General features: G+C 40.4%; 4 protein-coding genes across 13 annotated transcripts in view; 2 read left to right on the top strand and 2 right to left on the bottom strand.

Moving 5' to 3' along the window:
- Window positions 1-715: 715 nt before the first annotated feature.
- SCP2 (sterol carrier protein 2) lies at window positions 716-26694 on the bottom strand. Of its 8 annotated transcripts, XR_015222366.1 has the most exons (18): window positions 26645-26694; window positions 24843-24897; window positions 24186-24257; window positions 22929-23060; window positions 20680-20744; window positions 19501-19627; window positions 18580-18643; window positions 18278-18364; window positions 17529-17679; window positions 17090-17237; window positions 15044-15151; window positions 13342-13495; window positions 10350-10443; window positions 9632-9761; window positions 8128-8207; window positions 6816-6928; window positions 1283-1361; window positions 716-1041 (listed from the first exon to the last, which is right to left on the bottom strand). XR_015222366.1 is itself a non-coding variant. In XM_086617429.1 (17 exons), exons 1-16 carry the CDS (start codon window positions 26684-26686, stop codon window positions 6833-6835), a joined length of 1605 nt encoding a protein of 534 aa, XP_086473555.1. In that variant the 5' UTR covers window positions 26687-26694; the 3' UTR covers window positions 1267-1361; window positions 6816-6832. The 8 variants fall into 8 exon arrangements, 7 of the variants coding, with proteins under 7 accessions (XP_086473555.1, XP_086473556.1, XP_086473554.1 ...); XM_086617429.1 differs by lacking the exon at window positions 716-1041 and having other exon boundaries at window positions 1267-1361; XM_086617430.1 differs by lacking the exons at window positions 716-1041; window positions 1283-1361 and having other exon boundaries at window positions 6057-6928; window positions 10350-10452; window positions 20674-20744.
- Window positions 26695-26946: 252 nt separating this feature from the next.
- Window positions 26947-34675, top strand: ECHDC2 (enoyl-CoA hydratase domain containing 2). 2 transcript variants are annotated; one of them, XM_086617244.1, is made up of 10 exons: window positions 26947-27067; window positions 28722-28789; window positions 29409-29496; window positions 30199-30285; window positions 31467-31559; window positions 32198-32254; window positions 32654-32841; window positions 33302-33352; window positions 33704-33751; window positions 34412-34675. In XM_086617244.1, the coding sequence occupies exons 1-10, from the start codon at window positions 26947-26949 to the stop codon at window positions 34487-34489; spliced, it is 879 nt and encodes a 292-aa protein (XP_086473370.1). In that variant the 3' UTR covers window positions 34490-34675. The 2 variants fall into 2 exon arrangements, with proteins under 2 accessions (XP_086473370.1, XP_086473371.1); XM_086617245.1 differs by lacking the exon at window positions 28722-28789 and having other exon boundaries at window positions 27056-27067.
- A 1992-nt stretch (window positions 34676-36667) lies between these two features.
- On the bottom strand, window positions 36668-57812 carry LOC104378586 (protein zyg-11 homolog B). Of its 2 annotated transcripts, none has more exons than XM_086617627.1 (14): window positions 57723-57812; window positions 51521-51686; window positions 48277-49031; window positions 45477-45617; window positions 44081-44257; window positions 43846-43910; window positions 43121-43220; window positions 42987-43037; window positions 42184-42345; window positions 42028-42075; window positions 41215-41412; window positions 41070-41122; window positions 40332-40429; window positions 36668-37970 (listed from the first exon to the last, which is right to left on the bottom strand). In XM_086617627.1, exons 1-14 carry the CDS (start codon window positions 57723-57725, stop codon window positions 37780-37782), a joined length of 2208 nt encoding a protein of 735 aa, XP_086473753.1. In that variant the 5' UTR covers window positions 57726-57812; the 3' UTR covers window positions 36668-37779. The 2 variants fall into 2 exon arrangements, with proteins under 2 accessions (XP_086473753.1, XP_086473752.1); XM_086617626.1 differs by lacking the exon at window positions 57723-57812 and adding an exon at window positions 57494-57553.
- A 2712-nt stretch (window positions 57813-60524) lies between these two features.
- COA7 (cytochrome c oxidase assembly factor 7) overlaps window positions 60525-60948 on the top strand; it is a 3180-nt gene continuing 2756 nt past the window's right edge. Inside the window, exons 1-2 of the mRNA XM_086617248.1 lie at window positions 60525-60630; window positions 60710-60850. Of these exons, the coding sequence (XP_086473374.1) occupies window positions 60525-60630; window positions 60710-60850 (247 nt within the window). The remainder of the gene's footprint in view (window positions 60631-60709; window positions 60851-60948) is intronic.

The following is a 60948-nucleotide window of genomic DNA, read 5'->3' as shown; positions in this document are numbered from 1 at the left end:
TCTATTCTGTCCCACCACTAAGCCAAAGGCTACGCCCGCCCTAGCATGGTATAGGGACTCAGGCAACCACTGTTCCTGTTCACTACAGCTTTCTGGTGCTTTCAGAGGAAAGAACTTCCACTGTAAGACTCACAACATAGAATTAGTTGCGGCAAGTGTTTCCAGTCAAACTTTTGCATGTTCCCCACTGAGGGGTGTGAGTGGCGGTTACAGACCGAATCACAGAATGGTTAGGGTTGGAACGGACCTCAAAGATCATCTAGTTCCAACCCCCCTGCCATGGCCAGGGACACTCTCCACTACACCAGGTTGCTCAAAGCCTCATCCAACCTGGCCTTGAACACTTCCAAGGATGGGGCAGCCACAACTTCTCTGGGCAACCTGTTCCAGTGCCTCACTACTCTCAACGTGAAAAATTTCTCCCTTATATCTAATAGAAATCTCTCCTCTTTCAGTTTAAAGCCATTGCCCCTTGTCCTATCACGATATACCCTTGTAAAAAGTCCCTCTCCAATGAAGAAACATTTTCAGGTTCAAAAACTGAAGTCGAAGACTCAGTTTAAACTTTGCTATGATCACTTCTTCAGATCACGTAGATGGCAGAGAAACAGGTCTTTGGGCAAACAACTGCCAGGGTACGCCACTGAACAACTGGCAGCTATGGCAGACAGCGTGTGCCACAGCACACCACAGTGCTTTTGCAATGGGCCTGGCACACAGCACACTCTGCAAGACCCAGCCTTCTGCACTGGCTCCAGCAGAAGAAAGCCCCAGTGGTGGAGTGGTGGTCAAGGACAGGCTTTGCTAACTTGGGCTCTAATTTTTCAAAGATGCTCTTGCAGACCTCGGCATAAGGACATGTCCAGAGCCAAGCTGCAGTACGCTATATTCCACTGCTACCACGGAGAAAGCCAGATGACTTACCTAAGTTACACCAAGGATGCACTTGCCTCGTGGAATCACGGAGAATCAGGAGAGCACAGAGGTAGCTCAAATCCATGACACCTGCTCAGCTCTGACTTTGTGCCTATTATCACCGTCCTAAAAAGATTATAGGCTAAATTTAGATGTGATATGATAAACTCAAATAGCAGACACTCCACTCAAGCAACAACATGGCAGAGAACAAAAACTGTAAGCAAATCTATCAAAGCATGAGCTCTAAGAACAGTGGCTCTACAGGCATCAACTCACTTGTGATCAGCATGGAGTGACACATGAGGCATTCAGATTTAAGTTTTAGCTGTATCTTAAAAGGCAATAAACCGTTGTTTACTCTCACCTTTATTTACGATTTAAATAAAATTCTACAGAAATACTGGCATTCTTGAAGTGTCCATTGCTATGTGCTGATACTGTGCCTTTATTTAAAAGGAGAGGAAAAAAGCCCATTAAAATTCTTTTAAGTAACTTGCTGTCATTTGCTTCAAAAAATGAATAATCAAAACACAAAGAGTAAAAGGGGTTTTTGTCTCCAAAGCAGGAAGGAAAGTATTTTTCAAACCCAAGAATGCACAACAGAGCCTGGCCACGAGCCTATTGGCATCTGTGTCTTGATCCAAATGAACTTTAAGATCTCTGTTCTCCCAGAGGACTTGTACTGTTTAAAAAAAAAAAATCCATGACTGCTTTTAATCTACCTGAAATATGGGATACAGACACAGCATACTTTGTACTTGTTTTATACTATTCATGTTCCTTTTAGCCTGCTGCAGCACTATTAGGATATTTCTGTTCCTGTATCACAGTATATAACTAACATTTCCCAGAGAACCCACCCAGGGCCATATAAAGCCATTTGCTTTTAAGTTAGCAATGAATTCTTCTTACAGATATAGAGTACAGAACAGTTCATGCTGTCACTTCAACAAATCATGCTGCTGTTTATTTAAGTAATACAGGAATTTGTTCCAAACCATTGATTTTTTTTTCCAGCATTTGTTCTCCACATGTGGTTTGCTTCATCAAGTGTTGATTTTTCATAGTTAAGAGACTTTTTCCTGCCTTTTATCCACCAGGCTAATTGCATTCTTATTCTTTTCTGTTTAACGAGAGCTGACATCCAGCTCGGTGCTCTGTAAAACAGGAAGCGATGTATTTCCTGTTCCAAGGAGGCAACAGTTTAAACTGACCTCAGGAATTGGACCTGTGGGAGATGGACAAATCCAGCCTTGCGATTATTTGAAACTTTTTCTATTCTGAGAGGGAAGACATACTCAAGTCCCTTTGTCTCATCCTCCGTCATCCTGAAATGATCTATCACCCCAAAGAACAGCTCCTTAACCCAGCTGCCACAAACCATGCTCAGCTGTTCACAACCTCCTCACTTGAGCAAGCTAATCTCTCTGCTGCTTACCAACAGGATCCCAGATTACTTCGTACAAGGACTTCCTTTACACAAGTAAAGCCACAATGAGCCACCTGCCAGATTCTCCAGTCCCAACACTTGCAGTTATGAACACCTGTACTAGGCACTGTGTCACATCCCCCCCTGAAGTTATTCAAGAGGCAAGGTCAGCACCATATAACGACATACAGCTTCCCCCTACACTGCCTCATCTCTCCATGGATATACCCTTGTTCATCCACAGAGAGCTCTCTTGCAAATATCACAAATTCAGAATTTGGTTAACAAATTCCTATTTGTTATCCTGATCAACATAGGAACTGAGATTTCTTGAAGGAGCACATTTTCTTAAGGAAAGGAGCCATGTTCTGACCCTTTAGCTTTTCTTCTGTTGACTCAGATTAAGAAAAGCAGCAATCACTTTTGAAAACATGTACGGTATAAAGTGTGTAAGTATAATACACTGCATTGTACCTATTTCTGACTAGGCAAAGGAGCAGGACTGAAATACAAAACTTGAGTAAGAACTTAAAAATAAAACCTCCACTCCAAAACCAAAGCATTTGCTCAAATTCCTGCAAGCCAGATATGCTGAGTCGGGCATCACTCCGCTCACTGGCTCCAACTCTGACAAATCTATTTGCTTCGCTTATAGCAATGAAACACGTTTTGCTTTTTCTTTATTATGAAAATTCGTATCTGAAAGAATTACATGAATTTTACAAAAGAAAGTAAAGATATACCTGCCAACCTTACAGCATCTCTGGCTGTCAAATAATTAACACATTTATCACAGCTAGTAAAAAAAAATATCCCAATAGCTGCAAAAGGCATTCACAAGAGTTCATGAAGGAGGAACAAGCCTCCCAAGCATTTTAATGTCTAAAGCTGAAATGTGAACTGGGAGTGTGAGAACACTAAAACCTCTGCCTAGAGGATTATGATTGTTCCGTTTTTTTTTTCCTTTACATAAGGCCTTTGAAACCAAAGACAAACTTTGCTATGTTCAGTGACTGGCCACCTCTTGTTATCTCAGCTACCTTTCTAATTCTGCCCTCGAGGAATCAAGTTAACATAACAGAATTGCAGTAACACATAAGCTCTGTAAGAAAGACAGATCTAAAGTTACAGAGGATTTTAGCTGGAGAAGAGGTGCTTAATGCTGCTTAGTCAAGAGAGCATTATGCAGTGAGAAAGAAAAATTTCATAGAGAGATTTCTAAAAACGCACAAACTTAGGTAATACTTTGATTATGTAAAAAACGAGTAAGAGAACTTAATGTCAAAACCTGACCACAGAGCTTTGCCTACTTCCTCATCATGATGAACAGGGCAAATTATTTCTGTCTGCTGTGGCATTTATTTATGCAAAGTTATCAGATTCTAAGACTGCAGAATGTAAATGGAGGATCTGTGATTTTTAGAAAATACTCCACACACATCTCACTCTCAGAAAAAGGAAAATTAGAAAAAGTATTATACCATATTTAAAAAACACTGAGCAAGTTATGACACAAAGAAGGTGCTGAAAGTGAAGAATTAACACAAGACAGATGTCTAAAATAAGACAGTAACTGGTAGATGGGGTAAATATAAGACTTTATCTTTTACTCCATCTTCTTAAATACTGCAGGAGAAATACAATATTTACTAGTTCTCTTACTTCCTAGGAGAGAAAGCAGGCTGTGCTAACGTGTGCATTACTCCCTCTAGCTACAAGCAGCAAGAGAACTAAACATCTACATTTCATCTGGGATTTCTCTGTTATAATGACATTATATCTGCAAGTGGCCAAACCTGAAAAGTCCTAGGCCTGTACAAACCTAGATTTCTCGGAAGACTTGGATATTTTCTTGTGACAGTGAACAAACTCCAAAGTTATTTTCTTACACTGTTTGTTTTTTAATATGTGTGCACCTTTTTTCCCTGCCTAAAATATAATCTCAATCTGCAGGTGAACACATCTTAAACTTTTATTGCTATGGACTACTATGATCTACGTTAGCTTGTTTACACTTCAAAACTCATTTGGTTCTTTAATTAAACAGTGGCCAAAAATATGCTGTGTCTATGGCTCAAAATTCTTGGAAAAGGCATGTTCTTAGCTTGGATAAGAAACATCTACTCAAAGCTCTTCTCGTAGTATCAGTGACTCAAAAGGAGGACAAAGCTTGCTAATAAAAGGGTGTATATGCAACTCTGTGCAGAGGAACAAACAGTAACTCTGTTTTCAGTACAGAATTACTGCTGCAATCCTGTAATTCCTCTTAATTTTAACCCACAAGCCAAATGGCAAGAATTTAGAAAAAAGCAGTGGATGCATTAGCAGATGTTATTTCAAACAGGTCTAACACTGCTTTCATCTGAGAGACATGACTCCTACCTGCTACAGTCCTTTAGGTAAGTCAATAAACAAGTACACAAGAGGAAACTGGATTCATAAGACCAGATTGTATTTTAAGTTTACAGGTGAATAAGGCCATATCTGTCCTATTTAGCACCAAACTAATGCCTTGGGAAAGAAGATTAACAGTGGGGTGATAAAAGTTGATCATACAGATATTAAAGACCAGGACTGAGTACAAGAGCTGCAGGCAGGTCTGAACACTGAGTGCCTGGGCAGCAAAACACAGTTGAAATTCAGTATAAATAAAAGTGATGCATATGGAACAATAATTTTAAAAACTGTTTTCAGCTTCACAGTGCAGAAATAAGCACCGAGTTAATATGAAAGAAATGAGCCTCCAGGTTTAAGAGATCTAAGAAAACATCAATAGTGGTCAGAAAAGCAATTGGGCAAATAAAAATAAAAGCAGAAAATGTTCTTGTATCTTGAAAGCTTTTTAACAGGACAATTGGAATGCAGCATACAGGAAGGATGACCAAAAGATAACAAGAGTCTCTCCATGTGACACAATCAAATAGAACGTCCTCTTCCTTAAGCTGCAAAGCCTGAAGGTGATAGGGCAAGACTATAGACAGCACTTTGAAGCTGTTTGCTGTTTCTTCCAGTTAAAAAAACACAAACAAACAAAACAAAAAAAAAAACCACAACTAAGAAGTATAAAATAAAACTGCAATGTATAAAACAAAAAGGAATAAACTTAATTCCACGACATGTAGGTAAGCTACAGAAATTCTTGACCCATGCTAAAAAAAGCTGTCAAGAATTCAAAAGAGGATTGAACAAACTCATGAAAAACTATCCACCCAGAACTTTAGATACAAACGTACCACTTCCGGCTCAAATTTGTGAGCTGGAAAAAAAAAAAAAAAAAAACACACACTGGCAGCTAAGAAAGTATTCTGGGTAAAAAGATGTTTGGGCCATCTTAATATTCCTTCCAAGGTGTCAACCATCAGAAAGTACAGTCGGCCAGATCAAGTTTCAGTCTGCTTCAGTACAGCCATTCTTACTGCTCAGCAACCTGTTAACCATTCACACCACATAAGCAGAATGACTGGCTCGAATTAGCTAATTTTTATTATGATTTTAGTTAAACCAGAGAAGTGAAAGTTTATGCATAAGTTCCTCAGTCATAGCCCGCACGTGAGGTGCATATACTGGACTAAGATGCCGTTTATGGAGTATCTACTGGCAATGCCTGAGGAGGAAAAAAATGCCCTCCTAACAACCTGCATAAAATAGTCAATTCAGTGCATTAACATGAAATCCATGTTAACAAATCTGAGGAAGAGACACACAGAAGAACAGGAAAAGTATATTTAATTTGCTATTAACTTCCAACCAGAATACATTTTCCCAAAACAGAAGTTAAACCTTTTACATTACCAGTAAGAATTTCATACCGATCAACACAAGATTTTCTCAGGAGAAACAGGCAAAATGTTGGTTATACTCCCTTCTCTGCTCTCCTAGAGAACATAATCTTTTTTCAAGGTGAAGTATTATCAAATCCTGTGAATCTCAAAGCAACGTTCTAGTTCCTACTTACTTCTGCATATTTAAATTCCAAAGTAGCAATAAGAAAGCTATCTTATAGCAAATTCCTAAAGCCTATTCTAAAAAAACGTTGTTAGAGATCCCCTTTATAAGACCATTTTGATTTAAGCAGCAGCAAATTTGTTAGAATGGAAGTCTGAAAGCATTTGTATGACTTGATATTACAGCTTTTAAAAAAATGCAACTAAGTGATATGTCAAACTATTTATAACCTTCCTTACTCTTCCCAACTAACCTGAACAACAGTAAGCCACCTCATTCAACTCCATTTTATAAAATTTTTCATATTGAAACAAAAATTGTCACTAATACCCACCCATGTAAGAGTTAGTGCCTCAAGCTTAGCCTAAAAATCTTTGCCACAGAGAAACTGATGGAATTTATTAAGAGAATTAAGGTCTCTAACCACAGAATTTAAGTAAGAGAGGTCCAATCAAACCCAGCCTGTCCCATATTATTGATAAGGTCTAGTTTCATTCTTTTGTCAGGAATATTAGGTACTGACTGTTTACTCTAATGAGTTCAAAGTTTAGCTTTGCCTGGCTGAAGTTGTAGATTCTGAAGTTTCATCGCCATGCCCATGTTCCCAGAGATCTTCAATTTGCCTTGAAAGAATGCCTAAAAAGAAAGAAAGATTGTATGAAATGCAATACAACATACTACCCCAAATGCACCACTCTCCAGTTATGTATGAGCAGGTCCTGGCCTGCAGTTTTATGATTCCAACAGTTCTAGCAGACTCCTCACATTCATCAACGGATGTATTTTCTGACACTAGAAGGTGGAATAGTAAACTGAGGACGTTGTAAGCTTATTATGTTTGTGATACCTAAACTGAACAAACTTGGTATTGCTTGTTTCTTGGATAATTGTAACGAAGGATCTGCACACAAAGCAGGGCAGAATACCCAATGTTTTGGTGATGGCTCGTAAAAGTTCACTATTTCAACTGAAGACAAGAAAGCAATAGTGTACAGTAGATGCCACAACTGCTTTCTTGCTCAAATCTCCCCCAGCCATTACTGGTTTTGTTACTGATGAATTCAATTTTACAATCTAGTTTGTGAAGCAGAAATGCTAAAGATTTGAGGTTTTTCCTCTAGACCTTGTAAAAAGATGAACTGCATGCACTAAAATCTCCAAATTGTAAATGCAAAATTGCATTGCTTCTGAGTTTCCTACATGTACATTACATTTCTAGAATGTGTTTTACATTCAAACTTTTCCTAGACATGCTTTAGTTTGAAAATTCTTATTTACCTTGTGATTACCGGACCAAAGACTTGAAAGAACGTTACCCAGAGCATTTCAAATTTAGAAGTATGGAACAGCAACTTAAAATTAACTTAAACATTCAGCTTACTTGTACACTATGGCTGCTTTGACACACTGAGGAACAAAAAAGCCAAACAATCATAGGCATTCAGTGGATGCTCACCTCAATTTCTATTTTTTAGCATCAAGATTACTCCTTACAGCAATGTCAGCTATGAGCGTAAAGCCCTCTGAAGAGAGGGCCAACATTCTTCCTTTCTGAAGTCACACTGAAAACACTAGTGTCCCCCTCTGCAAACCACACACTATTATATCCCCTTCTGGATTACTTACAGGATGCCTGAGATGTACCTATTCAGCAGGGTAGATACTGTCTTGATTAATCTTACTTTGGCCAATTTGTTCAGACAAAGTCAAGAGCTGTCATTTTTCAGATCAGTCATGGCAGTTTGGAGGAGTGGATTTATTTAAATGATTTCAACGTAAACATACCCAAAACAAACAAGTCAGTCCTTTTATTACCTCATCTTCACTGTACTTACTGTCTGAGGATTCATTTTGCCAGTCATGAGAGCCAACAGATCAGTGTCAGCCATTGTAATTGTACAATCCACCTTCTTATCTGTAAGACAGAGTTGAATATGAAGATTCAAACTGAGAGGTGAAACAGCAACAGAAGCTGCAACACCACAAAGAATCTGTTCATATTACAGGTTGGCAATATGGTACCTGAAGCACAAACAAATAAGGGCCATTGTACAAATACCAGCAAGAGATCACTCAATAGCCAACAGGCTTTTGTGCCACCTTGTAGGCCAGACCATGTCAACACTGAAGAAAGATGGACCTTTCTGAAAGGTGCTAAACAAATTCATTCCTTGAAAATAAATAATAATCTACTTGTAATCAGACAGAATGTTAATTGCAAGCATTAACAACTGTCTTGAGTTTTATCAAGCCTAAATTTACCAGTTTTATTCTGAAGATCAACTCAGAATAAACGTGTTTTCCCCTGTGACACTCTTTGAAGATATTCATCACTGACATTTCAGGCATTTCCTGCCCTCTCCTTCAATGGGAACAACGCATGCATTCTAAAAGCACTCGTTTGAATTAATTCAAATCCAGAAGTTTTGAGGATCTTCTTACCAGAAAAAAGCTGAAAAATGATTTTAACAAGCTCTGACAGAAATATTAATGTATATACCAAAGGGCTAAAAACTGCACACGTCGTCTTCTCCTACACTCGTCTTATTATTAAACTTAACTCTTTGATAAAATGTTGCCCATACAACAGAAAAAAGTGCTTTTCTTTTTGTAGTAACTTGGATCAATGAATTCCAAATTAAATCCTCTGTCACGTTTTTAATGAAAAGCTTGATGTTGCAGGTTCAGGGATATATGAGTTTCTGAGGACAGACTGCTGTCTTTGGCTTTTTATTTACTAGGATGCATGAGTTTAGATATGAGACAAGATGTTTTCATGGAAAGGGTACAAATCCCTTGTTTCCAATATTTTTGTGGGGTTCTCCACCGCTACCCAGTCTGTGTCTTATGTCCGCCGTTTTTAAAATGGAAAGCAGGTTATGTCAGCTGGTATAGTATTGAAATCAGACAAGTTTTATCACTTAAACAGCTGCAGAGAAGTAGTTTGACGAGATAGACCAGCTTTCCGCCTACCAGTCTCTCCAACAAAGCTAATGGAGAAACAGCTATGAATTACATTTCTGGGCCAAAGTTTAAGAGATGAGAAGAACAAAACCCCTGAGGTTTGTATTTTAGCTTTTTTTTTTAAAATTCTGATCCCCATAAAAGTCGCATGACAGATCTGTCTGGAGCCTCTAGACAGACTTCAGAGTAGAGCACAACTAATTCATGGACTGAAATATTATGGATTAAAAGCATCAGTAATAAGAAACTTTTAAAATTAAGGTAGCTCCACACCACTTTTGCTCAAGGTCACTATAGCTTAAACAGGATATTAATTTATATTCTTTTCATTAGTTTTATATATTTTCTGCAATGACATCATAAAATAGCACTGACCTGAATTAACTGCCACAGACCCTTTACCATTTTTCACATCTACTACCCAAGTTGCTTCTTTACCATCAGGACCGTCTTTTATTTTGAAGGCAAAGACTCCACCAATTTTCTTGACAAATTGCTCTCCGTCCTGTAATAACCATGTAATATGCAAATTATTAATTTACTTCAAAATATTTTTAAAATAGTTTGAATTAAACAGAAAGTAATTTAAAAACCTTTATCCTTTCTACTAACATAAAATATGTTTTTCTCTACTAAGCTTCATTTAAACAATCTTAAAAAAAACCCACAAAACAGCAACTATGACTATCTATATTAAAATCTATCAACTAAGAAAAACAACCACTGTCCTAACAGTCTTGTCTTGATTTAAGTCTGACAAAATGTGACTGCTTCTTCTAATCACACTTACAAAGCAAGCGACAAACACCAAAGACAAATTTAAAAGCTACTTGTGTTAGTTAGCAAGCTCCTCACATACAATCTAAATTTGCCTTCACTGAAATACCCTCATGCAGGTAGGAACTGTCAGAAAAAAATAATTTAAAATCATGGCACAGTGTAGAAAGATTTCTGACCCAGTGAAATTCAAAGCTGTAACATTTGTTTCGATGAGCAGTACTCAGGAAGTGATTGATGCTACAACGTTCCCACCAGGTTTCACACATGTTCTATCAAATTAAAATCCTGTTGTAGGTAAAAGAAGTAGTCATACCTCTTGGAGCTTCTTTTCAATCTCTTTGAAGACCAAATGTGACTTAAATCCATCAACAGCTGCGCTTAGAGGCACGGACGTAATACGGTTGGTCCTGAAATGAAAACCCCATTCATTTACACACCTTTAACCACGTTTTCAGCATCTTCAAATTACCATGAATAGGCCTAACACCATGGAGAACAGCCACGCTGAAACACTTCAGCAGTACAGAGCAACTATATGATATCAAAGTGAAGCTTACTCTCTGATGGGCTTTACAGCTTGAATTACCACCTAATGGTAATTCAAGTAGCTAGATGGTTTTTGCACGTATGGCCAGGACACTAATTTTATCATGCAAGTAAACCATTAATCTTCTTAAGATAAATTAGCAAACACTATTGCCGTATCTTGTGCGAAGAGAGAGTGGCACATGCAGCATCTCAGAGAAACAGCCTCTCTTTTTCCTCTCTGCAAAACAAATCCCCTTTTCCCTCCCATTTCACATGGGTCTCTTAACTGTCACAAGAGGTACTAAGCATCATTCGTGATGCTCTAGAGCGGTTGCCCTGCCTGGCCCGATAGCAGTACGAAGCCTAATTCTTCATTTCTGCAGAGGCACCCAGAGCTGAAGTAAGCACAGAGATGTCCAAAGAAACAGCAATTCAAGCAGCAGGGAAAACAAGCTCACAATTATTACTATCTCTTGGCAGCAGAGTTCAAACCTGTGGTCAGGTCTGATACTGTTGAAGTGACAGAATTGCTTAAGAAACGTTGCTAGAACTTATTTATGTGGTACTAACACTACCCTATAGAAGTTTGCTACAGTAGCAATAGTATGGACTGTCTAATCTGAAAAAGATACATCAATTTTGCTAATAAACCAAGACTGTACTAACAAGATGTAAAATTGTAAGGTGTGAAAAAAAAAAAAGAAAAAGCAGAACTGTTTCAAAGACTAATCCAAGATGGATCAAGCCCTACTGTCATTTACCTTGATGTACATTCTTGGCAGCCATTACTAAAGGCACTAATTACAGGCTGGACATGAAGCCAATGATTAAGTCTAGGTGCCCTGCTCTAGAAAAAACGGTATGAAGTATCTTCACAAACGTGAGATGCCAGCACCTTTCCCTTAATTACACAACACGTATTATTCAATTACATAAGATGAGCCGCACTGTTTCATTCCAAAGTCTGATATACATTGGTGCAACTCCTTGGGTCAAGTATCTCCCATACAAAGCCTCTGGAAGAACTAAGCGTTTTCAAGCTTCTCTAATGTAAGATGAAACTAGTATTGCTAAGATTTCTCTGTTTCGAGTTGTACCCAAAAGAATTTTTAAAATTCTCAATACCAACGAAGGTGAAAGTAAGCTGTAGTAAATTAGACTTAATTTCTTCAGAAGAAATATTATCAATACATGCAGAGTCTTTACTGAGAGGAAGGCACTACCTCTAGTACCTCAAGACTAATGGTATACAAACAGCAACAGATTCCCTGTACCATAAAACTTCAATATTTGTAAAGACAAAACTCAAAACAATGGAAAAGAGCACGTACTCTATAACAATCTTTTCCCCTCTGACGTAAAACTGTGTACTAACAGTGCCAAGTTTTGTGAGCATGTTTGAAGAGAATCCATGAGAAGACATGATTTTTCCTGTATCATGCCTATTTTCTCATACTGTCTAACCTCTTACAGGTTACAGAAGTGGTAGGATTATCACTTCTGACTGCACCACAAAAAGTTCCTGCTGCAGCCCTTAGAAGTTCAATTGCTTCTCTCATTACCTCTTCCACAGACTATACTGTCATCTCCCAGGATTTGTACAGGTCTAGCTAAAACAGACATACATTAGAAATAGGAGTTGAGAGGGGAAATATTTCTTTCTGGAAGTCCCGTATATGATAAATTTTACTGCTCACCAGTTTTTAGAGACAATATAAAGTACTGGCATCGAGCTTTAAAAATCAAAACCGTAACACTGACAAAGAGTAGCTCAATCTTTCTAAGCAAAGTTGAAAAGGAAAACATAAAGGGAACTGTGTATTCTAAAAGTCTCTCCTGAAATTCTGCTATACTTACAAATTTTAAGTATTTTCTCTCAATTTCTATCCACCCTAGCATAGAACTATAGCAGACTGCGAGACAACTTCATAGCTGTCTTCTCCTCTCTCTCTGAAAGATGCTACAATTGTGAGTGCACATTCTTTAGCCAGGACCAGATGAGTAACATGCCTGAATTCTAACAAGTACTTAGAACGCCATGTGTAGCAGATACAGCTGAAAGCAACTCTCCATGAAACCACACTAGTAACCATTTTAGCAGTGAACACAATGGGTATCGCTATTCCCATGGAAGTCTTGCTTTTTTTTTTTGGCAAGCCTCCAGTTCCAATTAATTCATTTTAATGTGGCCTGTTTTGTTCTTGGAAAGTCTTTTTTTTCCCCCATTTTGTTGCCTTCCCACCCCCCCTTAGAAAATTAGACTTTTCCTTACAGGACACCAGGCGAGCCGTTTCTACTGGCCAGTCTGCTCTGCTCATTAACTTACACCTCACAGTGCGTATCATTTATCAGGAACGAGACATTGTGTAAGTTATAACCGCTGTATATACCTGCACTGTTGACGGGACACGACAGTTCCAAATCACAGAATCATGGAATGGTTAGGGTTGGAAGGGACCTCAAAGATCATCCAGTTCCAACCCCCCTGCCATGGGCAGGGAAACCCTCCACTACACCAGGTTGCCCAAAGCCTCATCCAACCTGGCCTTGAACACTTCCAGGGATGGGGCATCCACAACTTCTCCGGGCAACCTGTTCCACTGCCTCACCGCCCTCTGAGGGAAGAATTTCTGAGCAAGTTTTGGTTTACAGCGCCATTTCTTCCCTGCACAGAGGCAAACAATAATTCTAAAATAAATAAATACATAAATATTTTTTTAAAGACGAAGCGCCGGGAGCATCATGCGGCGGAACGGCCCCTCGCGGCCCGCGCTCACCTGCCGGCCCCCGGGAAGCCCATGGCGTACAGGGTCACCACCGCCGCGCCGCCCAGGCCCAGGTTGTGCTGCAGCGCGACCTTCGCCCCCGGGACCTGCCTCCTGCCCGCCAGGCCGCGCAGCTGCCAGCAGAGCTCGGCGCACTGACCCAGACCTGAGGAATCGAGCGCAGAGCGAAGTGAGGCGCGCGCGCTGCCGGTCCGCTCGGTAAACCTCCTTCCCCGGGAAGATACTGACGGAACACACGCCGTAGGATTTAAGAAAGCTGATTCCGACAGCTCGGATACCTACGAATACATTTTCTCGAGAGGCCCAAGATGAAGGTGAATCCCTTTCCCTTAAAGCCCCGATTTTCAGACCACATTTACTCTCCATCTCCCCTACCGTTCCACCAGCTATTTCTGTACTTACAACCCAGTCCCACCACACACACATTTCTTCTCCCCTCCATCACCCACAGACCTCCGTCCCTTCCTCTCCCTTCCCCTGCATAACTCTGTAGGCCTTTGGGCAAGACAGAGGGGCAATCTGCGTCTTACGCACAGAATTTAATGTGTTGCCAGCTGAAACATTGCAAAGAGGATAAGTGAGAAGTTTTATAATCCCACTCAGAGACGAGAATTAACAGGTTTCATTTACATTCTCTCAGCCTCAAGGAGAGGATGTGTGCTGTGGTACAGCCTTCCCTGAAATGGTTTGGAAATTTAAGAGGACTTATATGACCTCTGATTAGCATATAGCGAGCTAATAGCGAGCCTCGAGATAGTTTTATAGTGAAATTAAGCTCACAGTCTGCAGACACGTCATTTTCTGCACTTTAACGACTCTTCCCCCTATCCCATGGCAATAGAGAGAGACCAAATTTAACACAAACCTAGCAATGTAATACTCTCATCCTGTCACAGATACCCATAGTCTCATCTACCTGGAATGTTTTTCTTCCAGAGTTTCCCAATATCCCCCCTCCCTACACTAACTGCGGATTATCTAGCTGTTACAGCTGTTCAGATTAAGTTTTGTTGTTTCGCAAGGTTTCCTCTTCTCCATTTTTCTGAGAACTTCTCATTTCCAAACAAGGAAGGTGAATTATCTTCAGAATCCACATTTTATTTAAGAGCTATCTCATTCGGAAGCAAGTGTAGCAGATTAAAGAAAACAAAACAAAAAAACACAAAAAAAAAGGAAAAACCTGGGTTGCTGGGAAACAGTGACTAACTGAGCTTCTGTTGTAAACATCAGATAAATATTTTGACATCCAAGGCTTAACAGAAACAGCTTCTATTACAGCTAACAAGGGTACAGGCTATTCAGATGCAGTAAAAATCTCCAAAATCTACATTTTAAAAGGATGACAACATATGAAAACAGTTATTCAAACTACATTCAACACAAACTGTACTATTGGGCAATTATTTAGAAAGCTGTTTCGCAAGTTGCTTTAGTAACAACAGAAGAAGCAGCACCATAAAATTAAGTAAGTGCTAATGATCAAATTCACACTCCAACTCTTTCAGTTTGAGCAATCCTGCATGGTCAACCTGCCCTAATGCTTGCATTAGCTGAAAATGAGAATCAACTCCAAAGCTTCCTTCTAGGCTTAGGAAGCCCTCATGCTTCATTCAAATACAAGTGGGAAGCATCTGCCTGCTCAAGAGCTCTATCTTGTATCTAACCGGAATGACTGAAATGGTTTTTTGCATACCTGTAGCACCAATTGGGTGTCCCTTTGAAATCAAGCCACCACTAGGATTAATAACCCATTTTCCTCCGTAAGTATTGTCTCCTCTGTCAATCAGGTCACATGCTTTTCCTAAAAAACAGTATTTATAAAAGAAAAATGCTCCTTTTATTTTTTAGTGATTTTTCAGTTCTACTGTTACCCACCAAAGATGCTGCATGTCAGTTGAAACCTAGGAAATACTACACTACAAAGAGCAGACTGAAATTGGCCAAACTGCATTTATGAGACTTGCTTATACTGCTTGAGAAAGCGTAACATGGAAAAGTAGTAATAGCACTAGTGTTTGATACAAAAGCTTCTTAAAGTTTGCTTTTGAACTGTGTTGTTGATAAACAACGTTATGTTATAAGCAATACAACGAAGCTGTTCATTATTTTATTAATGAAACTGCAGTAATGACTACGTTTTTTTATAAAAGAGGGTCACATAATTTGTGACCCCCAGGACACGGAGGTCCTGGTGAACACCAAGCTGAACATGAGCCCTTGCCACAAAGGCGGCTAACGGTACCCTCAGCTGCATTGAGACATCAAGACAGTAATTAAAACCACTCATAAGACTGATGCTTGTAACTGCTTAGCTTTCCAGAGTGTTAGTTCCCATCCCTTCAGCAGACAGTTCTACCCTTTATTCTTGCACCAGCTTCTTCAGCCTCCATTATTAATGTTGAAGTCTAAAAAAAGATCTGCCACATTTCCCGTGTTTCTAACTTACTTCTGCCATTAAATGAAAACACCAGGTTAGCCTTGGACATCTAAACCCACCACATGGTTTACGCCATTGTGACATCGCTACGTCTAATGAGCCTACCGTTCCAAGGCAAGTTCACATACCATTAAGGTCAGACTGACTGAAAGATGGTGAGTATTGCACTACTACGTTACCATACACGGGATTTATTGATCAAACAGACAAGTACCATAAGGATTCTTCTGTATCTTCAATTAAAGGAATAAAGCTAAAAAACTTAATGTACCTATTTAAATAATGTCAAACATTTACCATTTTTACTGCATATACCACAAAAACACAGCGAAGAAGGCAGTAAAAAGTAAGTATTCAAAGTCAAATATTAGAAGACCTATAAACACACAAAAAGTCTTCCTGAAGATCTATGAATTTGTTTCAGTGAGAATGCTGACTTAATACAATACACCATCTAGTGACAGAAGTGTGATATTTTCTCAAAATTACTTGAGAAAAAATTAAAGATTACATCAGACTAATATTTATGCAAAGCAAGAATACATTTAGAGTTTGAATATATTAAATCTTGAAGTAGCAGTTCAATGCATTATTTATTTGAAATCAAACAAAAGCCTCAAGCAGAAAGTTTTAATGGTTTGACTTCTACAGAACTAAACTCCACTGCTGTAAACTGGTAAATCCACTCACTTCAATGAAATTACACTAATTTGATCTGATCATGCATTGATATACAGACTTTAGGGACACGTACACAACTTGCAAATTACTGTATTTTCAAAGACAAAGATGTTTCAAGGTATAAAAAAAAGTTGTATCAAAGATAACTTCGTAAGGCCCTCTATAGGTAATTCTGGTCTGATTTTTATCTTCTTAAGAGGTAGTACAAGCATGGATGGAAATCTTGGGGTAGGTTAAAGTATATACCCGTGAAAGAGAGGCATAATACTCAAAAGATCAGAGTCCTTAATTTCCTTCTCTGCTTGCTTAGAAGACTCACACCTACACAAGCTAACCATATGATTTCGTATAGTTGTCCGACACTTCAATTTGCCTTGTATACCTCTGCAGAAATCATAGCAGCACACTCACTTGTTAAACTAATTCTAGAATTCGCAAGTCTTCTTAGTGTTACCACAGTGGCAGCTTGCTTTTTCCTCTTATAAGGTTAGCTAGTTAGATTTTCACATGCAGAACATCTGTCCAGTACACAACGCAAGGTTCTAATTACATGAACAGATAAAAAGGTATTTTAATTGCTTTCTATTTTAATAAAACAATCATCTGCATTGATGGTATTACCTTCTGGGCAGAGTCCCAGAGCTTCGTAGGTAATTAACTCATTAGGTGAGAAACAGTCATGCAGTTCAATCACATCAACATCTGTAGGTTTCAGGCCTGCTTTTTCAAAACATTTTTCTGCAGCTTTTTTAGTCATATCATAGCCAACCTGCAACAAGAAGAAACTGCACGTTAAAATATCATTAAAGAAACATAGCTAGCATTTTCATTTCTACACTTAAATTTTAAATGTGCTTCTATGTATCCATAAGTGACATTGCTTTCAGTTTCATTACTCTATTTATAATCAGAGAAATTAAAGAAATGGGTTCACGTGAGACAGACTACATTTCTTCCAGTTCAAATTGTTAAATGTCTACAGTATCATCAGGACGTGCAGGTATTAAAAGCCACAGACAAACCCTGGGGAGTATCTGGGAATACAGAACTGTATACTTACCAACTTTATACAACTGTTCTCTTCAAAAGTGCTTGGATAATCAGTAGTCATCACCTGGGCTAGAATTTCCACAGCTTTTGGCTCCAACTTATGCTTTTTCACAAACTCCTCACTCGCCAAAATTACAGCTGCAGCACCATTTGATGTTGGACTGATTGAAAGAAAAAGAACGTCATCATTCTAAGTTATTAATGTCAGTCTCCTACAGAACTACCTTTTAAACTAAACAAAAACCAAAACATCACTTTCTTTGGCTGATGCCACTGAAACTATTCCATCAGTGCTTGCTGGACACTTCCAGTTTTAATGCTGTCCATTTCAGTAATATTTATAGCAGGCATTTGAACAGCATGACATCAAAATAGGAAGGTATGATTAAGGTTTTTCAATGTAGAAAAATCAAAACTTTTCCTTGGCTATAAACATTGTTAACAAGCAGCCTTTTAGTGTACAGGAAAGGCTGAAGAGAAGAGTTAACACTTAGCGGCAACAGATGAGAATTGGTAAAAGATATAGAAAGACGCGAGAGCTCCAAAATACAAAAAGTATTTCAGCTTACTATATTATACTGTTAACAAGCATCTAGACAGTGTTTGGTCAAGACATAAATAAAACAAATGTGGAATATCTAACTTAAAATAATCTGTAACTTCTAATTTACGAGCAAGCAGACTTTTATTTAAATAAATGTCCTACCACAGTTGTCTTAACATCACGATTTATTTCACAATGCTAAATCCTCTTCTTACCAACACTGCAAGACAGTCAAGTAATCAAAGATCTTGCGAGAATGCAGAATTTCATCTAATGTGTACGTCTTCTGGAACTGTGAAAACCTACAAAGAACAGAGATGCCACCTTAGTTTTAGCACGGCCCTTAGCAGTAGACATGCTAATATTGCACTATCAGGCAGCTATATAGTTGTTTTTACTAAGAACAAGGCTCTGGATACAGAATTTATGCTGGGTATAATTCTAAAAACAAGTCAGATTTTCATGAATTTTGTAACGGCAATATATGTTCAATATGGAGGTCAAGTACATTACTCACGGGTTGTTAGCTGAATGGTTATGATTCTTCCATGCAATTTTTGCAAAGTATTCTGGATTTGTCCCTGGAAGGAGACGGAAAGCTGTGTTGAAATACTAGGTTTACCTAAACAGTGCTAACATAACATTTTAAACATTGTGTCATGAGAATTTGACTTTTTACAAGAGACTCCTTGTTATCCAAACTTTCTTTAGAGCTCAACTTACATCTAAAAATTACATAAAGATTACTAAAACTGGTTTAGTTTTTGCTAACAGAACATTCTATTTGCACATTTAACACTAAAATAGAAATAAAGCAAATAAGTGCATTTTATTTGAGGTATTACCATATTGCTGAAACTTGAACACTCATTTTCCTATCAGTACAAAGCAGCTACCATGAAATATTGGAGTCTAAAATTTTTCCATATGCTAGTCTAAAACTAAGTGCAAATAAAAGATGCTCAACAGGTCAGCATGCTATCTTGGAGGCAATTCCCTTGACTGGTGAGGGGATAAGGAGCAGCAGTGGCAGCAGCCTAGTACAATGTATCGAATCAAATACCCAGAAGCTTTTGTCAAATAATTCAATCCCAAGCCTATCTATCCATCCTAAAACACAAGGGAAAAATGCAGGAAGTTACTCAACCTTCGCCCAGATCTTACAGAAACACAAACTACACCATTAGCATAACTACCAGACACTCTGTATCATAGCCTTAATTTTGTGTCCTGATGGTTTTGTTTGCATACACATCCCCAACTTTTCTGTAGAAAACTCTTATTTCCAAACGCATTCCCATATGTTACCTGTAGATGATGCAGTTGTAGTACTTGGGTAAAAGAAAGGACACTGAATGCTATATTTTTTTTTTTTTAATGGTGGTTTTTAAAACCACTTCATTAAACGAGGACAATGAAAAGATGTATTTTAACATACCATATTTCTCCATATATTCTCTGCCAGCATATGCAAACATCTGAGGTGCTAGTGGAACATTTGCTAAGCCGTATTTATCTATAATAACATCCACATGTTTGTCAAGTGGATTAGTTCTGTCTGAAAACTAAAAAGAAGAGAAATAGTTATAAAGCAAATCATAATTTTCTTTTGTTTACAACAACGCCACAAAAGTGCCATGGAATTCAAGCAAAATAGAGGTTTTTCTGACATTTTAACAATTCCACGGGACACTATGTTGCACTTCAATGACATGTTTTGGGAGCGTTCATCATTTCCCCAACTGTAAGAGTAAATAATCAGAAAACGCTCAACATTATAATCACTGCACCGATTCATGGCAAGGACCACTCCTATGTGACTTCTGTCACAGTCATTATTTTCAGCAGAGGATTTCAGGTATTTTTCACCTAAGCTTAAAATCTTATAGTTAATATAGTTTGAAGTTATAAAATTAATACTATATTCGTATTTTCAACGAAGCGTAGATTAAATATCGTAAAGCATGCGAAAGGTAACTCTTACTCATTTCAATCAGTTGTTAAATTTAACATTTCTCACCCAAATCTCTGCATAGATTATCAAATTTGGCAGTTCTGCAGTTAAACAACATATGAGCTTTAATATTGCTTATCACGAGGTAAAATACAAACAAAAACCTCCACGCACCTCCAGTAAAAACAAAGAAGAGACAAGAAAGAAAGGTTTACAGAAGCCCTGAGTTTTTGGGAAAGCGTGTTAACTGGTCAACTGAGTAAGCATCAAGCCAAAAGCCAGAAGACTCAGATTCTTTCTTTGATTTGCTGTGTCATTTTGAGAAAGACACTTCCATTGCTCCATGTTCCAGCATTCTATCTGGTATTCTCATTATTCCCTATTAATTCTGCCTTTAACATATTCTTAGCAAAACACTAAAAGCATGACATACTACATAAAATCAATTCTAACACATTCCATGCAAGATTTGTGCATCGTAGCTGCAATCAGAATCATAAAACTCACTAAAAGTTTTCATGGATCAAAATAATGGTTTATTTTGTAATCACCTACAGTAACATCTTAAAGTAACTGGTATTGATGAGACTATGGCTCAGAGAACGAGGGGGTGTATTTCATCTGCAAACACAGTGAAACGTATAAAGCGTTTCAGACACTTACACCTGAAGTAAGGGATCCTTTCGCCATCTTCTCAAAGCCAAGTGCCAGAACACAATTTGCCAAACCTTAAAATAAAATTTGTAGCTATTTAAAACAGTGTAATTATAAATGACATTATATGTATTTCTTGTAATCAAATACTTTTTAATACATAAAGACCTACCAGCTGCTCTTTCTCCTTTCTTCATTTAAAGAGAGTCATACTGGGGTGGGAATGGTATTGATACAAACATATTGATACTGAAGAATGAAAGATCACTACAGGGCTTGGGTTTATTTTTAAACTGTTTGACAGCACTTGTCTTAGACGACCAAATACTTAAGTCTCTGCTACAATGTCATGGTTTGATGTGGAGGGGGGGGTGGTTCTGGTGGCAGGAGAGGGATTTTGCTCCCTGCGACCTCCCCAGTTTTGGATCCGGGTTAGGCTTAGTTCTGGCCACCGGATCAGACTGCCATCCCCCTCGGGGTTGAGCCAATAGGGCGCCTCTGCGAATTGCCCTATTTAAGTCAGGACAAGGGAACCGGAAAAGGTGCTTCGCCCAGGATCGACCAGAGAAGGGAGGAGGGCACTGCCCCCGCTCCCTGGCTGCCGGCCGGGCGGCTGCCTGCGTCGGGCCGGCGCCGCCCACGGAGAATGGCAGCGGCGGAGCCAGCTGGGGAACTCGGGGGCACCCCACTCCCAGGGTGCCCACTGGGCTGAGTTCACCTGGAGAGGACTGAGATCTGAGAGAAACAGCTGCATCGACAGCAGGTCAGTGAGGATGGAGCGGGAGGAGGTGCCGGAGCCGAGTTTCCCCTGCGGCTGATGGTGAGATAGCAGGCTGCCCCCCTGCAACCAGGACGGCCTCGGTGGAGCAGCGACCCACTCGCAGCCCGTGGGGAGAAGATGCCTGAGCCCGAGGATGGTCGTGTTGGGGGCACGGCAAGGCAGAAAGGCATCTGGAGTCTTCGTGACGACCCACGCCGGAGCGAGTGGCTACAGCTCCCTAAGTACCCGAGACTGTGGTATAGCCCACACCGGAGCAATCTGTGGGGAAGGATTGTTTCCAGTGGGCTGGACTCACGTTGGAGAAATTTGTGGATTTTTTTTCCTCGTGGGTAGGGGATCCATTGGAGCAGGGGAAAAGGGTGTAAGGACTCCTTCTCCTTTAAGAAAGAAGCAGCAGTAACAGCACGGAATGAACTGACCTGCACTCCCCCAGTCCCTGCCCCCTGTGCTGCTGGGGGGAGGAGGTAGAGCCGGGAGGAAAAGGAAGGTGGGGGGGGGAAGGTGTCGGTTTTAAGATCTGGTTTTGTTTCTTTCTGTCCTCTCAAGTAATCAGTTTTTATTTCCCTTTGTCCTTCTGAGTAATCATTAATAAACTGTTTTGCTTTGAGAAAAGCGCTGCCTGTTTTGCCCAGGACCATGGTTGGTGGGTGCTCCCTCTGTTCTTGCCTCAACCCTCAGTCCTTTTGTTTTTTTTTTTTCTCTCCTCTCTACTTTATTGGAGAAGGAGAGACTGTGTGAGTTTTAGTTGCTGGATCAGCCTAAAACCACGACATACAAGTACTAGAAAAATCATACAAAACGTTACTATAGTTTTCATTACAGAAACACCAGCATTTAAGTGCAAAACAATGTCAAAGCCCACAAAGGGTCTGCAGAAACAGAAGGAAACACTCATCTGTCAGTTCAAAGCATAGTCTATCACAAGGTGTTGCTCTCTTCCCCTCCCTTCCAAAAACACATTAGTCAAACACTTGTGTTAACTTCAAGTTGGGGAAAAAAAAAAAAAAGAAAAAAATAAAGCTAAGCTTTTTAGCAGATCCTTCTCTTTTCAATCCTGCAGAGTTTAGCATCTTGCAGTACTGTAACACAACTTGCTCTGCACTACTCCAAACAACTCCCTCAGAAAAAAACTGAACTGGCCTACTACTTACTAAGGTCATACAGATGATGACACAGGAAAGGACGTTCAGATATCCATAAACACCACCTTACTGCATCACAGACAGTCTCTTACGTGCACACTTAATGCTCTAGTCCATAGTGGTAGTCTGACTCTTTTAAGTGCTTGGTGTTATATTTGTATATACAATTGACCAACCTTTTCAGCTAAGTGAGGCAGAAAACAGAATTTTGCCTATGAGGATAGGACATTTACAACTCAGAGTACTCACACATTCACTAGTTCCATTCTTCATACACATTACATTTCAAGAAATAGAGACTATGTATTACTCAGACCCAGAGCAAAACAACTCACCTCCTTCTACTAGTTGCCTGGCCATGAACAAAGCAGTTGATCCAGTAGCACAGTTGTTGTTAACATTAATGATAGGAATGCCAGTTAAACCCAAACCGTGATAGATAGCTCGTTGTCCACAGGCCGAGTCACCTTTACACAGAGACACAACATCAAAATAAGGGACATACTCAAACTTCACCAGCAAAAAGAAATCCCACCATGTACGTGCAATGCTACCACTTAAACTTTTGCACTGTCACCCTGAGTATGCCTCTCAATGCCTCTCAAGTATCCAGTCCAAGAACCTTAGAAACAAGACGAAAATAATCAAATTTTAAATCCAGAAGTTTGTCCTGCTTCTGTGATAACAGGTTGTGAATCAACAGAAGGTAACAGGGCTGGAGATAAATGTCTCAGAGGTGTGGCTTGGAAGCTGCTACAGGTGTCACAGTCGACTGACCTACTTCAGCTGCCATAATGCAGTTATTAATAGAAAAGCAGGAAGAAAGTAAGTGGAAAACTCTCTTTGGAATGGAAACAGATTTCCCCATAAGAGAAATCTGATTTTGACCACTTTGAGAAATACATCAGGCATCTGTGAACTGGAGTGACAGGAAAAGGTTCAAGCCAGTCATTTAACACCATTTCCTCGCACTACAGTAAGCTGCGACAGCAAGTTAAAAGCTTCTGCTGAAGGTATCTACTAGAAATCTGTTTCAGGGTTGTGCTGGTTTTGGCTGGGATAGGGTCAATTTTCTTCACAGCAGCTAGGAGGGGGCTATGTTTTGGATTTGTGTGGTAATGTAGGGATGTTTTCGTTATCACTGAGCAGTGCTTACACAGAGCCAAGGCCTTTTCTGCTTCTCACCCCACCCGCGAGCAGGCTGGGGGTGCACAAGAAGTTGAGAGGGGGCACAGCTGGGACAGCTGACCCCAACTGACCAAAGGGATATTCCGTACCATATGGCATCATGCTCAGCATATAAAGCAGGAGGAAAGAGGAAGGGGGGACATTTGGAGCAATAGCGTTTGTCTTCCCAAGTCACAATTACACATGATGGAGCCACGAATAAACAGACATAGATCTGCGATCATTGAAAACTAATTTTAAAAAAAGTTTGACACAGTTCTACAAACTGACACATGACTAAATATTACACCCTGAAAGTGATGGGATCCTCCATATTTCATCCACACAGATGTAGATAAACATTACCCACACAGCTGCCTGCAAATGTCCCAGATGTCCCATCCCAATCCAATGACATTACTTACCAAAAACATAACCCACATATGCCTGCTCCACCGCTGAATAAGGAATCCCAGCATCAGCTAAAGCCGCCTGGCCTAAAAAAAAACGTTTTAAATTTGAAAAAAAAGTTTAAATGATGAAGGGAAGGAAAAAAAAAAAGCAGCTCACAACCATAACAAGTAAACGTAGTTTATTATGTATGATTCGTGCATTCACAAACAAGAAAGAGAGCTGTAAAAATTCCTTATTATATGATGCAAATGGTTAATACAGTCACTCATCTTAATTCTCATAAGGACAATTTTACAGTATTTTGAGCTCTGAACAAGCTCCCTTATCAGAAAGCTTCGTGCAATTAACTCCATGTTCATGCACAAAAGCTGTTTGTCCCAGTGCAAGGATGTTTTAATAATATAGCTAGGTATGAAATCATTTAAGTGTCCAATTCAATTTTAAGCCATCCTTTTGACTTCAGTACTGGAAGGCAGTGAGTTGAACAGGTTAGTTATGGTTTTGTGAAAGTGATCTTTTTTTACCAGTTTCAGATTTGCCTTGTTTTTCATATGTAACTATTTACTGAACAGTAGCTGTTCCTTCATATGTATAATAAAAAGATTAACTGTAAGACTTAAAATAAGTTTCAGCAATCAAATTAAATGCTTGCTTTATTATTAAATTACCTGCCTCCTTAGCCATGTCAGGATAAGCAACGCTCTTCTCATGAGGCTTTGTGAACTAACAAGGAAAAAAAAGAAAAGGGGAAAAAACCCGAGAATAAATCACAGTGAGATTTAATATCTCTTTTGCTCAAATTGGTACATTTAAAAGCTTTGTATTTAATTAAGAAACAGGTTTGTGAACAATCATCTTCAAGTAACGCAAATTTAATTGAATTGATTCAAAAGTGCATGCACAAAGTCTGCACAATTACCAAGTGCTACCGCCAGAACTTGCAATGGCTGAAAACAGAAAACAGTGCAATTTTATGGAAGCTGAGGACCATTTTTACAGTGTTAAAGACGACCTCTGACTTGTATGGAGACGGACAACAACCCTGTCCGGAGCCTGTGAGACAGAGAACAACCTTCATCGATTCATTGTAACACATGACATAATTTTCACTAAGGCTTTGATAAATACTTCCCTTCCACTTTATTTTGCTCTACTCCTATTTGTAACCAGAAAACGCTTGTTCTTTGTACAGAACTTAATTCTACATAAGCCTCCCTTTGCCCAAGCCTTGTTCCACTTTGTTACAAGTCACATCACACCTTACCCCTCACCACTGGAGTAGAGGTGGTATTTCTATTTTCTTTGCAGTATGACTCATTAGAGTCCATCAACAAATACACGTGTTTTGCATTCTTACATCACTAACAAAAAGCGGCACTCCTAAAAAAAAAAAAAATCCTCTAACTACTTAAAGTTCTACAAATTATTTGTTGTTAGCTTTTACGTACTAACAGTGAATTTGCTACCTCCTTACGCTTACCTCCCCAACTCCAGTCTTTTGCAATGTTTGGCTGTACTTTCTGTAGTGTTTCCTTTCTTTAATTTAGACACAGAACCTTCATACTGAAAGTCGTAAGAAAAATCAGCCAGTGAACTGGTCGTTGTAAAAGTCTGTAAGGGCAACTGACGACACCTGGGCTAACAACGAGGGGAAGAGAGTATTGACAATTTCTCCTGTCACACTGAACTGGTAACGGAGGCGATCCACTTCTGAAAATGAAAGGCACGGTCTGCGGAACTGACCGTTACACATATAGGAAATTCCTGTTTTGAGAAGGTATATCAATTTTTACCAGATATCACATCATTAAGATATAAAAAAAAAAATAAAAAAGGAAACAATCCTTAACGGCTTCATAATAAAACGCTTCAGACGCAATACGGTATCTGACAAGTTCTAGTTGTCTCTTCCACACGACTGTTCCTCCCTCGAGCACATCACGAATTACTTTAAGGTGAGTTCCAGTAACTTCCAAAGCTCCATTCCGTGATCCAGCCCAAGAAATGCGATTAAGAGAACGAAGTCTTTTACCTTTTATTTCCTCCCATATCACATCGCATGCTGAAGAAACACCCATGCGGCAACAAAAGTTACCTAAAAAGTGGGGTTTTTCCTCCTGACAACTCTGACAAATATCTAATTTGCCTTAAGTGTCATCCACGGGATAAAAAGCTTTCCTCCGGCTTTTACTCCTCCGCTCCGCAAAGGCGCTCCTCAGCAGCCATGTTCGGGGGCGGGGGGGTCCTTATCCCCTCACACACAACGCCGCCCCGCCCCGCGCCCCCCGCAGCCGCCGGCGGCGCCGACAGGGGTGCCCGAAGGGGAGACGCCTCAGGAGCGCCGCCCAGACAGGACCGACCCCTCACCGACCCCCCCCCCCGCCCCAGGCGCCGAGTGCCGCACGGCCCGAGCGCGCGGGGCGGGCGGCGGCGGGAAGGGCGCGAGCCGGCGGCGGGCTCAGCCCCGTACCTCGGTCATACCGACGCCCACCACGAACACCCGGCGGGGCATGGTGGCGGCGGCGGCGGCGGGCGCCTGCGCACCCCCTCCTCCCGCTTCGCTTCGGCCCAGGCGGCGCCGGGACCCTCCGCTCGAGCGGCGGCGCGCGACAGCGGAGCGGCGGGCGGAGCGCCCAAGAGGTGACGGACCGTCCCCACCCCCCCCCACACCCCACCCCTCCTTCTTAAAGGCGCAGCGCCCCTCTGGGCGGCCCCGGAGGCTTGGCCCCTCACTGCCCGGGCCTGGGGGAGCGCAGCCCGGGGAGCGGCGCCATGATGCGGCTGGGGCGGGCGGGGCGCGGGGTGCTGTGCTGGGGTTGCGGCGGGCCCCCCGCGGCCGTCCCGCGGCGGGGCGCGGAGGTGCTGGTGGGCGCGACCGGCGGGGAGAGCAGCGGTGAGTGCGGCGGGCCCCGCCTGCACCCGGGCTGCGCGGGGACCGCGGGGAGCCGGGGTCAGGGTCAGGCCTCGGCGCTCATCTGACGCTAGTTGCGAGGGGTCCCCGGAGCTCGTCGGGTGTCAAAGCCGCTTTCCGGGTGCTGCAAGGAGGGCGCACAGACCGTCGGGTTTGACCAGTTCCTGGTAAGAACACAGCAGCGCTCCCGACCTGGCGTCGGGACCGTGTGTGTCCCCAGCCCCTCCCCGGACCTCGGCTGTGCCAGGCCCTGGAAACACCGGGGCTGTCCCTGCAGCACTGCCCGGGCGTCTTGTACCGGCCCCCGCGGCACGGGGGTCCCGGGGCCGCCGAGCCGCCCCTTGCTCTGGTGCCCGGGTAGCCCAAAGGTGGCTGCCTGCCTTGCAGAGCGCCTAGCAGGCGGGTTGATTATGGTCTCTTAGCTCTAAGTTATGCCTTGATACTTTTCTCAGGAACACGGCTGCCAAATAAATGCCTAGATGCCCTTTTTTAAAAAAGTTATGTATGCAGGAGAACTCAATAGAATGGTTCTGGTTTGCATACCTTAGATTTTTCTTGCATCAGTAATGTGCAGTGCTAAAGGTAGGGTACGACCAGGGCATGTCTGAGCACATTTATGCATGAGAGTCACAAAGCAATGTGAGATTTGGCTCAGATTGCCAATGGAATTACTTTCTGGTAGCTATTGCAAGAGCTTATAAACAGTTCTTGGCAGTTTTGCTAGTTACATATACATCGATGTAGTTATCAGAATTGTGAATTTCCGTTGTTTGCTGGTGCCTGCTGCTACCTGTGCCTTCGTTCCTGTGTGACACATCTCTTGTTTGCTAACTGGCCGCTGGCACTGGCAAAGAAATACTCATCTTCCAGCAGAGCAGAAGGACCAGGCATGATCTATGCACCTTCAGCAGCAGTGTCTTACAGTGTTAAGGCCTGGGAAGGGAGCAGAAGTCCAGCCAAGGAAACTGGACATGTTTTTTTCTCTCCAAAGCATACAGAAACCATTGGATAATAATTTACAAAACACAAGTATAAGGAAGAAGTAGGCAGATGTTGTGGTCTTATTTTTCTGCTTGGACTTTGGAACTTTGAGTGAAGTCCTTTCCATTGATGAGCTTATTAACTTTAAATTAAAAGGAGCAGCAATTTCAAAATGGTTCTGGAACATGAACTGAGAGTGACCAGTTTGTGCTATTCTCATGCAAACAGCAGTCCCAAGAGGATGTTTTTTTTTTCATTAAGGAATATACTTGAGCACAGTAAGACTGTACAATAAAAACTGAAGTGACATTTGAAACAGAAACCTAAGGTGGATCATTTGGGTTTTGTGTTTGTTTTTTTTCCCATTCGTGCAGTGATTCTAAGACATGCATTCTTGGATGTCATGTTCATTTTTAAAAAATCTGCTTATTGATATTATTTGCAGTGCTACTGAATTTTACAGTTGTCCTGCATAACTGGGTTTCATAGGCATGGTCTGCCACCTCCGCTTTTAAAATAACTGGTTGGTTTAGAATATACTTTATATGCATTTTCAGGAAAGAGAATATACAGTGTATGCAGATATTGTTCCCAGTTGAATTACTGTGTCAGAGGCTTAAATGAAATATAACTGAAATTATCTCCTATTACTAAGGTATTGCTGAAATCCTAATGAACCGACCCCACGCGAGAAATTCATTGGGAAAAGTATTTGTAAATGAAGTGAGTATGGGCCTGGCCTGTAAACATGTTTGGAATCATGATCAATGACTAAATGCAATAAGAATAGTTGTGGGAGATCTGAAACAAAAACTTAATCTCTTGCTGAAGACTGCATTGGGGTGAGGCAGGTTAGCCTGAAGAAAAAGAGGTGATGATATGTCTATACTGCAGTGGCTTCAGATGCGGACTGGACAGAGATACTGGAGTTATTTAAGTTAGCTAACTTGGATGCAAGTTAATGTCCTCCTTTGCTTAATTGCAGCAAAAGCATACTCATTGTCAGACCTTGGCAGATCATCTGTTCAAGGTCAATACGTTCTAGAGAAAGTCTGGCTTGTGGCTGGACAGGAAGGGGAGTTTAAGGTAGAGCAAAGGTTCCTCTCTGAATGGAAGGAAAAAAAAAAGAAATGGGGAAATGTGTCATTCTGAAGCTGTCATGGAAGGATCCTGCTGGCTCCACATACATGATTTCCAGGAAATTCCTGGCACCTGCAGGGAAGAACGAAAAAAAAAAAAAAAAAGAAACTTTTATTATAGATTAGGAGTTTGCTATGATTTAGGTATATGCAACCATATGCTTAAAGCTTTTCTTCTCTTCTTTGTACTCCCTCCCTCACAGCTGTTCACTGCTCTGGAACAACTCCGCTTGGATGAGAAGGTTCGCGTGGTGGTGTTCAAGAGTGAGGTGAAAGGTGTATTTTGTGCTGGTAAGTAGCAAAGGCTCTGTAAACTATTGTTAAAAAATTTGATGGCTCTTAGGACTGTGTGCTGATCAGATTATGCAGAAAAGCATTTGGAAATGCCTGCTAAAAGGAAAACAGGCTGACTTTGTGCGGCAAATAACAAACACCTCATTATCTCTTTGCCTGTCTGCCTCTCAGCTTCAGTGATGAAGATGTGTGTGATGGAGTAAGTTGCACAGGCTGTGTGGTGCTACTGTTTGTTTTCCATTTGTAACCATCTTCAAGCCACCTCAATAGCAGGTGCCTCTGGTGTTGGAGACCTTGGTTTACAGTTTTGTGGATTATTGTCCTTACATACAGTGATTGGTGCTTCTCTGTGAAATCTGTTCGAAGGACACAGATGCCCCATCCCTGGAAGTGTTCAAGGCCAGGTTGGATGAGGCTTTGGGCAACCTGGTGTAGTGGAGGGTTTCCCTGCCCATGGCAGGGGGGTTGGAACTAGATGATCTTTGAGGTCCCTTCCAACCCAGACAATTCTATGATTCTATGACACAGAGGAGCATCCTAGCCACTGCTCCAGCCCAAATGTCCACACTCCAGCTTCCACTGACCTTACTGAACCAGAACACTGTATTTCAAGACTTCTGAAGCAGTCTGTCCTCTGGGAACGCGGTTCAGATGTTTTTTCCCTGTTCCTGGATTCTAACCTTTTTCTCCTCTATTTAGGTGCAGACTTAAAGGAACGTGCAAAGATGGATGATGCAGAAGTTGGACACTTTGTTAAAAGGCTGAGAAATCTCATGGATGAAATAGGTAAATGATTATCTCAGCTGAGAAATTTGCCCTAAACTGCCTGTACTGAGACATTTAGAAATGCTGCAGGAGGGGAAGGATGCTGGCCCCGGCAGGTTACCTGTTAGGAGTAGCTTCCCGAATGGCTCCATCTTATGCCTGAAACAAAGATCTGATTAGAATGAAAAAACAGCTATTCTGCTGCCACTCCGAGGACAAGATGCATTTCAGTACTGCATTTCCATGATAGAGCAGCACACACACACGCATATAATAAGTACATGCTATAACAAAGCATTCTACAGTGCTAGACAAAACGAACCACGTTGGTTGTCCCACTTTTAATACACACTTTGAAGCACTCGTGATACAGCAATGACCTAAGAACACAGATTTTGATCTCTGAATGGATTTGTTGAATGTCAGGGGCTTTGTAGCTGCAACTTCCCCTCCTCCCTTTTTTTTTTTTCCCAAAAGCAATATGGACTCCTTCAACTGATTTTCTTCTCCTTTTGAAGAATTGTTCTGCACTCACTAGAGAGAAATACCAAAGTGAATTCTGACTAAAATACCAATCCGAATCGCAGTAATGAAAAAAAAAAAACAAACAACAATGTAGAGAGAATGACCCTGTCTCACAAACCACAGAAGCAGCTGGGGGGAGGGGTTGTCCATGTAGTTACAGCACAGAATTAGCACAGGTCTGAAGTCTGCTTCCAGCTCCTTGAGTATTTAAAAAGGTACCTTATCAAGCAGCTAATCTCCAGGTACCTCAGGTTCTTCAACTGTAAGGTGACAACGTACCAAGTTCAGGAGCCTTGGCTAACAAAAGCACCAGAAAAGCTCATCCTTACAACAGTGACTAGAGATGGTGTCTTTGTTTGACTGCTTAACTGCAATAGCTGGATATTCACATCATAAATTTGTAAGGAGACAGTTCATCCTGTTTTGTTTTGCAGTACTTTGCATGCTTCTTTGCATGTAAGAAAAACGTTTTGCCTTCTTACAGAGAAGGGAGAAGTGGGAAAAGACAGTTTCTATTTAGAGACAGACAGAAAGTTTGAGGCAGAAGAAAATGAATTCTTGGAAAATTTTGAATGGGAGAACTACTAAAAGCTTTAGAATTTAAGCATTTCAATTCCTAAAGTGAGTGGAACAGAACTTCTGGAATAAAACTGTATTATACCTATTGTCTTCTCTAGCTGCCCTGCCTGTACCCACAATTGCTGCAATAGATGGCTACGCACTGGGTGGTGGACTAGAACTGGCGTTAGCTTGTGACCTTCGAGTAGCAGGTTTGTGTTGCTTAATACAGGATTCTTCTTGTAATTGGTGACTGTATTTTAAAGAGAACTTACATGCATGATAGCTGACCGTTAGTGGAATCCAGTAGGTTAAGAGAGGAACTTACACAGTTCAGGAAATGAGTAGGCATTTGTCCAGAAATTGTGACCTTTAGTTACTATTGGGAAAGCAGTTTCCTTCCTTAAAAAGTAAAGCCTATTTTTAGACAGGATTAGGATTTCTTCAGAAAACTCTTTATTGGTAGAATTAAATAGTTACTCTCAGGTAATATTGGATTAGCACTCTGGCTAGATCTTATCTTCCCTACTTAAATCATCTTGGAGGGGAAGCCTTCCTTCTTCTGTTTCCATTTTTCCATCCATTATGTTTCACCTAGGAAGGACCTAAGGTTCATTTTTGTAGATAAAATTGTTACATTAGGGGTGAGCAGCCATACTACACATCCCTCATCTGACTTTTGAGATGGACATTGATTAAGCACTGTGGTATTCAGACTTTCTAGCTACCTGGAGAAATGGAGTTCCAGTTCATTATTGACAGTCTGTAGTTTTATTAATCAGTTCAGTATGGAAAATTCATAGTTACACAGATCAAAAAGTAACTAAATCCTATTTATTTTTTTTAATAGCTTCATCAGCTAAAATGGGCCTTATTGAGACCACAAGAGGGCTTCTTCCTGGAGCAGGTAACCTTCACTAAATCTTCAGTCTCTTACTTTCTCAGCCATATAGTAAATATTTTGCCATTAGAGCAACTGAAGTATTTTGAATCTAAATTAGAAGTAGTGCATCTTACGGTGACCTGAGATCTATGAATCCAGAGTTCGGTGCCAAGCCCTGTCTCAGACTTGCTGTGAATTTAGGAAAGTCCCTTTACACCTTTTCCAGTTTATCAAAATCCTCAGAAGGATGCTGGTGCCTTTCAGATGCCTTGCAAAACACTGACATATTCAGCTACTAGTTACTAATGGAACACATGATCCTTTCGTTTTTCAAACCTCCTTGTTATAGAAGGAGACGAAGTACTACTGGTTTTCTGTGCGTTTCTCAGAAATGGAAAATGGTATTTTTGCTGTTGTCATAAGGTGGAACCCAGCGCCTGCCTAGATGTGTTGGAATAGGTCTTGCAAAGGAACTCATTTTCACTGGTAGGCAGATTGATGGACAGCAAGCCTTCTCGATGGGATTAGTAAATCACACAGTGCCACAAAACAACGAGGGAGATGCAGCTTACCAGAGAGCGTTAACTTTGGCTAAAGAAATCCTTCCTCAGGTAAGTGTGTTATGCATGTGGTCAATGGAAAGAAGGCATTTCTGCTGCCCTTAGGAGAGAGCAGGCAAACAGCTGAAATTCCTTTCTGTGAAATATTGAAGTCTTGGTTCCTGGTGTTTAAGTCTCTTAACTCTCTCCTTTTTTGTGAACGCAATTTCCTGTAGGAACAAGTGTTAACATCCAGCTGCTTAACCCATAGGGCAGTTTTACGTCCCAGTTGCTGTTACGCAGACCTGCAGGACACACCGTAACGTTGCACTGTGTACATCTATTAACTGTAGATAACGACAAATTATTTTTTAAAAATGCTTATTAACTTACTGCAAATTTCTGTAGACTGAAAGGTCATTTGGAGATAGGATAATAATATAACAACTACACAATTCTGAACTCTCGTGGCTTCAATTATTTTAAAATGTTTGTTGTGTTTTGGGTTTTGTGTGTTTTTTTTTTAATAAAGGCTCCATTTGCTGTGAAAATGGGAAAACTGGCAATAAACCGAGGAATGGAGGTAATAATTTTATATTTTCTTTCAAATACTGAGGTAAATGAAGCAGACAGGCAACTTGTACAAACTACTACAGCAAAAATATTTAGAACAGACAAGTTATAATCCTTGTTTAGACACGGCATTTAAAATCATTTCAGGGGTTTAGGCATTTAAAACCATTTCAGGAGTTTCACACTTTCTTTAAAGATAAAATTCATGTGGTAGGATTTTGTTCTGCAGATGATAGCACTGTAGTTCTAATATAGGAGTGAAGCTCAATGCTACAAGTGAATATTTATCGATTTGAGGGCTATGAAGTGGTTTTGAGGGTTATACTTGTGACAAATCTCACTCCTTCCCTCTCATCCCCAGGTTGACATTGCATCAGGGATGGCTATTGAGGGGATGTGTTATGCCCAGGTAGGTTACCTTCAGAATACATTCCTCAAAAGAACAACTGTACGCTTTCTGAAGCCAGACATTCACAGTGTCCTCCTGTATTTTCCTCTCTATAAGGGAACACTAACAGCTAAATCTAAAGATTTCATAACATACTTGAGTGCAGTTCCAAATTTCTGTTTCAGAATATTAACTGTTGTGTCACGCATAGCTGCCTCTCTCAGCCTGCCTGAGACCAGAGTCCTTCCTTAAATACTCTTTGTCTAAAGGAATTGTATATTCTTACTTTCAACAATACGTTAATTACAGGATGAGCTTTATGAATGGTTTTAGGTTTAACAAGTTAAAAACCCAAATCTGTCTGTAGTCATTCTTTCTGACAAGTTTTGAGAGCGTGCACCTTTCTCAGCTAATGGAACGATGTAACTGCTGTGCCTCTCAGTGTATTTTAAGATGGTAAAGTATTCAATATATGGAAAACTATAGTTCTATGGTCTTTGTCTCAGATGCTTTGCCTATGGTTTACACTACAAACCACTCTCTTTCATGGAAGGTGGAACTTAACGTATCACTGAAAAAAAAGCAATCTTAGTCTTAGACCACTACTGCCAAATTAGTCAGTACTTAAATACAAATCAGACTTGTCAATGAAAAATATACCACTTTTTTTTTTTAATGTAGAATATTCCCACAAGAGACCGTCAGGAAGGCATGGCTGCCTTCAGGGAGAAACGACCACCTCAGTTCACTGGCAAATAATGCTTCCTAGCTTCCCATTGATTTTCCAAAGGTAAAGGAGGACTGAAGAAGACCCACTGATTTCTTGGGATTATTTTTATGACTGCGTTCTGTGTACTTACCGCCTTGCCTGGGACTGCATTTCTGAATACTCCACTGGACTATTTTTGTTGTTAGAATTCCCAAATAAAGATTTAACTTTTTACAGCTATCTTTTTAAAAGGCATACATCTTAAGTCAGTGGTTATGGCTCAAATAGATGTCAAGTAAGGAGTATGGACAAGCTTTGGTTCACCATAAGCAAGTATTAAAAAAAATTAAATATAAAAAGCAGAAAACATACTGCATCTAAACATTGACAGGAAAAAGAAAAAGGAAGAAAAAAAATCACTCTGAAAAGAAAGTCAACTTACGAAGAAGAAAAACGTTCCTAAGCTTGCTTCTTATTACCAGACAGAACAAGCAGCATTAACAAAGCAATGGTATTTCACCCCAGATCTGCTGTGAAGAGTGCAAACACTGAGTTACCACACCAGCCAACTGACCTTGCGTCTCTCTGTTATCAGCATTTGAGAAAACGTGAGGCTTGTATGTGCACATATATATGGCCATATCAGTCTATGCCAGACATCTCAAGCATGTCACCTCTCTGCCATCACTTATTTTGCTCTGTTGTCTGACTGGAAGTTATTTGCTCCCTCTGCTTAAAGGCTCTCCAGCATGGAGATGTGCCACACAAATTCTGTCTACGGCTTCTTACTTCCCTAGACTGGGGCTTTAAAAAAAAAAAGTTAATTAGTATAGTTTGAGAAACCAATTTTTAGTAAATACTTTACAGGTTATGAAAATACACTTACAAAATGTGGCTTAGGACATTGGAACTGTGTGTCACTTCATGCTATGACAGTCTTGAAGCACACCACAATCTCACTTGTGCCAAAAGTTAACCGAACAATTCTGCGGGTGAGGTAACGTTACCAGATTATACACGTAGAAGGTTCCTGCGTAAAGATCTGCAAAGGTAAAGCTGAGTCATGATCTTCAGCCTTCACAAAAAAGGTGTCATGTGCCACAGGTGAAATACAAGAGTTTAAAAGTTGCTTCCGGAATTATTCTACCGTGGTAGGAACGCCTGAAGCTGCACAGGAATGTGAAGAGACCTTTCTGTAAATGGCACATGCAAGTAAATTTAGTGGATTTATACCTTGTAGGCTTTCACACCTTTCAGCTTAAAAGAATTCCGCTCACTGTTTGTTTGCCTGAAGCATGTGGGAACAAAACAAGAAGGGTATGGAAAATAATTTACAATCTCTGTACTTGCTGGTTGCAGAACTTCATGAAGTGACATCTTCACCATCCGGACCAATGCCAGTATCACATTAATTTTGTGCTGCGTGTAGGTAGTAGATTTATTTTTTTCCCCCACAGTTTTAATTAAGATACTTCAGCGAGTTGTCCGATTAGTAGGAAAAAACAGTACTGTAAGGAGAGTTGTCATCTTTATTTTAAAATCTGTAGCAACTGATTTATATTCATTCTATTAACATAAATTTTGACAAGTTTTGTGTTCCATTTCATGTAACAGAAATTTTGTAGCAGAAAGTCCCATCGCAGATATCTCAGAAGGATGGTGGGTAAAGGCTTGCACGCCAATTTTCATTTTTTAAACCACCTTCATAATTCAAAGCTACAACCATTTAATTTCCTTCCGAATCAAGTAAACTTTATCTAACCAGATACACGCATGAGAATGATGCTAGCCAAATGATACCTTCGTACAAAAAGCAATTACACGACATTGATTAACTTACTGGATCAGTACCTTTTGAAGTTGCTGAAATACACAATAACTAGATTATTGAAGATTAGACGTGATGTTTTTATTTGAAGGATGGGAGTTGGGGGAGGGAAGGAGTTAAAAATAGTAAAATACGGTCATCATGAAGAAGCCATCCCTGCTAGTAAGCTACCAAACATGAGTTTTCTTTTTAAACTCAATTACCAATATATTTACAGAAGTCTCTGAATATCAGTCAGTTGCCATGGAAATACGGCAACTAACCAGATAAACAAAAACAATACCTGAAATTAAACTGAATCTGAATGGACATGCAGTTTGCCTTCCATCACTTGTATTTTATCAGGCATCTGTATGCCGTGCAATATGTTTCATTCAACACATCATTTGAAACCCATAGGTAACCAGGAAAGAAAGAAGTTGTTACAATTAGCATCTTTATGTAAAATTTCACACTCCACAAAACAATGCAATTGACACAGGGCTTACATAGAACATTGGATGGTATTTTGCATCGTGATGATTTGGAAATATAATTCACTGCACAATACTGACAGAATATTTACAGAAAACAACAGAGCAATCATTAGTCTCTTATAAATAAGGTGACCAAATATCCTGGGCGTCCTATCAAGACATGCAATCCCCTTCATGATGAAGACAAGTCAGTGTTTTGCTCTAATGAGCCTTCTTTCCCTACCAGTGTTCTAAAAACTAAAGGAAGATAGCAAACACAACCAAAAGTAGTCAAACAACAACGAAAACCCCTTCTTGTTACCAAGTTTAAAATCTCACTTTTCATATTGCGTCTCCTTTTAATCCTGTTTCTATTGCTTTACTTTAGCAGGTTTCCCCTTTCCCTGATGCAATGCCGATCCCCACCTTACTAAGAGTAGGTAGGACTCAGGAGAGCTGAACTTCAAAAAGGCATTGTTCTAGCAGTAAGGAAAACAAAAGAACACAGCTTGCAGGCAAAAGGAAAAAGAAGTTGAAGACCCCATTTGTGTTTAGAAAGGTTATGAGACAATGGACATTTTGGTCGCCATAGTTACAAGTCTCATTGTCACCTGCATGCATGTACTTTTGTTTTAATCTGTAATAGTGCTGAATCTCACAACCACACACAGTTCTAGTCAAACACCAAACTGGTAAAGAGTGTTATGAACAGCAATCACGGGGATGAAATAACTTTCTGTCCAAGGGGTCACAGAACAAGATATTCCTAGAAGACTTCTTTTCAGATGTGCATCCTGATCTGTGCAAGTCCCCTCTCTCTGTAGCCAGCAGTAATCCCACAGGTGTGACCAGCTCAAGCAGTGACCCTTTACAAGTCGCATAGGCGGCTGCCATTAAAGTTGACATTCACAAAAGGTTACCGTACATGGTTCTGGGGACCACAATTACCGGTAAATCACTTTAATGGTGACCACTATATTACAAGTTTCTCCAACTACACACACACCAGAAAGGATTATTACAGAGACAACACTTAACACTCCTATACCTGCAGCTTTCAGTTTGGTTTATTTTGTTGCTGTTTTCTACATGGAGGTGGTCTCCCATGACGCATAATGTGTTTTTCCAGACTATCTAGGATGGCTATAGCAATCCTTTGGACGTGTGGATCAGTCTGGACGTTTTCCTTGATGTTGTATAAGTGCTGTAAACCACCTTCTTCAATTAACATGCTGCAGTACCTGGCAGCTGTAATAAGATTGAAAAAAGAGAATTAAAAATAAATAAGTAAATAAAATGTATCTAGGGTAAACGTAGCAGATGCTGTAAACAGGATTCAAATCCACTTTCCTCTCCTACACCAGGCAGCATTTAGGACACTCCTTAAAGTGTCTACAGAAATGCATTTAACAAGTGACAACAGAACAACAGAGTTGTTTGGATAGGACTCTGACTGTAATCAAGTCTTTTTCCATGTCTGTCTGAGCTGACTGGGAAATGCCTTGTAAAATGCACAATATTCTCTCTCTCTACAGCCATTTTAAGTGCACACATATAAATTTTAAGAAATGGGAATGAGAAGTACTATAGTACCTATAAGTGCCCAGTTAAGAACATCGCTTTTACCAAAAACCGTAGTACGGAAGAGTTACCAAAAAATGGTGTCAGATATACCACATCATTTGTACAGGCTTGTAAAGTGAATAGCAACTAGTTCATTTGAAAACAGTTTGCCAAATACTATTGATGGTGGTCTTTAACTAGTTATAAGTTGCTTTGAATGCCTTTTCAGGGATAAAATTATACTTTTCTTTCCACTTTCATTATCAACTTTAAAAAGTTGAAAGCGTATCTACACCTGCCCCAGTGTTATTACATGCAGGGTCCAGCTATAAAAAGAGCCACGTGTTTAATGTGACATGCAAGCTTCAGAAGTTGTTACAAAAGGTCAGGATGACTGTAATGCAATGCACAGAGCATTACCTCAGATGTGCCCAACTTCACTACGCATCTCAGTGAAGCAACACCAGAGTTGTTTAAACGTTGACATTAAGCATTTCACTGGGGATTACTGCAATGCTACTAGTATTTTAGTTAAGTCAGCTCATTGAGATCGATATGATACGGAGAAACAGCAAAACGAGAAAAATACCAAAGGAGAAAAATTAATTCCATTAATTCCAGACTACAATTTTCACCTTCATCTAAAAGAGGAGGTCAAAATAAAACAGATCTCCTCTCTGGGACAAAAAGCTGCCTTGGTGCCAAGAACCAAAATCTTAAGATCTTCCCCCCAAATAAATCTTCGTATTTCAGAATTAAACACATTTTCCCTCAGAGTAGGCTATTACATTTGCTACCAAACATTTGATTTCTCTGCAACTTTGTCTAGAAGCTTCTGGCATCAATTACCATCAGAACTAAACTTCAGGAATACTGTCTTGATCTCAAAGCAGGTGTACGCCATCCAAGTGTGATGGCATGTTGAAAGCCCAGAGGTTAGGGCAGCACAACATAAACACTAAAAATAAACAGAACAAATAGGACCATACTAAATTAACAGGGCTGAGACACAAAGGGGGAGAAAGCTTGCTTAAATTTCATTAACACAGAATTACAAGGTCTTAATCAAACAGAGTCTGACCAGTAAAACAACTTTGTCAGAACAGTCCTACTCCAACATGGGACAAGTCCTCACAGATCTCTGAACAGAATATCCTGGGAACATTGTCTTGTTACAGTTATGAGCTTATAAAGAGCAGGAAAACAGTACTTTACTTGCAATTATATATTATGCTATGTTCTTGTTTGGTCTTTTCATTCTACAAATAGTGATTTATGAGAGAGGGATAAACAAGCAGAGATATACTGCTGGCAAGAAGATTAGAAAACTGGCACAGAAAATACTTCTAATACTTTAGAAGAAAGCTGCTTTGTATCTCGTAGAAGTTAATGACAATACACACATTCATGTCATATAAATTTATGTTAAAAAAAAAAAAGGAAAAAAAAAAAGCAAGCATTAAAAGCCAGAAAGGTTTGTCTTACATTTAGGTAGGCTCAGGGGATTTATTTCCTTTCTCAACATTTGTGCATTTCATCACATGCTCTCAAATCATTTTACAAACAAGACATTGGTGTTCTCATTTTGCAGGTGGGAAAGACAGATTAAGAAACTGACCTTCATGTCACATCAAGTTATTGCAAAAAGGCTATTAGAGAGAGGATTACCTAAAACTTCTGTTCTGACAGCTAGAGATAGCTACCTGCTACCATCGTTCTTAATTTAAAACAAATTTGTTGCCCATTATTAATATTCACATTTCTGAATAAAAACACCTGTGCAAGCCAAAAACGTAGTTAATCTTAACACATGTCCACACCTCAGAATTAATACTGTGCATTTAACAGTAAAATTCCAGTAAATAAAAAGAATATAAAGAACTTTTATTACTCTCTTTTCCTGCTCCATTTAGTCAAAGCCTAAATGTAGTTTCTGCAGAGGATTAGGAGTGAATACCCTAGGAATTCTTATTTTTCCCACTGCATGCTAGTGAATAATAAGCTAAGAAATAAGAATTTTAAGGGTAATATTATCTTAATACGTACGATTTTTGCTGCAGACATGCTGCATGGCCCACACTGCCCATAACTGGACACCAGGTGTCATGAAACAGCCAAGTAGTGGAAAAAATGGATTGAAAGACCTATAAAAAAAGGAGAGAAACAGAAACTTGCAACAGCAACTACTAGATAATTTTACTTCAGAGGTCACATGTTGTCTAGTCATTCAGCTACAGGTTTAACTAGAAGAGACACTTGATAAACTAGAGTTTTACATGCAACATCTTATGTCTTAATGTTTAAGACAATTACTAACAAAAATCATATATACCGGATATATGGTATGCTTTTACCATAGCATTTCTATGCCTCCTGCTCCTGAAAAACAGGTGTAAAACCAGTGGAAATTATAATTATGGATTAGATGGACAGTAATTATCTAATTGTACTTTTTGGCCTCAAGCTGCTTTATCTGGGACAGATAGTGTTAACCTAGTGCTAACCAGTATAACCTTGCTGGGTTAATCTTTGTGTCCAAGTCTTCAGATGAGCAGCTGAATACTTTAACAGAAAAGCAGGCAGAACAACATTACATTTTTCTTTTACAAGAGTCCCACATCTTCTCTGGTCACAAAGGGAAAATTAATGTGCTGTATATTTTAAGTTGAAAGGTGTTTTCCCACTGGACAAAACTATGTCTGGCTAGCAACTCACTCTCCTTTGGAACAAGTTTTATATCTAGTCCAGTTCATCTTCCAAACTCTGAACCAAGACAATAGTTACCTGTAAGCCACCATCTCACATTCTGGGGTTGGCCAATTCAGAATGGCAGAATGCTGCAAAATACAGAACCAAGAACACTCATTGTTAAATACAAACATTGAAAAAATATGAAAGAATATGATAAAATTCACCATCATTTCTGTACCAGCTGTTCAAGGAGAGATGTCCTCTGGCTGCGACTTAATGTCCAGGCCTGCTCTCCTCGAGAAATCAAATGAGCAATAATCCCTGCGGCAAAGTAGCTAACTTCCACCTCCACGCTGTGCAATAATTTACTGATGTGGTCTATAAAGTCCTTCCACATTAATTCAGAATGGAGTTCTTTAACTTCAGCTATGTTATTCTGGAGGGGGAGGGAAAGAGAAAATATCAACAGAAAGAATATGATACGAGAGAGATAAACATACAGACTTGAATTACACTGCGTAAACACATATAACACCAGGTGAGGTCTTCATACATCCAGGTGACCACCAGATTCAAAAAATACTACTCTCGCTTTTAAAAACTTTTCTAGGTTAATGCAGGAACTTGCTTCAAAACAAAGAAGTTCTCAGAAGTAATTTTAGACCATTAGAATGCAGATTACGCTGCTAGTTTTAATACTCTCAAACACATTCAATTTCAGCAAACTTTGGTGGTGCACAACTCTGAATTCCATTGATTTTCAACCTACTTTTTTCATCTAGACTCATCTGAAACCTCACTCACTGCCCTTTCTTAAAAGCTTTTTCTGTTTACTGTAACCATCAATTTCAGTATAACTCGTGCTTTTGAAGAATCAGAAAAACAGTTCAAAACAATGTCAATTGTGAATAATGCACACTACAAAGATTAAAGAAGAACATAAAAATATCAGGCAACTTTTCAGATTAACATGGGGTAAAAAATAAATAAACAAACAAATAAAAGTATATATTTCAGGCTTTGATTTAGGGGATTTTTTTTTTCATCTCACCAGAAGTCCAAGAACTTTCTGTTGAATGGATGATTCAGATGGAAAAGACTATGGAAAAAAGAAACAAACTACAGGTAACCATTTATGTTTATTATTCAAACAATGTTAATTATAAACCTATGTTGATAATCTACCACTAAAAACTGTACTCCTCACCTCTAAGACTCTCATGAAAAGTTCCAGCCCTTGATTCTCAATGAAGTGCCGACATGTTGTTGGAGATTCATCAGTCAGGTTCCAAAGTGCACTCAGTGTGAACTTGAGGGTAGTATCTACAAGATTCTGATTTGTTTTCTGTTTAACTATTTGCAGAAGTTGCTGGAAAAAAAAAATAATTCAAATATGATTGCATATCAAAAAAATATATTAGCTCCTCTGCTTCTTTCTGCACTGACTGGGGTAATACATAGCTATCATTTATATGCGAAGTAAAGATCTACATGCTTAGGGTCAAACTACACAAAACAAAACAGCTATGAAACTTTTACCTCCCCTTTGAACATGGTTGCCTGCTAGAGGAATTCCTCTGTTTTCACAGTAATCACGTTTGTAGTACTAGTACAGATGGCAAACAGCCATCCACAGAACTCTGGACCCCACGTGAACACTGACAGCACTAACCATTTACTTCAAACAGTCTCTTTTTGAGCATCTTTTGTCCTATAAAATGGACTTCAAATTAAAAGATGTCTTGCTATTTTACTTTGTATTTCTTGTGTTGAGTTTTTCCACTTTGGATTCTTTTCATCTATGCTAATATGTCTCAGTGCCACAGTCTCTGATACTATTCTAACAAATTCTCTAAGCTTTTCTCTTCTCAAGAACTTTCAAATGAATGTAAGTGAATGTGTTCTTTGAAATGCTATCTACTTATGTTTACTTTGTATCTTTAATAACACCGTTAGCATGTGTGGCTAGAGAGGATGGTATTTTTGACTGCCAGGAAAGTTCTAACTTACCCTAACAATGAAAAGCTCTGCACCGAGTTGAGCTGTTTGCTCTGTTGAAAGCTGTAAACAAACAAAACCATATCAACAATTTTTTTTAGACTTTAGAAATATTATCTTATCACCTCAAAGCTTAAATTTTGTACCTTTGCAGCAAGAATGGAAATTATGGCTACAGCCATCCTTTGCATGTTTTGATCTTCATGATTACACAGCCACTGCATAACAAGTTTGGCTGCTTCAAACCTGGAAGTTAAAAATAAATTTAATTTTCAGAAGTCTCATAAGTCTTAGCAAAGAAAGACACACACAGACAACACATCAGGCAGAAATACATGCAAGACAAAATAAACTGGAAGAAGTATGCCTCGTACAAAAAGAGAGTAGAAATACATAGTGAAATTACAGGTATTGCATGAACCTCAGTCAGCTTTGAGTTGTTTACTCAGGGTCTCTTACTTCAAATTATATATCAAAGAGCACAGGAATTGCTTCAAAGAAGGAAGAAAAATTTGGCACAATTTTCTGCAACATCAGACCAACAAGCTTCAAAGCAATTGGGCAAAACATTTAAGTAGAAAAATATCTGCAAAAAGCAATCCCATAGCTGTCCAGAGAAATCCTGACTTCTGTTACACGCAATTAGTGACAGACCCATCCAGGTGAAGTGAAAAATACCTCTATACCAAAGGATTTTTTTCAGATCTATATTCAAGAGGCCCAAAATAACGTAGGCCAGACAAATTCAGCACACTGGAATGATTTAAACTGAGCAAAACTGAGACCAGAAACAAACCCTCTGAAGGAACAGACAACAAAGAAAAATATTCTGCAATGCTATGACGTGTTTTGACTGACATATAAAACTTGCCTGTTAAACGGAACATCCTGAAGGATTCTGTCACTGCATAGTGAAAGGAGGCAATTCTTTTGCAGCTATGAGAAATGAAAAAGAATTACTTCATCAGAGACATACACATTTCAGAATACTTTCTCGCTATGAACCATTAAACGTATTTCCATGAAGTCATGCTATGTGGAGAAACTTTTTGTAAAATCCACAAGACACAAAATCCTACAGAAAACGAAGAAATTTCATCTTCTACCTGTTGATGATTTGGGAAGTGTTCCATGGCCTTCAGGAGCAAGTGAGTGACATCGGCCAGAAGCCGCACAGGCATCCCTGCTGCTAGATCTTGCTTGGTCAGGTTGAAGACACACGCACTCGCTGCTAACTGAACAGGCAAGTTCAGGGGGTGATTCCTCATTCCAATAACCACGAGCTGAAACGCAAGAGTTTTGCCCACGTTACACGTTTATGCACTTAATCCAAGAGCAATCCACTGCTGCTTGAGGCCACAACAATGACTCTCAGCACCCATTTCTGACTCCCTTTTACTTAAGTGAAAAATCCATCTGGTGTGATTTTAATTCTCAGGAAGAACATTTCCTTCTGCTCAGTGATTCAAAGCTGACAACTTCTATTTCTCCAAGTCCTTTTGTATTGGTTGCAGCAGCCTCTCAAGAGGAGATATCACATGGAATGCAAGAGATTCCTAGAAAGATCCAAGGTTTGCTTTACACACCAGAAAAAAAAAAAAATTAAAAATCACCAAACCCTTTCAGAGACGAATGAGGGAGGACAGAGTTTCTGCAATGTAACGGTAGTGACGTAGTGGCTTGGTGTTCGGCGACTAGCCATTTCAGATCACATCGTGAGCTGCTAGGTCAGGACATATTTTTTGCAACTTCTTTCTGAATTATGTTTTTGGCTATGTTTGTTGATTGTGATCTCACCCAAGAAGATATTTTTCTTGTTGATTGATTGCCAAAGCATTTTTGATATTGAAGCCAACAAAATCAAGGTCATTTGTTCAAAAAAACAAAAATCATCTGTCCTACTGATGCCTCTTTTTGTGATTACAGTAAAAATTAAACCACCTCTGGTGTTGTAAACATGGAAAGCCAGTGCCTAACACGGATTTCTAAGGAAGTTTCTAGGTTTTTCCAACTTACGAGCCCAATGTAGAACACTAACAATATTTATTCATTTGCTATGACACTGGAAGGTGATACTGGAGAGAAATATCACTGAATGTCTTCCTTATTATTACTATTTCATAAGCATCAGAAGAAGGTACTGTTGTAACTGAGGATTAAGACTGGACAGATCTTTGATTTGACCTAGTACAGATATGTCCAAATGACAGAATTCAATATCTGAAGCAAACTTCATATCATATTCGAAATTATATGAAAAAATAATTTAGATACTACTACATTTAGATACTATACATTAGTCTAGATCAATTTTACATAACAAAATGCTACAGGGCATCTTCCACATCACTATTGTTTAAATAGTTAATGATTGTTACCCAACATTACAATTTTAATCTTAAAAATCACAACCAAAAAATGTAAAAGCTTGCAAAATAATTTATACCAGGGTCTTGGGGATGGGCTCAGTTCAAGGAACAATGCATGACTGTATTATTTTACCTTTAAAATTTCAGGCTTCGTTTTTTCCATTACATGTGTCAGGCTGAATAAATGAAAGAGTGCTTCTCTCACAAAGAAGGCCCGCTCACTGTAACGCTTCAGTGCTTCAGAAATCTGAGTTTCATTTGCTTCTCCCGACACCTATCAACAGAAAAATTATCTTTAGTTCACGATATCATCATGTTACTTTAAAAATGTTGTTCTTAAAAAGTGCAAAGCTGAAGATTCAAAGGTGGTTATATTTTTAGCCAAATCCTTCAGTAAAAAAACTGATTATCTGGCTATATTAATCAAAAACTATACAATCTTCAAACATTCCTCATAAAGAAGAATCTACATTATAAGTCAAAATTAGGCTTCTGTCATGTCTTTTAAGCAGAACTGTATGAAATCACTAAGTAAAAGCAGCACTTCAAAACTAACAAAAGCTGCTTATTATGCACCAAACGCCTAAAAGTGCTATTTGTAACTGAATGCTCTGTCAAATGCAGCTGATAAACTCATGAAGATGGTATTTGGGCTGTAATTTTTTGTCTCTGGGTTCTAGCTCTGCCAATAAAAAAAGATAGATTTCCTTTCTTTGTCTACATCAAGTTTCCTATAAGCTCTGCCTGTAGCAACAGCTTTCCAGCACATTAAAGAACTAACTCGTGCTCTCTGCAAAAGAATTCTTAAAACTAGACTTTAACTACATGTGAAAACTAAGCCATGAGCTAACTTGAGTGAAGATTGCATTAGAAGCTACGGGCTGTCGACTAATACGAGTTTAAGTTCGGAATGTTCATCAGCAACTAGCTGCAAATTTTTGCACTTCCCAATCTGCTGTATTTTCCATTTCACTACATTTTATCTACCTTACAACCCTAAGTCGTGTAACTGTAGATGGTTTGCTCCTCAGTCCTATTATTTAATGAATCACTGCTGCAATCGCTGATTTTTAAAATTTTTAGGGAGGCTTGCAGAACTTGTTCTATTTAATGCATCATGTAACGGAAAGTAAATGTTCATAGATTGAAGTGTCACGTTCCGTGCATCCTGTGTTGTATAGAGCCAAATTTTACAAAACTTGCTAGATCAGGAATACATTACAGCCTCGAGACAACTGACACCATCTTGGATTTTCTTTTATATTCTCCACTGGATTAGAACAGAGCAATCATATTTGCTGACATGTTTTTGCAGCCAATTATACACTATATGAAGAATTTCCACTAGGCTTCATGTTCTCAACTACAATGTTTGCCTAGTGTGTCATCTTTCAAGAATTTTCTATAATCAAATTTCACAGGACTGCTGTGAAGACTGTAATGTTTTACTTCTGCTGTCTCCATGAGTGCTGCGTCCTGTTTATTCTTTAGCAGTATCTAGACTAAGCAGCTGAATATTTCAGTATAGTTACTAACGAATTTCAGGTCACAAAAAAAAAAAAAAAAACGGAAAAAAAAAAAAATCACTGCCTACAGTCTCTTCTTGACAACTATGCCTTAAAAGAAAAAAAGAAAAAAATAGAAAGAAATGCAAACTGCTTTTTGCTACAAGACTATCATGATTTTCACATTAGTAGAACCCTGTTCCTGCCTGCCTTTTCATAGCACAGTCACTTGCATGAAGCATGTATTCTAAATAGCAAAGATTACATTGAAATCCTATCGAATTACTTTACACCACAAGAGGCATAATTTCCCGACGCCGTACATCGATCACGCCAAACGGGAACTTCCTTTCTCTAACAACACATTTCAACATTCATACACATCATTATCAGCTGTGACAACTAAGTACTCAAGAGACTTGGCCATTAACAAATTTCAGAAGGTCCAGGAAAAAAAAACATTATAAAATCGTGTAGCAGCGTTACCTCACTTGCCTATAACAACAGCATTCTGAATTTTAAAACTGAAGCGCAAAACTCAACTTGCACAGGAGACAGGCTAAACTATGGACACATTATGCAAACTTTTCCTCATTCCCTCTGCAGTTTCGATCGTCCTCATGGCACAGCATAAAAAAAACAAACTCAAAGACTCAAAGATGACATACCACTGACACCGACATGCCTAAACCATCTCTGTTTCTTCTTTAATTCTGACCCCTCCATAGCAGAGAAGGATGGGATCATTCACCAGTAAGTGCATGCATATTCTACAGAACAGGGAAGAACATCTTGTTGCCTGGCACTAAATGGTAAATAAAAGCACTTCAGCAAACATCATCTCATCCCAAGGGGCTAAGTAATTTAGGATTTGCTCAAGAAGAGGAAGTTTTTCATCCTAAGTAATTGCTCCTCACATGTTCATCACCAAAAGACCTTTCAAGATGGGTAGAAATAATTGCAATAGGAAATGGAAGTGGTGATGGAGCACAACAGCAGCTCAGTCATTAAGTTTTATTGCATCTGCTGTGTTAATCATGAACTGCTCAAACCTTATGCAAATCGTACCTCCACCTCTTACATATTACTGCCTTATGCTAGATCCTGTGCTGGAATCCAGAGAATATTATTCCAGTAAATGATTTCAGGCAAGACAAAGTTCAGCTTTCTTAGATCTGATACGTTAAACCAGGATCTAAGGCTCACCGAAAAGGCATGGAGTATTAATACATTAGTATTATGTAAATTTAGCAGTTTCTGTGCCAGAATTATGTAGGAATTTGAGACAAAGTCAGTAATTACAATTAACAGTTAAAAAAATTAACCTACAGCCGCCTCCTGAACACCCACATACATTCGTTACAAACGATTAGTTCTATTTTTCCTGCACATTGTAATTTTTCAGTAAAACGAATTCCTCCACTTAACCTTTAGGTTTCCTTCTCCTGTTAGGAATTCTGAGTAGCCGGCATCAGTAGCTAGCAGTCCTACAAACTGCATTGTAGGCCGTTGCTGAATAAACGCTTCTACAGCTTTGTCTGTAACATGTTTTCTTCCAGAAATGTCCAAAGACACAAGGTTAGGCAAGATATCTTTCTGTTCCAGTAAACGAAGTGCTATGTCTGACGTGAACTGTTTGTCATCTGAAATATCAAGATGATTCAGATATTTTAGTTCTCTTATAACATCTAGAATCTGGGTTGTGGTCATTTTCAAGCATTTCAGGTGGTGCATGGTCAAAGACTTGAGTCGGTCTTTGCAGGTGAGGAGTGCTGTTATGTCAGTGACAGAGGTGTTCGATATATCCAGACTTTCTAACCGAGGAAGTGAAGCAACGTCTGCCAAGTCCTCGTTGTAGAACAGAACATTGGTAATACTCAGTGCACGAAGCCCGGACAACTGACTGAAGCATCTCTCGTATGGGTCTTCCAAAGAAAGAGTTAGCGAGTTCAGCACAAGGCATTGAAGATTTTGTTGGATCCATTTATTGCTGCCAAGTCCACTTATAATGTCTGTGATCGTTATATCAGCGTTTACCCCAGTAGCATCGAGTTCTACCAGCTTGTGATGGCAGAATCCTTTCCGGAAAGCCACAGCAGAGATTTTCGCTTTCCGGATACAAGCTCGTTTCAAACGCATCTGGTTGCCTCGGAAGATGCCCACAGTTCCATCATTCAGAAGCCCTGTTGGGAATCAGCATTAGTGTGGCTCCAATGTTACAGAACACCACTTTTATTTTAAGAACCCAAAGGGTACAAAGTGCTAACAAAGAAAATTAATTACAAAGTAGTTTGTCTTGGATCATTAAGCTATGATCCTGAAATTTTATATTTGAGATTTCACTTTTAAGATTACGATGTCACTTTTGGAAAATGCCACACTTAAGAGCAGGACAGATAAATTAAGATGTAGTCTATACACATTACCTGTTTGGTTCAGAACACAGAACATGCAATAAATAAAATGTGGTGATGACTCAAAAACATTCAGACTGCTGCCTACATTTTCTGGATTTTCTTACTGAACTGACTAGAAATGTGCTAAAAAGAGAATTTCAAAATTTCTCAAAGTCATTCTTCCCTAGTCACAGTTCTGTTACCCTGAAGATAGTACCAGCAAACAATGACCAGTTCTCACCTTGTTTTAACTCAATTGAATAATTTAGCATTTGATTGAATTCATAAGTAGGATCAATACACTAAACTAAGCTAATTAAGTTCTATACATCCCTCACCAAGAAGGTAGGAGTGTTGCTCAGAAACAAGCTGAATGTGAGAAAGAAACCTAAGAAGTGATTCAAGGAGGAGAAAGGACAAGGAAAGGGGGGGATGGACATAAAAAACAGCAATGAAAAAAGGAAATGCAACAATCTTGTTTGAGATTATTATATTTTTGCTCTGCAGCAAGAAGACTGCATAAGTAGTCTTCTCTTGCAGCATACCGGCAACATCCTATATCCTGGAATAACGTATTTAGTTCCATGCACAGGATTATCCAAAATGTATTGAAAACACCAAGATTTCTTATTTCTATCTTATCAACAAGGATTACAGCTTTATAGAAAGCTGTATGAGAAGGGTATGATTGCACAAGCATGCACACAAAAGGAGTAGGAAGAACATGTCCTTCTAGTTTCACTCCAGAGGGTGATAAATGTCAACACTCCCGTTTTTTATCTCTTATCTTCAAGCATACTGAACATAGAAAAGAAACTAAAAGGCGATTTATTTGAATAAAAACTTTGCCACTACAGTTTGGATTTAAGTCACAAGCTAGTAATTGCCTCTGTGACAAAGTCAAATTAATATTAAGATTTGCAGACCTTTCTAAAGAGCAAATGGTTCAGGCATTTCTGACCAAGTAGCCGGGGTACCTCTTTTGCAGAGAAATCAAAAATATGAGGCAAAACAATTGGCACCCAGCAGAAAAATTAAATGTGATAAATAATTGCTAAATTACTTCTTAATTTTTGCTAATCTTTTGATTTAAGGATCAAGGCAGTCTTTCTCACTGGCCTGCCTTCGCCACACCCTGTTTACCTGGCATGCACTTTTTTTGACATCCTGCACTCTGACACATTGTTCGTGATGTTTCATTGTCTGGAACTGCCTTCATCGCTACTAGCACTGGTAACAGGTTTCTGGTAAGTCAGTTTCAACCTTTTCAATCTTTCAGATTTCTTGGGACTACTCTAAATAATTACTTATCAGAAAGTAACATGTTGAAGATGAAGAGGTTTTTTGGGTTTGCACGGTGGGTTTTTTTTAAGGACCATTCCTTCTGTTATATCCCACTAGAACAACTTGAGAAAACTAGAACACCAGTATTTGCACAACAAGAGCAAATCAAATCTGCACCTGTAGGACAGGTGTAAAAAAGCAATTTTTCTAGCATAATGTCTCATAGCCATTAAATAAAAGCCTCCAGGATCTCCAGGAACAGGTCTCCTGCCTCTTCTCTAGGGTAATATATACATTCACCCTTTTCATGCCGAGAAGCTTTTATTAACACAACATTTCCCTTTGTCACGCTTAAAGCAAGGAAAGGAGAGGGAAGGTCTCTCCTCAAAGATGGTGCTGACAGAGAACATGATAGGCCACTACCTAAAATGTAAGAACACCACAACATGGTTTTCTTATACTATTATATATATTATATATTACAGACTATTATACTACTCTTGAAACTGACTGCTTTTGAGCAAGTAATTCCACAGCAACAAAAGTGCCAGAAGAGATGAGAAACTATTTTAAGGAAAATCATAAAATTATTTCCTAGTTTATTCACAAGGACATATAGCAAAGAAAATTCAATTAATTGCTCTGCAGGAGATATTAAAATAGTTGAATGCTGCTAGAAATAGTAGAATCAAACAAATCTCTTTTTAAAGTGACTGAAAGAAGATTTATTTAAGAATATTCAATTAAAATAACATTAAATCAAAATTATAAACCCAAGACAAAGAACTTACTATTTAGAACTATCTATATGGCAATGCAACACTCAGCTGAAGCTGTAGAAAAGCCAAAATAACAGAAAATGTCTATTAAGAGATTAAGGCACACAGTTTCAACTGCTGGAATAGGAGATTCTACTAGAAAACACACCAGAACTGCAGAGTCACATTCCAGTAAAATATTTTCACCGAAAACACGCAAATAATTTTTTTTACCATGAAATGCCATTGTCTGCAGCAAACGATCAGCCACTTCTTGAGGAAACATTCCTGGCTCCTGCAAGCACAGCGTTCCATCTTGCCTTTCTGTGCAAAACTTCTCTAGGTTGGCAGTCAGGAAATTCAAACAGATATCAAGTAAAGAATAAGGAGAAGCTTCCTCCTGTCATACACAAAACACAATAAAACAAAGGAGATTTAGTCAAATCATTCTCTCTGTCTATGAATCTTCCTCTATAATGTTGTTTTCAGGCAAATCATTCTTTTTTGTCTGTCTAATTCTCATCAGAACAGGCAAATAGTTCAAAAGGAGACGTCCCCCTGAGAGCCACGCAAACGTGTAAGTCAGGTCACACAAGGAACGACTGGCCAAGCTGATGGGCAGCCTCCTCCCCCAGTCACTCCCAGAACCACATCCAGTATGGTCTGTTGTGCTTTAGCCTCACTTGCATTCATAGAGAAAAAAAAGTAACTGCTGATAAGATTATCTGAATTTATTAAGTCTACTGGGTATTAATCAATCAAGACAGACTCAAAGAAGATTTAAATCAAATTTTACTTCTTGATTTAAACTATTTATTTTAATCTTTCATTTGGGTCAACCCACATATGAAGTCCACTACTAATCTACATGAGAAATGTAGATAAATTTCATATATTGTTCAGAGCAATTTTTGATACTGAAAAGGGCAGCTAGAGCTTCAGATCAAGAAAGGAAACTCAAAAGGAATTAGTAATTCCAAATTTTGGGTAGCAATATAAAGAAACAACTATTACAGTATTCCTTCTGATTACAGATACCAATTCCCTCCCTTTTACGCTAGGCACCTGGAAATCATCCATTGTAGCACCCTGGGTACAAAGGACAAGGCAGAATAGAAACTTGAACTTTTCCTTCAGAGTTTGAGGTTGTACATTGACATATGAAAATCTCAACCCTTTTTTTATTCAACGCCTAATAACAGCCTACTGTTTTCAGTCACACAGATTAAACAACATAAAGAGCGACTCGCTGCACTGTGAATCATCCCCAGCACCACACAAAAGAAGGCCGAGTGACTGGTACACACTCCCCCAGACAATTTTGAAAATAACAGCATCAACTGTTGCCGGATCTCATCTGTAGGAAAAATTGTAGCTTGCCTTTCATACTGAAAGCTCTGGATAAATTCATCTTTCCTTTCTAGCTCATTTAACGTCTCTTCTGTCGCTTCATTTGCCTAACATGTTCATCACAGAAGTACAGAAATACATAAAAGGTTATATAGAAGAAATATTAAAAAAAAGACAGAAATAAGTCTTCTAAAATAAGGTGCATATATTTGAAGACTGGGAGGTACCATGTTAGGACAGAGATGGAATGGAGTTTATCTTTAATGAATCACGTAGTGGCAACAAAGAAAGATTGCAGTTTAATAGCTCCTGAAGACTTAAGAAAAAGTTTGGGAACCAGAAACTCCAAATTATTCAAATACAAGTTCTTTCTGCAGCTTTTGATGTGCAACTTCCAAATCCTTTGACTAGATTTTGCCAAGTGCTTAATTTTTCTTTTTTTCTAAAGCCTGATTATTACATTTTATTGTTGAACAAACAGAAGTTATTTTGTGATGCGACTTGCTCACATTACCAGAAAACAGCAGTCTTGGCTGCCTCCAGTCTTAGGCTGACACGAAAAGGAAGGCCGGAGTCTGGAACTGTTAACATCTTTTGTTTCTTTATAATGTGCAACAATGCCTGAAATACTTCTAAAGAGAAACACAACTAAGTATTTCAAAACAGTACATTTTTTGAAGGAAATGGGAAAATTTTCTTTTTAACCTGAAATTAATACACACGCCCAAGACTTATACAAGAGCTGCCAATTCAAACAAAAATCTGAATCCTTACTCAAAGGCATAGGAAAATTATTCCTACTGAAGCAAAGACATCCTCATCTCCCATTAGATCTTGTGCTTCTAATTTGATGCTTAAATATGACAAAACCAGAATACTGGCTCTCTTCATTCCTTCTGGCACTGTTGCATAATTTCTGCCAGAAAAGCTAAAACACTTTTATATATCAGTGAGCAAACTCCAATGAGAATTTCCAGCCTTGCAGATTGGCTGCTAGCATATGACTCAGAAAACTATTTTTTCAACCAGTACCTCTAACTGGCCAATCTGTAATGTGAAGAGATTGTTTTAATTTTTATACAAAATAATAACTTTAGAAGTCCATACAGGACATCTCCATACAATAAAGGAACAAAATCCACGATCGGGGATCAATTACACTTGCACACAACACAGTATCATTTTTACTGACTCCACTTACAGGAAACATTTGTAATGTTTCTTCAACTTGTCGCAAAAAGGCTGAAGAAACACACCTAACAAAGGCTCCCAAGGCAACCTGGGCAGATAGGCAAAACATTTTTATCTGTATCTAATAAAGTCCCTTGACAAGCACCATAAAAACAATTTCCTAGACCGTCTGCTACTGGTAGAGGACAGCTTGAACACAGCCTGCAAACCTTTTACGCGAGCCATCGGCATTCCTTTTCTCAACTTCTCTTTACTTAAGGACAACATTACCCAGTTAAAGAGCTCATAGTAAAAGTCTTCAGTTGTATTTAAGCTCTTAGAAGGTTCCTTTCTCTAGCTAGGCTTTTGAATGTCAACGTGAAAATAAACATGGCATTTGCTTTCAGCTCATTTCACTTTCTGGTTCTAATACTCTAACGAGACACTGTAAACATATGTCAACCACAGTGCAGGATTTTATTTCATAAAGATCATTCAGCAATATTTGAGTAGAACTTTTATTATGTATATTTGACTTTTTCATAGCCATCTTAACTACCTGATACTTCCATGTAACCTCATGGTTTCTTTCATTCTGTCAAATCAATTAAGTGGCCAGAAAATCAATATAAATTCCCCAAAACGCAGAATTATGCACTACATGATGCAAGTCTGGCATCTTCATTAGCTAAATCACACATTAATAAGAGTAATGTGACACATCTAAAACCAGCTAGCTTATGGAATAGTATAAAAAATAGAATAATTTCATTTAGATGGGCTTTTTCAGGCTTATTTCAATCAATTCTTTAAAAAAAGGTAACTTTGTAAGTGCTTAACATAACTACGGCAAACAAACAAACAAACAAGTGTCCAAGGGGTGAGGGGGACAATAAACTGCACGGCTACTGGCATCTAACAGTAATCCAATACACGAGTGGATCAAAATGTAATACCTACTTCAACATGACGTTACCCAGTTCAGCCTACAGCTCACACACTGGTGTGGTTGGCAAGGTCCTCACGAAGTACACTAGCCTCCACACTGTCTTTTAAAAGCTCCTTGAATCAACTTTAAATACTGCTAGAATATATTTACCCTATATTTCAAAACAGAGTTAAAAAGTAAAACAAACAAACAAACAGCTTAAGGGGACATCTTAAAGCACCTGGAATAAGTTAGAGAATCTTAAACCCAACATTAAGCCTAGATTAACTGGCTGAGCATGAGTATAAAACCAAAATCCTGTTACTGTGAGGAAGCATCACCGCACAACCACCTGCTTACAGAAGAATAACTAAAAAAGAGACAGGTTTAACTAATATTTTCCACCAGTAGTTTCAATCTAACTTTGCACAGAAAGTAAATTCCACTTCTGTGTGGGCCTTTTTTACTACTGGTATTGTGATACTACCAACTCCAGCCTGAAAGATTCAGTTCCTTCTGGCTTTGTGTCTCAGACTCATTAAAAATCAAACCTTTTTTTCCACAGGTAGTTTTTTGTTATTTTTCTCCCTCAATAAATCAGTATAAAACATTGGAAAGAGTTGGACTCGATGACCCTCATGGGTGTCTTCCACTTGAGATATTCTATGATTCTAAAACAAATACCAATTTCAGCTCCAACAGAACAACTTCTGTGATGTACTCCCCAATTTTTATACCCAATTGCAGACTCCAGATAACAAAACCCAAACGTGTAAGGTGTCTGTACGCCAGGCACATCTGCTTTTTTTCTCTTTGAAATCTGAAAGAAGGAGATGGCGTACAGAATAAGGGACTTTACAAATCATGGCGGTTATTTCTCTCAAAAAGTGAGCGGGAAAATAAGAAGTAATTTAGATGACTGATCTTTGGTGTTGGACATACCTCGTTTCTCACTGTTTTCCACCTCTCCACAGCCCTAACACTTTGCTTATTTTCTTACAATGAACATTCTTAAAACGATCAAGAAATAGCAACTCTAGTAACATTCATCAAAATTCTTCTGAGCACTAATAAAGGAAAGAAAGTGAAAAATAAACAATTCCGTGATTTGTGTTATGAAGAAAGCTTTATGATTCTCCTACTCAAATAGAATGAAAGAGAAGCTGGCAATGTATTAACTGGACTCAAGTAAGGATTACGGTCAAAACCCAAATTTATCATTAACTATGCTGGCACAACACACAGGAACATACTGAGTAAGGTTGCTAGTGACACAAAGTTGGCAGAGATCACGAGAGGTCTAAAATTAAATAGAGCCACATTAAAACTACATGGTGAAGCCACGTATTTCAAGATTAGCATCAAGAACTTTAGATATGAGTTCATCAATTAGAAATTACAGGAGAGAAGAAGCTGAATGGTTTGCTTAACCACAAGAAAACAATGTGAGGCAGCCAAAGAAGGCATCAGGAAAAGCATCAAGCAAAAATAAAGAAGTATTATGTCATTTTCAAGACACTCAGAGATTGCATGGGGCTGTTTATGTTAAGAGATACCTGCACCATTTCAGTTTGAACATAGCAGCTACTAGAATGCTCCAGGGAATAAAAGCATGTTGGGAGTAGGAAACAAAACCAGCTTTTCTTAGCCTAGCAGATCAAAAGGTTGGAGATGAACACCACCTATAAATACAGAACAGTGAATAAAAACTATAAAAGGAAAAAAAACTATTAAGGTGAAGCACAGTGTCAGCACAGCAACAAACGCACATAGAAATGCCATGAATTAGAATTATGCCATAAATTCAGATGTCAGTATACTGCTCCAAAACATCAAACAGTGAAGTTCCACCCTAGTTCACTGAACAGAACAGCAAACACACTTTTATTTTAAAGATCAAAAACTTACTAGGGGATTAAATGAAATTATGCCTGTAATAACAAGGGATGAGACTAGGTATCGCAGGAAGCTCCTGCTAGCCCATTAACAGCAAACATGCACACTCATCTCCCAACCCGAGGAGCAACCGGAACAGCACCGGTACGTTCTGCTCCCTCCGAGGCCTGTCTTCCAGGGAGGAAGGCTGCGCTCCTTCCCCGCCAGCTCTGGCCCGCTCCCTGCTGTACGAGCACCGACTGCGCGTTGCACAGACCCGCACGGCACACGCACACCGCACAGCCGGTGCTTTCGGTGGCACGGCTTTTCCGAGACAACCCCTGGACCCAGCACGACCCAGTGGGAAAAGTGCTGCTTGGGAGCCGGACTGCACCCAGCCTGGGGCGGGCAGGAGCGGGAAGGGGCAGGGAACGGCTGTGCTGTGCCATCCCGCCCTCCATGCCGCCGGCTGAGGGGCTCGGCCCGCCGCGCTGCCCCCCGCTCCGGTGCGGCGGGAAGCCGGCCGCGGCCGATGGCCCTCGCCCCACACGGTGCTGCGAGAGGCGCGGGCCAGCGGCAGCGAGGCCGGGCCGGCGCTGCGGAGACGGCAGGGCGCCCCGCGCAAGGCTAAGGCTGCCGCTGCCCCTCCGCACCGCGCCGGGCGCGGAGCTCCCCGGTGCCGGGTCCCGATCGCCCCTTTCTATAACCTTCATAGAGGGCGGCGGTTACACAACGGGGACGGGAGCGGGGTCCGCCTGAGGGGAACGGGCCGCCGCGGCCCCCGCCGGGTCGCTCCCGGCTCTGCCCCTCAGCGGCCGCCAAGGGCCGGCGGGCGGGGGAGAGGCGCGCGCCCGCCTCGCGCCCCCGCCGGCCACCGGCCTCACCTGGCCGGGCGCGCGGCAGCCCCCCGCCGCCTGACAGCGCGCGGCCCGCGGCGCCGCCATAACGGCCGCTTCCCCCCGCGGCGGCGGTTCACCGCGGCTCCCCTCCGCCGAGCTCTGTCACCCCGCGGCACAGCGGGGGAGGGGGGCAGCCCGCCCGCCCCCACCGGCGACCCCCGCCCATCCTCCGAGCGGCCCCGCGGCCCAGCTCTGCCCCGCGGCGCTCACTCACCATCGCGGCGCTGGGTGCCAGAGGCGGGCGCCCAGTCAGCCGGGTCCTGCAGTTTGGCTTTTTTTTTTTTTTTTTTTTTTTCACCTTCTCCCCGTTTTTTTAACCCCCCCCCGACCTGGAAGTAAACCTGCCTCAGCCGGCCGGGAAGCTGCGCCGAGCCCGCCTCCCTTAAAGGGGCCGCGCCGGCCCCGCGCTGCCGGCTCCGCGGGGAGCGGGCACCGTGACGTGCCGCTTTAAGGATCAGAAAAAAGCGTCGGAACGGGGGGCTGTTATTCGACAAAGCGCTCCGGTCTCGGGTGTTACGGTGGTCGTGAGACCCTCCCCTTCGTTTCGGAGCGAGGGAGAAGCGGCGCGGAGGCGCCGGTGAGCCTGTCCGCGCAGCGGCCGCGGAGCACTGGGGCGGCTCCGCTGCGGTTCCGCGTGTCGGTGTAACCTCTCTCGGCCGGGAATCGAGAATCGACAAACACATACTATAATGTGTTGTTAGTAAAGAGAATACGGTTATTTTTTGTTTCAGGATACAAAGTTAAGGAGTGATAAAATTACCCTGTCCACATAAAATGAAGTTATAAAGAGTTTTCTTGTTAAACCTCTTAAAGAATTGCTGATTCTACATACAGCAGCTTTGAATAAAGTTTGTTTGCAAACCAGCAGAACACACAAATAAACATTAAGGAACAATTGCTAAAATAATATATGTCTCTGTCATTAGAACATGACGAAATGTTCTACAAATATCCAACACAATTTTACCTGTTTAGGGACTACATACCAAAGGTCAGTTATAGTCCCAGTTCTTTAGATTAGGATGTTGACACAGAGAAAACAAATTACATGCTCAGGATATGACAAGAATAGAATCAAAAGTCCTTGTGTTCTGAATTTAACCACTTAAAAAGAGCTAATCTTCTTAGAAGAGATAATTTATATAATTATGAACACCAAAATTAGTTTAGAGTAAGGAGGGGCTAGTACTGTTATTCTTAGTCCTCTACATGTTTCTTCCACCTCCTAATGCCTTTTGGAGCTTCCAGGCTGTTCTTTCCGTACCTATTAACAAATTCACTCCAATCTGAGTATCACCAGATGTCTTGCTTTTACCTTCTTTTTCTCATTCCATCCACATTTACGATAGGAACTATCTTCCTTTCTCCTGCCTGGGCTCAGACGGTGAAAACTTTCAAGCTGATCCCCTGCTCTCGGTGTCCGTTCTTGTCCTGTCCCACTGTTCTCAAGAGTGGCAGCAGCATGGGAAGCGTCGCGGAGCCACTTCTCTCCTAGTATGGAGAGGACATGTGGTTCAGTTGCCACTGAGTCAACACTGGCATCAGGAACTGCAAAGACAAAATCTCAGCAAGAACAGACTCTTCAGGGATTTAAACCAACAAACTTCAGGAGTTTCTATTGAGCCTGTGCAAGCTGTAATTTTTCAAAGCCAGATGTTCAGAGAAACAGTCTTGCTGCTTGCTACAAGAGCAGTTCACCTTCCAAAGGCCTTCTCCAGAACAGAGAAGGACTTGACATAAAAATTCTCAGGTAACAGTCAGCATCGGCCAAACTAGTGTTTATCTTCTTCCTTGTGTTCTCACAGACGTGTCTGGTTTTGGCTGACTCATTTTGAAAAAAAGATTTTAGCTTCACATGGACAATGTGTATTAACTCCAGCCCAAATACTGGAAAGTCTGAAAAGTTTTAAGGAAATGCTTTAACAGAAGCTGCAACTGGCATTTCAGCAGCACACGTAGCAGGCGGTGCCATCAGTCCAACCAGCAGCGCTCCTTGCAATTAGCTCCAGATGTTAATAGACAATCTGGTTTCTTCCTATAGAAGCCCATGCACAGGAGTTTCATTTATCCCAAAAACTTGACAAGCTGGTGTTATATGACTGAAATAATTTGGGATAAAGCATTCTCAGATATTCTTTGAAATTAATTTTAACTCAAATGTTCTTTGACGTTAATTTCAACACTGAGCAATTTGTCATGTAAATTTCTAATGTGCTCAGAAAACTGTGCTCAAAACCGCTGGAATTGGATAGCGTTCCATATTTTTTATAAGTATCCTAATATCACTTCTGGCTTAAATTCATCTGGGACTAAAGAACTAGGATTTGTTGTGTGTTAGTAATTGGATGTTTTCAGTGACCCTGGCACTGTCTGATGGGACGCAGGGTTCCCATCTCTTCAAAAAACATCCGTAAGATCTTTTGTTGTGCTGCAAAAAGGAGCGGTTCCTAGTGACAGTCACTAGCAGCAATTCCCCCCTTCTAAAATTGAGTTGAAAATTATTTAGCTGTTAATCCGAGACAAAAACCTGCAGGCGACGAGTTGGGGAACTGGTAAGAACTGGCTTCTAGAACGTGCGTAGGATGTGGGTCTGTATTAATGTAGGCACTAGTGTCTCAACTTACGGATTTGATTGTCCTGAATAAAGCCTCAGAAAGAGGTGTCCTAACGGTGCCAAACTCAGAAAGTAACATGCTGGAAGCGAATCATTCCTTAACGCTTGTGAATTGTCAGTCTCCGGTGATCCCGAGAGGGAGAGATGAGGCAGTGCAGGCGAACACGGGCACTGCCACCGCCGCGCGGTCTCGGAGCCGTGCCGGGACCGGTGCCGGGACCGGTGCCGGGCGGGTCGCGGTGCCGGAGGGGAGGGAGGACGAGCCGCGGGACCGGCGGCTCCGCCGCAGCGCGCGGCGGGCTCGGCCCCGGCGGGCGGCGCCGTATCGATCGCTCGGCGCTCGCGGAAGGCGCCGTATCGATCGCTCGGCGCTCGCGGGACGTACTGCGCGGCGGCTCCGGTATGGCGGGGTTCATCAACTTCGAGGACGAGGAGGAGGTGCGGGGCTACCTGGAGAATATGCACGTCGAGTACAGCTACCAGTGCTTCAAGGAGAAGGACCCGGACGGTAAGCGGCCCCGCCGGGACCTCTCGCCCGCCGCCCGGGGGCCGGCGGGAGCCTCAGCCCCCTCGCCGGTGCCTTGCAGGCTGCCAGCGCCTCGCCGACTACCTGGACGCCGTGCAGAAGGACTTCGCGGCGGCGGCGCGGGTGCTGCGCGACAACTGCGAGTCGCACGGGCACAGCGAGAGCTGCTACAAGCTGGGCGCCTACCAGGCCATCGGCAAAGGTGGGTCGGGTGGGGGCAGTCCGGGAGCTCGAGTCGCTGCTTCAGCTTCCCCGCCGTCCCGGGGCCGCTTCTCCCGCCCCGGTGCCCTCAGTCGCCTC

Source organism: Tauraco erythrolophus, chromosome 10 (assembly GCF_009769465.1).
Source record: "Tauraco erythrolophus isolate bTauEry1 chromosome 10, bTauEry1.pri, whole genome shotgun sequence".
Classification (NCBI taxonomy): domain Eukaryota; kingdom Metazoa; phylum Chordata; class Aves; order Musophagiformes; family Musophagidae; genus Tauraco; species Tauraco erythrolophus.
The sequence above is the reverse complement of the archived record's forward strand: the minus strand, read 5'-3'. Positions and strand labels throughout refer to the sequence as shown.

Excerpts from the sequence above, each read along its gene's own strand:
- SCP2 (XM_086617430.1), bottom strand. The coding sequence starts at position 26,686 with ATGCCCCGCCGGGTGTTCGTGGTGGGCGTCGGTATGACCGAG. Across the intron at positions 19,628-20,673 it reads CCCTTACTTCAGGTGTAAGT|TTTTCAGACAGAACTAATCC; the intron begins GTCTGAAACGCT and ends TCTTCTTTTTAG. Across the intron at positions 8,208-9,631 it reads GTCTGTGGCAGTTAATTCAG|ATAAGAAGGTGGATTGTACA; the intron begins GTCAGTGCTATT and ends TCTGTCTTACAG.
- ECHDC2 (XM_086617244.1), top strand. The coding sequence starts at position 26,947 with ATGATGCGGCTGGGGCGGGCGGGGCGCGGGGTGCTGTGCTGGGGTTGC. Across the intron at positions 28,790-29,408 it reads GAAAAGTATTTGTAAATGAA|CTGTTCACTGCTCTGGAACA; the intron begins GTGAGTATGGGC and ends CCTCCCTCACAG. Across the intron at positions 30,286-31,466 it reads AAATCTCATGGATGAAATAG|CTGCCCTGCCTGTACCCACA; the intron begins GTAAATGATTAT and ends TGTCTTCTCTAG.
- LOC104378586 (XM_086617626.1), bottom strand. The coding sequence starts at position 57,553 with ATGGCGGCGCCGCGGGCCGCGCGCTGTCAGGCGGCGGGGGGCTGCCGC. Across the intron at positions 51,687-57,493 it reads GCTGCCGCGCGCCCGGCCAG|GAGGAAGCTTCTCCTTATTC; the intron begins GTGAGGCCGGTG and ends TGTGTATGACAG. Across the intron at positions 49,032-51,520 it reads GCAGACAATGGCATTTCATG|GGCTTCTGAATGATGGAACT; the intron begins GTAAAAAAAATT and ends GATTCCCAACAG.